This window comes from Mirounga leonina, unplaced genomic scaffold (genome assembly GCF_011800145.1).
Source record: "Mirounga leonina isolate KUSES-001 unplaced genomic scaffold, KU_Mleo_1.0 Mir_101664, whole genome shotgun sequence".
Lineage (NCBI taxonomy): Eukaryota > Metazoa > Chordata > Mammalia > Carnivora > Phocidae > Mirounga > Mirounga leonina.
Window position 1 is genome coordinate 3,566,035 of NW_023270175.1, and position 72,089 is coordinate 3,638,123.

Below are 72,089 nucleotides of genomic sequence, written 5' to 3' on the forward strand. Positions count from 1 at the left end.
TTCTCTCGGGGCTCCTGAGAACCTCCCAGCCACGGCTCCAACACCTGCTTCAGCAATCGCTGAAAACTGGGACCTCCTCAGCCGAGCCCAGCCTAAGAGCTACTTTAGAGCCTGCCACGTGTGTCCACAACCATGCCAGCGCTGATGGGGGCCTCAGGGTACAGCATGCCCCTGTCCTCAAAGGGAATGACAACTTCTGGATTCACCTCTCTCCTACCCCAGCCCTGGGGGAGGGTGATGGGTAGCGAGGGCTGTTGAGGAAGGATGGAGAAAGATGGGGAAAGAAAGGAAAAACCAGAGTCCCCGCTAAGTGTCGGGCACAGTGTGGAGTACATGGGTTATGATATATGTCATCTGTATGATGTGTGTAATAACTATGGATACACACACATACACACAATCAATCCATCAGTTTCCATGGATTAACTCATCTGTTTAGCTGACTCATCCATGCAAAGAGTTTACGGCGGTGTCTAGCCCCTAGGGATCGCTGAATGGATGCAAACTAGTCCTCCTTCTTATCATCAACACCTTCATTATCGTTACCTGCACAAGTATTAAATACATTATCTCATTTAATCCTTCCACCTCTGGGAAGTAGCAACTATTATTTTCAGCTGCCACTTACACATGAGGAAACCAACAGCTTATCGTATCCAAGCCTGGGGGAATACTGAGAATCCAAAAGGAACCCAATATGGTCCCAGGCAGCCTTTGGGGATCTTTCCATATAGTAGGAGAGACCGATACACACAGTACTCATAGTCCAATGGGTGCTATCATTGAGAAACGTAGCATGGGGGCACTATGACCTGGCATCTGGGAAAGTGAGGGAGGCATCACAGGTGAAGGATGTTGGAGCTGGATCCAGAGGGATGGAGGGTTTTTCCAGGAGGAGCGGTGGAGGGTAGGGAAAAGCATTCCAGGCAGAGGGAACAGTATCTGTGCGGAAGTTCATGGTCCGGAGGGTGGGGCAACTGGTGTGGGGTGAGCAGCTGGCAACAGTGACAGGGGAGTGGGAAAGGTGGTGGCTGGGATCAGCTTATCCAGGGCTTTGTTGGCCAAGCTGAGAGTTTTGCACTTTGATCGGTGAGCAATAGGGAGCCATCAAAGGTTTTTATGAAGGCAGACGAATGACAGCCCAGGAAGACAACCCTTTCTGGGCACCAGAGTGTGGAAGGACTGGAAGGGAGAGAAGCCAAAATCAGGTAGACCCATTGGGAGGCCATCCCAAGGGTCCCGGCAAGAGGTGCCAAGTGCTCTGGACCAGGACTGTGGCAGTGAGAGCAGAGAAGAGAGGCCATTCCGGGGACGTGTCCACACGGAGAAACCACAGGGCTGGGTGTCATGGAAGGCCAAGGAGACAGAGAAGGTGACAACGACCCTGAGGTGGCGGCTTGGGTCCGTGGTGATGTTGTTAAAGCAAGACGGGGAACACAGACTATTAGTTGGCAGAATGACGAGTGGAGACAGGTGACGAGTTCAGCCAGGACACGGATGCCAGTGGGGCTTGTGCGTGGACATGTCCAGCAGGAAGCGGGGTGGGAGATGGAGGCAGAGATGCCACCAGGGTCCCAGTGGCAATATTGGTTGACGCCATGGGACCAGATGGAGTGTCTCCTCTCCCATTTACTCCTCCAGGGCAAGGGCTGGGGACAGAGCCAGGTGAAAGGTGAACGTTTGGTGGGGGTCACCGGCCCAGGGTGAGAAGATGCTCTTCCTTCCAGCTCCTTCCAGAAACCTCCTCCCATTCCCTCAGCAGCAGCGGCCACTTTCCAGGGCAAAGGGAGATGCTCCGTGTGCACAACTCATGTCCACACAGGGGCCACGAGACAGGGAAAGGACAGTCATTTCAGCTTTTGAATTCTTGATGGGGGTAAGGGGGTGGGGGCATTTGGGACAACTGGGCATTAGGGACAGAAGAGACAAATTCCACAGCTATACAATGACCTCTGGAGCATTCAGTGCGAACAACGGAGTCTTCAGTGCGAAGGAGCCAGGAGTATATTCACGAGGCATTTTTAAAGATCCAGGCTGCGCGAACCACAGCCGGTCTCCTAGGAGTGCTAACACTTTAAGTAGACCAGGCAGGCCCCATAACCAAATCCCATAATCCCATAAATCTATAACAACAAGTTAGGCATGAGGGTTTTAGTCACACTCTGAATTTGTAAGAGACCCCAAACTGCCATCTCCTTTCTGAGCCTCTGCATGACCCCCTACCCAACTCTTTCCCCAGACCATGTCTCCAGAATGGCTTTGGTCTCCCCTGAAACCCTGAAGACATCTTTGGATTTCTCTATTAAATCTCCGGGACCACATTAATAATGGTTCTAAACACTTTACACGCATGAACTCATTTATTCTTCATGAGTATTATAGACCCTGTTTATGCATATATATAATATTTATAGTAACAATAATAGTGGATGTTTGCATGGTTCGAAACATGTTGTATGAGATAACTCCTAATTCCACACGAACACCACCACGAGGTAGGTGTTATTACTACCTCTAGCCCCAACCAGCTCCAAATGCCTCAAGATAAAGGCTCTCTGTCCATTTGGCACCTCGGGCTGATTTAGGTCTGCAGACCCCTGCTCAGGGTCTTTGTGAAGCAGCCTAGAAGCTGCTGCCTGGGCCCGAGAAGGTCCAGGACTCAGAAGGCAGTTACGCGTCCTCCCGGAGAGAGCCTTGTAGGCTGGGGCTAGTTCTAGGAATCTGAGTCCTATGACTTTGTCCTCCCGGCCTCCCGCCCCCTTGCACAAGAGGGAGCGTGCTCTTTCTTCAGGTGTGGTCCACGGAGAGCTTTTTAAACGTGTCAGTTCCAGAGATGAGCCCCAAACCCAGAGACTCTGTATCTCTATGGAGATCGTAGCTTCACCTTCGAGAGGATGGAGGCCTGCCTTCTGATTCTAGAGGTGCCACAGGCATGCCTCGGGGTCCGTCCTCCCCCGCACCCCCCATCCAAGCGGAGAAGTGAGGAGGACTAGAATGCAGAGAGCACGCTGAGGGCATGCCTGCACAGAAAGCAATGCTCTTTCTGCCACCACACCCCTTGCAAGAGAGCGGATTCTGTATCCTCAGGAGAGGGTGGGGAGGGAGACGGGAGAGGAAGTGGAGGAAAGCCTCTTGAAGCTGTAGCACCCTGGAGCCCAGACAAGGGAATGTCCCGAGGGAGGGAGGGAGACAAAGTTTTAGGTGGGACTCTTTTCCTTTTTGTTAGTGCTTTGGGACCTGCACCATTCTGGACCCCACCCTCCCAGAGATGGGTCCCTTTCACCGCTAGAGAGTGGGCAGCGAAGCTCAAGATGGTGTGGTTGGGGGAAGCCCAGGGGAGGATTTCATGAATCCTTAGCAGAGATGCCATCTATTTAGTTAGCTGGGGAATGGAGTGGAGGCCGAACTGGTGGGAGGAAAGGCTTGGGGACACTTGTACCTCGTGGGATTCGGAGGAAAAGGAGCAGAAGGCTACTTTAAGGAAACGGTGAGCCCCCTGAAAAGCTAGCCGTGTTAGATCTGCACTGTGCAGGACCATCTGCTGTTCTAACCCATTCTCGGATGATGATCCATACAGCAGAGAGCTGGGGATCTTAGCCTCTGTTGGTTTTTGTTAAGCGCTTGCTCTGTACCAGGCACTGTGCTACGCTCTATGGGCATCTGCTAGATCCGACTATTATTGTGCCCATTTTATAGACGAGGCTCGGATAGGTTACATAACTTGCCCCAGGCCACACAGCTAGCGAGTGGCAGAGCCAGGATTTAAAACCAGTTAGTCTTGGGGAGCCAGGGTGGCTCGGTCGTTAAGCGTCTGCCTTCGGCTCAAGTCATGGTCTCGGGGTCCTGGGATCGAGCCCCGCGTCGGGCTCCCTGCTCCGTGGGAAGCCTGCTTCTCCCTCCCCCACTCCCCCTGCTTGTGTTCCCTCTCTCGCTGTGTCTCTCTCTCTGTCAAATAAATAAATAAAATATTAAAAAAAAAAAAAAAGAACAGTTAGTCTTACTCCAAAACCCTGTCTGCTAGGCCCTAGGAAGGATGTGGGAATGGGGGCTGCCTTAGAGCTTTTGGTGAACGAGGTGAGTCACTGTTATTGATCGTGAATCCCCGGAGGTATGAGTTCAGGGCTGGTCCCAGAGGAAGGAAAGGGTGGGAACAGAGTCTCAAAGTCTAAGTCCCTGTGTGTGCCCCTCCTTAGACCCACCCTCCTGGGCTGGAGAAGTGCCAGGGTTGAGGGGTAGCCATCTGGATGGGTACGAAATCTGTTTGATTCTTTGCGCTGAGATCTTTTAATCATTTTGAGAGCCCTAGTTCAGTGGCTCAGGTAACCGGGTAACTGAGGGTGCCCCAGCAGGGAACTCTCCTACCTCCTGTCTCATTCTAGTATGTGGGATTCTTCCTCCTCCCTGTACCCCAGTATCATGAAGTGGGTCTTTGTCTTATTACCTAAGTCCTGAGTCTCTGCCTCAGTAAGTTGCCTTGTACCCCACTGTAGTGAGAATAGAACCTTCCTTTCTTTTGCCAGCTGAGCTTCTTGGTACTTTTGGCCTTGGCCAGGGTCCTGTTTTTAGACCCCTGTGCTGGGACTCATCTTTGTACCTAAAGTGATCTCATGTTCCTCGTCTCTCTTCTTCCTTCTATCATAAGCTGCTGTCAGGATGGGATGCATCCAGGTGAAGCTTAACAGGTTGACCCTCCCCAGAGGTTGGCATTTTAACTGATGCCAAAGCCCCGAGTCAAAGGAATTATGTACTTAAGAATTTTCAAGCCCTTGGGAGTGGATAGGGAAAGATTTGGAAGGGCAAGGGAATGTTCTTAATGCTCCTGGAACGCCATAAGGCAGACATAAAATTCCGACTACTGCCAAGCCAGAACCTGGATTATTTGGGTTATAATCAGAATCCATCACATAGCACGAACTCCCTCCCCCCCCCACAGCACTCAAGGCTTTGACGAAAAAGTCTTCCAGACCATTACCTTCCAGGATCCAAGCATCTTTTTCTCAGAGCTCTTTGGAAGGAGGAGGGCTGAGAAACTCCCTGAGTTACCAAAGACCACACAAACAGGCAAGCAGTCAAAGCAAAACCAAATTCCTCCTGAGGCCAGTTTCCTTATAGAGGCTGAGAACTCATTCGGTCTCCAGCAGACACAAGGTGAATTTCCTGTTTTAATTCCTCCAGAGCCGAAATTAACGGTCTGAGAAATTGAAGGTGACCAGCCTTGGTCTAATGAACATCTTACGCTTTTCGGCATCTTATGCTAAAGACAGAGTTCCTTCGACGGTGCCGTGTGGAAATAACAAGGCAAGACCCCCTGGCCGTGTCCTGTCCTTCTTCATGGCTGAGGAAGTCATTACAAAAGCCTGGAAGGACACTGTGCATAGGACGGCTCATGGCCCATTTTGCAAATGACTTCCTATCAAAGACACTCCTCACCCTCGCCTCCAAACGAATTCTGTACCCGAATCTGATGATTCGGTTTTGGTGTCGAGGGAGTGGGGGTGGGAGTAGGTAACAGGGCCTGGCTCTGTTATCCTAGGCCATTTTGAGGGAACTTCAGTGGTCCCCAAAATAAGGGCTGAATGTCCCCCCTTCAGAGCTGCTTGAGGACTGACTGGCTGACCAGAGGCAGTCCAGCCTCTCAGGAAAGTGGTAAATAAAAGCATTAGAAATGCTCCTTTCTTGGGGAGCCGGTAGGCTATTTTGTCCTCTTTCCATTAAAATAGGAAGGCAGCGAAAGGGACCATTTCACCGCAGATGAAGCCTCCCCATTGTGGCAGCCTTTCTAACTGCGCTGAACCGCACTGCTCCTCCTTCTTACCATGGAAGAGTTTCTAAATTCTCATGTGCCCCCCCACCCCCTGCCGCTTACCACATCTTTCACTATTTCAGCAAATTGCTGCATACAAGATGGAGAAGCCAGCAGGGGCTGTGCCCACAATAGTAGGGGTGTGCTTCTCCCGTTAAGTCCAACATGAGAACAGGAGACCCTGAAGGACAGGTGAAGTTTCTGGTATGCCAGGGGCTTGGGAAAGAACAAAGAGGCATTTTCATTCTCCCAACTAAAGAAGCAGTTCGGAAGGGGGGTGGGGGGATTGTCAGGAATTCTTCCAACGCCATGGGCCTGTCCACACCTGAATCAGATTTTGATGACCTTCCCCAGACCCTGCCCCCCCTTCCCCCCTCCCCCAAAGCCAGCGTGAGTGGCAGTGAGCCCCGGTACTTACAGGTGCAGAGGATTTTAGGGCAGGAAAATGGAGACCACAGGCTCCTGAATGCCTGTCGAGTCACTTGCATCAGATTAGGAAGTGATGTTTGGAAGAATAAGATGTTGGGAAAATCTTGTCGTTCTCCGCCCCCCCCCGCCCCCTCCAGCCCTTGTCTTTTCAGTCCACACGCACACTCAGACCACCCCCTAGGACATCTGTCTCTCCAGGCTGCCTGGTGCCTCCGCGTCCCCTTACCGTGAGGGTGTTGGCAGCCACACTGCCTCTTGGAGCCTGTGGCCGGGCCAGGTAGTCAGGCTCCCGGGATTAGGTTGGCAAGAGCGTCTGTCCTCCAAACGATCAGCCCGGAGAGAAAGAGAGCGCGAGCGAGCCTGAAAATGGGTCCAGGACTGCGGGCTCCAGGTCCTTAACATGTTCCTGGCGTATTCCGAAAGTGGCATCCACAGCAGAGAAAGTGTCCCAAAATAGCTCAGGCTGCCAATGCCTCGCTGAAACCTGAAAAAGAATTGCTGAATTCAAAGATCTGGGTTGCTGTGGGTGTGTGATCAAAGTGCGGATTTGTTGGGGGGAGGAGGGACTCCAGCCATGAGCTTCAGGGAGGCACAAGGTCACCTGGGGCACGGCCTGCCTTCTCCTTTCCAACTTGCTTGAATTGGTGGCCATGTCAGAAGGCTTGCCCGTGCCGAGGCAGGGGACTGGCAAGAGGTCCCGGGGATGCTGCTTTCATTCCCAGATCTCTGATGTGCTAACAATATAAAATAGCAGCGCTCTATTTCTGCATTTCAAACGAGGGAACTGATAAGTGGGCAAAGGTCTCTTTAAGGTAATGCTTCATTACTGGTGGAATTCCCTTTCCAGTAGATTTTTTTTTCATTACCTCGGCCTTTGGCAGAAGTCAATGTCGGCTTCTTAAAAATCAACAGAGAAGAGCAAATAGTAGGGGCTCTGCGACTTTCTTGGGATCTGGGAAATCTCCCGTCTCTGGCTTCTGAGCGGATGGCATCTATATGTTGTTGCCAATGGCCCTGGGAAGGATGAGATCCCCACCCAGACATACTGTCTCGTTTTAGTATTTGCTGAGATCTCGGGATGCTCTCCTTTCATCATGTTGAGAATTTTAGGATGATCTGCAGAGAGTGGGGTGTCAGTATGTAGAAAGTTCAGCATCTGTCTTTCTTGGACCCGCCTCGGGTTGAAGAAGATAAAGCACAGAAGTTCGTCTTTAGTACCGGCTCAGCCTGACTTTTGCTGTGTGACTTTGGGCAAGTCACTTCTCTTCTCTGGACCCCAGCTTCCACTTCTGTAAAATGCAAATAATGACAATCCCCATCCTAACCCTAACGCAACGGTGTATAGCAAAGATTAATGCGAAGAGTCAGAAAGATGCCACTATGGGACGGGCTTGCCACTCTTGGTAAATGGTGGCATTCTTTGGTTCTTCGGGGGACCCTCCTCGTAGCCACTAGCATCCTGGCATTAACGTGCGTATGGTGCGCCTGATGCACACACAGTACTAGGCACCGTGGGCTTCATGCCTAAGGGTCGGCATCATTTCTGCCTCCAAGCTGTGGGCCTTTTGGTGTCTCTTAAAGTTCAGGAGTTTGGGATTAAGAAAAGCACTATGGTACATATCTATTATGTAAACACCCCTAGTGGGATCTGGGGCAGTCTCCTGTGCCCGAATACATTAATATTTATAACTGGGATAAGTGAATAGCCTGTCGACTCGGGCCCCATTTTGCCACCAAATAAACTTGCCATAAAGTTTCAATTTTCAGAATCTTTTAGTTGTTAGAAAGGCGGGCAAGGAACTGTGGATGAATGAAAGAAACAAATACAGGCGCCTGGGTGGCTCAGTCGGTGAAGCGTCTGCCTTTGGCTCAGGTCATGATCTCAGGTTCCTGGGGTCGAGCCCCGTGTCAGGCTCCCTGCTTGGCGAGGAATCTGCTTCTCCCTCTCCCTCTGCCCCTCTCCCCTCCTACTCCTGTGCTCTCTCTCAAATAAATAAATAAAATCTTTTTCAAAAAGAAACAAATGTTTACTGCTTGCCACGCACCGGGTATTGTTCTAAGTAGTTTATGAGACGGGCATTTATTGTCATCATCCCAGGCTCAGAGAGCTCAAATCACTCGCCCAGGGTCCCAAAGCCAGTACGAGGCAGAGCTGGGATTCTAACCCAGACAGTTCAGCTTCAGAATCTGTGCTCTTAACCGCCTTCTCTACCTAGTCCGTGGGGGTTCAAGTGAGCCTTCGCATGCCTATAGGGGCCAGGCAAGTCACTGTGGAAGAGTAGAGATGGGTGGGTGGGTACCGAGCAGACTGGTGAGCCAATGCCTCACGTACAAGGAGGAGCTAATTTAGCTCCTGCTGACTGTTGCCCTGTCAGAACGAGGAGTTGAGTCTCTCTGTTTTTCCCAGAGATGCCAGAAATTCCTCTCTTTACAGGAAGCCTCCTGACTTTTCAATGTTGGCAACTAATTACACAATGTTCGGAAACATTGTATGGGTCAAATGAAATCCGCCTGCCGTCTGGGACGTCTGAGACGGCAAGTTTGCAAGCTCTGCAACGTGGAAAGAGACAGGAAAGTGCTTTGAAAACTGAAAGACGTCTTCTACAAACAGACGGTCCCATTTTAAGGTTAAGGTTGTTGTTGTGGTGGTGGCGGTGGTGGTTGTTTGCCCCCTTGCCTGTGGTCCCGTTGTTTTTTGAAGACTGGCGTTCCTGGCCTGATGGAGATGAAAAGTCGGAATTCAAGAGAGACTTCAGTGAACTTGAACGCTTCATTCCTTTGGCAGGCTGGATAAATGAGAAGCCTAGGTGTACTGGATGGGCTAAGCCTCAGAATTCCTGCCACACCCACGGGCCCCTTCTAAGGAGTTTCCATCCACAGACCCTAGCTGGGGAAAGTAGCAGTTTCTTATGAATAGGTGGTTATGTTTGGTACCACGTGACCCAGCTTCCCCCTGGCAATAGCTGATTGAGCCAGGAGAGGGCATCTGATCCAAGAGCAGTCACTCGATAGGCTGGCAAGCAGCCTATGAGAGACCCCGGGATGAGAACTTTGCCCAACAAGCACAGTGGTGGTGACGAAGTTTGGGCCAATGAGAGTCTCCCACTTGGGGAGTTTGAATACGAGCCCTAGAAAGCGAGAACAGTCGGCACCAGGAGCAGAAGCTGAACACAGAGACGCAGGGCCCACGAATAAGCAGGACCAGGAGAGATTACTGAGCCTCACCTAGGTGCCAGACACTTGACACATGTTTTGTTGTTTAAATCATTCCAAGAGCCTGTGAGGTAGGTGCTGTTACTCTCCCTGCTTTACAGACAAGGAAACTGAGGCGGAGTCATTAAGTGCTGGGGTCGAAGCCCAGGCTTGTCGGATGGAAAAATCAGGCTGCACGACGCCTCTAAGCCAATGGTTCTTAAACTCTAGAGTGCGTCGGGCAGAATCGCTTGGGTCAAAATGCGGATTCCTTGGCTTCACCCCAGACCTACCAAGTCTGACTCTGGGAAAGTGGAGCGCGCCTCCCCCCGCCCCGTCCCTTCACCCCCCCCCCCCCCCACAAGTATGCATCTGCACTGTAACAGTCCTCTGAAGGGGCAGCTGACACAGAGGCTCCCCGACCTCTCAGAGAGATGCAGTTTGGGAGAGTAGGCGAGGTACTGTATACTGCATTGCCCTCACCTTCAGGAACAAGGTCAATGTCAACAGATGGGGTCGGACTCCAATTTAAACTCCTTAGACTTGGGGCCGTTTCTGCGCGTAAGAGGACATCAGTTTGTCCTCTTTCCTGATCCAGGAAGTGTACACTGTTTTTTTCTTCCAAGATTTTATTTATTTATTTGAGACAGAGAGAATGAGAGACAGAGAGCATGAGAGGGAGGAGGGTCAGAGGGAGAAGCAGTCTGTTCAGAGGACCCTATCTGCTCTGCAGGGTACAGAGCTCCCAGCTAACATGTGTTCACTAAGCATTTTCCACCGAGGAATGCAAATTGCAGGAACTTAGTGCACGGGCAACAAAGAACAGGAGAGAAAATGACCAAATACGGAGAGATGGGTTGCAAACCACGGCATTCTCAGGCTGCTCGTGGCGGGTCTTCTCAGCCCTATGATAATTGTGTAAGAATTCCATCCGCGCCCTTATTGACGCCATTGATAAAAATGCTGACCGGGACAGGATGGAGGCTAGCAGCCTCTTTCTAGGTCGCTGTGCAAAGAACCCCACTCTGGCAGTGGTATCGAGCCAGTTTTGAATCGATCCGCCTTTAGGAACTCTGCCTCGGGAAGCCAAGTTCCAGTCTGAAAGTTGCTTGGAGAGCCTTCAGTCGGAAACTGGTTTGTGGTCCAAAGGCTTAATGGCATCAGGCACGTATCAGACATGAGGGCTGCGTCGTCCAAGGGGTGGCATAGGTCAGATGTGTTGGCTAAGTCCCGCCTCAGCAGGGCTCGAATCTGCGCTTGGCAACTTTTATTTCTCTCACGTTCGTTCCTGCGGCCGCTTTCTTTATCTAAACTTAGTGTCCTCGCTTAGGCTAAGGTCAAACTCTGCTCTTCCCTCTTCTGGCCAGAGAGACTTCCTGTCGTAGAGGTATCTGATCTTATGTGTGTTGATATTTTAGCTTTCAGTGATTCCCTAAAGCAGGTCCTTGGACAAGTGCCCACCTTCCAGGAAAATTGCAGCAGCCCTCCGTGCAATGAGAAAGCCCGAGGACTATGTAGTCCACGTTTTGTAAAGTGAAATCTATTTTATTGCAACGACTGTCCTTTATTCTGAGAGCATTGCCTGCTCTTTTGATGTTTAAAGAAAACCCTTGTTATTTTTTTTTTAATGGAATGATAACTTGGGGTTGTTTGGTTTTGTTTCTTAATGCCTTTCCTTGGAAAAAATAAAAATCTGGCAGCCCACAGTCAGTCCCCCAGTTCTTTGCTTTGCAAGAGCTGTGAGTCAGGAAAGCTGTTCTAGGTACCTCCTATGACCACTTATGTCCTAAGTGCTTATAAATTACCTGCTTCATAATCTGCAGCAGAATCTCTCCGAGGATTGACATCAAGCTTACAGCTCTGGAGTTTACAGTATACCGGGCTGTAGTTTCCTTATTTAAGAAAATTGGGACGCTGCCCATATGTAGTCCTCCGGTATCCCTCCTGTTCTCTCCGATTCCACAGATCCTTCAGGACGGCACCTAACGTGAGGCAGTTCCGTTTGCTCTTCTTATAATGTTCTTTTCCCTATAGAGTTGGACATGCATATACATGTTGTTTGGGGAATTTGCCACACATCCACTGAAAGCGTAATTCCCAACTAACAGTCAAATCCTTCTCTTTGGAGCTACCCAGAACACACCTACCCTCTCTTCCATATGACAGCCCTTCACAGACTTGAAGACAGTGTTGTGACTCTCCCGTGAGTTAAGAGCACCAGCTGAGTCAGGCAGACCCGAGTGACAAGCACAGCTTCACTCTCTCAGCTGTGAGAGCCAAGGTAAGTTACTTGATTTTATTTTCTCTCTACTTCAGTTCTTTAGCTGATTTATAAAAGGGGGGTAAAAAACCCCACTTCATTGGTTTATTGGGCAATAAATAACGTAATGTATGCAAAGTGCTTAACACGCTGGCTGGCAGGGTGAGCATTCAGTAAATGCTGGCTATTTCCACACCCCCCCCCCCCGCCACTCCTCTATTTATAAAGAGCTGGGTGGGCATTTTAAGTGTCAGGGCTGTTGGGGAGCAAGGGGGGCGAGGAGGGTTTCTCCCTCCCTAATTGACCAGGGAAGTCAGAGGACCCTGAAATAGACCAGGTATTTCTTAATCCGGAGGTGGTCTATTTTCAGTTATCTGGGCGCCTATTTGCTGGGGCTGGGGGAGAGCATATTGTCGAGAATCTAGGGAAAGGTTTATTTTCAAGAGCTGGAGAGCTGTTTGTTGACATATTGAACCGTCTCTTGTTTATTCTTATTTCCCCGAGCAGCTAGCCATGCAATCCCCCAAACTCAATTACCTTTTGTGAGGCGGCGGGAGCATGATACCTCCTAGCCGTATTGATCAGTGCAGACTGGGCAGAACGTGAGGGACCTCAGAGATGCTAAGCAGCAATTTCTGGGCTTTTCCTGCCTTAGAAGGCCTCCCCTCTCTGTGTTTGTAGAGACACCGGCATTAATAAAATACAAGTCCATGCCCCAAATGGACCAAGCGTGCAGCGAGAACCGTGTCTCTCTCACTAGCCTCCTTCGAAGGAGGCTGATGACGAATGGTCACCATTGACCAGAACTTGGAATCCTGGAGTGACCAGTGCCAGAATGGTTTTCCAACTGTAGCTCTTTGCACACACTGGGTTTTGCAAGCAATTGCATGATATGAACTCTGAATGCCATTGCAGCTAGAAAAAGTTTGGGAGGAGACACACCCAACTGTGAACAGACAGAGGAATGGGACTTGAGGGGATGGGGGGTGGGGTAGGCTCGGGACTCGCTTTATCTGCATGTAGGATTTCACATTTTTATTCCTAGATTATTTATGTAATTATCAGCCATAAATAAAAGTTAGAAAAATGAGAAATTGCTTTTCAAAACAAAACAGAGCAGAACAAAATACAAAATAAACGCAAGCCATTGGGGATATTTTTCAGAGGTCACTACTGACCGAGGAGCCAAGTAGTGCAAGCCTTAAGTGTGTTGGGAGAGAAAGGTTGCTTGGGTGGGGGAGACGTTGGGGATCCCTGGAGAGAGCTTGCAGGGAGAGCAGGAGAGAGGGCTAGACATAGAACCCCAGGGGAACACACCTTTTTGCAAAAGAAAAATAGCTTTTTTTTCCCCCTCGAATACCAGTTCTATGGGTCCATTAGAGACAAACAAGAAAATACAGATAAGAAAAAGACAAGTCAAAATCCCCTTTAATTCCACTGCTCAGGTATGGTCACTGCTAACATTTTGCTCTGTGTCCTTCCAGAGTGTATTTCTTCGATGCAAACATATAGGTAGTTATTTTATAAAAATCAGCTCATCAGTTTCAACGGCTGCTACAGATCCACCATGATTTGTTTAACCATCCAATGAATTGTGTTCTAACCCCGGCATTTGAGGTCATTGCCAAATTTTTATGATCCTAAACAACCATGCTTTCTAGCTGTGTGAACTTGGGAAGGCTAGTTAACCTCTCTGTGCCTCTGGGTCCTCATCTGGAAATGAAGGTGATAATCATACCTACCTCGTAGAGTTGTAACACACGAGATCACGTACATAAAGTGTTTGCACAGTGTCAGCACGGTAAACGCCAGCTTCCCTGATTAGGTATAATAGGAATCACAGTTGTTGCTGTTGTTGTTGGCTTTCCTGTGAGTGTCTTTTGATTTAGGGGGGAGGGGGGAGCTCTGGGGTCCAACGGACCTGTGTGCTTGTGGTCATGGCAGTTCACCTCACCGGAGCTCAGTTTTCTTATTCGTAAAGTGGGGATTAATAGGACCGAGCTCACGGGGTCAAATGAGAGAATGTTTGTAAAGCCCTCAGCGCAGTTCTTGGCATGTGGGAAGAGCTCAAAGTCAGTTGGTGGTATTATTATTACTATTACTATTATGATCATTATCACCGTGAGTCAGCCACTGGTGAGGGTGGGAGGAGGAAAGTGGCAGTGAGTCGAGCGCTTGGAGCGTTTCCAGCCACTCGTCTGATTCCAAAGAGAGGAAATGATTTGGGGATCCACACTGACCCGGGCCGCAATCTGAGCTTTGACGTTGACTAGCTCTGCGACTCGGTCACAACTTCTCTTAAGTATCAGTGCCTACTTCATAGGTGTGCTCAGCCCGAGGGTCCAGGTAGTGTTGGTGGCTGATTGCGAGCATGGGAAGATTTACAGATGATCTGCATGCCTCCCCCGCAACCCTCAGATTCTGTGTCCCTATCTACCTGGGCTACTTGAACGTCACCTGAAGGCTTTGCCTTCCCCGGGGCTCAGGGACCAATTCTGCCCTGAGTCTGGTGGTTAAAAGGATCGTGATTCGGAAAGCTCGAGGGCTCTGGTAAACCTTTCTGCTAGTTCGACTCTGACCTTGTGCCCCGGGTGCGGAAAGCAAGCTGGAGCCCTGCTTCTGTGAGCAAACCCTCACCTGGTAGGCTCGGGACTGGCGTGCTTTTCATGCTGGCTGCCTGCACACCCTAGAGCCTCGCTGTCAAATTCTAGCCCCGTGGCGGGGACACGGGTTGCCAGATTTCCCTCTGTGTATGTGACACGGGGGCAAATTGGCTTTTTATTATTACCATGGCGGGCCTCTATTAATAGCACCCACGGTCCATCGTCTCAAACCCTGGTTTCCCAGCACCTGAAACCCTTGGAACTCTCCTGATCGTTGCACTCAGCCTCCGGCCCCGGTTCCCCTTACCGCTACCCGCTGCCCGCACTTCCACATCACAGCCTGGCCCCCCGGACTCCTGGGTCTGCTCAGCCGCAGAGGGTATGTCTCAGTTTTGTCTCATCTCTGGAATTGCGTGAATCTCCTCTTTTCTCTGGGACGGCCAGAGGCGGGCAGAGGGGGCTGGTGCAACTATTGGGGGTGAGGGGGAAGAGGGGTGGAGTTGCATAGGCCAAGTGCTAAAGCGGAGCTTCTGGAGGGCTGTCAAATGAAAGGCGGCCAGAGGCAAATGTCAGAGCCTATATAGAGGCAGGAATCTGGGACCAGAGAGACGGAGCAAGCACTAGCAAGTCAGGAGCAGTGGGGCGGGTGGGCGGGCAGGCAGGCAGGCTGGCTGGCTGGCGGGCAGGAGGGGGGCGTGGCAGGGGATAGCTAAGGGAGATTGCAGAGAACAGCTGCTGGTACTGGGTCTTACTTTAATGAACTGGCTGGGCATGGGGCATAAGTAAATGGGCCAGACTAAAAGAGCCAGGGGCGCAGAGGACATAACTCTCTTCTCCCTAACTGGCAAGGTAAGATCTTTCGGGGTTTTGCCTGGTGGGGAACTGTGGCGTGTTCAGGGATTTTTCTGAAGATGGGAAGTGGACATCTATGAATGCTCTTTCGACTCATCTTTCCCACTTCACCAATTATTAGGGTAACCAAGGTGCCAGCAGGAGGCTAGTATTTCTTTTCCTACACCCCTTTCCGGGGCTGTCCAGGCTGGAGATTGGCAGGGGGTGGGGAGGTGTTGGTGATGTGACTAAGAGGGAGAAAAGGCAGACAAGGCAGATCATTATAGCACCGTGAGATAGGACATTATGGCATAGTAGGGGGCTCTGGCGTTGAACGTAGCCGGCAATCTGTGTGACTGCAGGCAAGTTATTGAGCTTCTCTGGGCCTTAGTTATCTCGTTTGTAAGATGAAGATGGAGTGCCGAAATCGCTTAGCGTTGTTGTGGGGACCAAAGGAGATGATGCGTGTAAAGTGCCTAGTGGGGTGCTTGCTGGTCAGCGCATGCTCAGGAAATGTTCACTGTTGGCATTTCTGTTGCTAGTATTGTCGTTATTATTATGGAGGCACGATGCCACGAGATTGATGACTTTTGTGACATTGTCCCAAATAAGCAAGTGTTCCGTTTTTGGCATGGGCAGGCTGCGGCGGTGCGTCAACATTGTGTAATGTGCGTCTTGGTTTCCAAGCTATGTGCCAAGAAGCCCCTTCTGGGGCTGCTTATGGGGGTGGGCCGGGAGGTGAAGCTCTGGGATTGCCCACCCACGTGTCATCAGAGAAACTTGCAATCTGTACGTGAAATCTGTACGCCTATAGGTATTCAAGTGATGTTGGAACGGTAACTTAGTGCAGCGTCAGGGATGCCAAAGGCTAGGCAACACCGAGGAGGGGGTGATAGTAAAGAACAAACAGTTTGTACCGTCGCGGTGACCCTATTTAGCCCCAGCCCTGGCTACTCTGAGAAAACTGGCAGAATGGGAAGAATAATGCTATCACACAGGGTATAAAATTCAAATGGGATAATGCTTGCAAATCCCCGTACCTTATAATAGACAGTTTGGAGTTGTGTGCACTTGCCTAAGTATAGTGCCCGCAACGCACTAAGTGAGCAGCGCATGGTAGTGGTAGCGGTTGCTGTGTTTGTCAGTAATAAAAATGATAATATGCAGGATTTTCGGTTCACGGAATGCTGTGATAATAAACAGGATTTTCAGTCCATGGATCAGATAAATGCCTTGCTTTTCCTGGAAGAGACCTTCAGGGCCATCGGAGTAGCAAAATGGGGACTAAACCCCTGGGCAGGACTCAATGAGCCCTAGGAACTAATGATCAACCCGGGGCAAAGGGCTTTCTCCTGCAGGTCCGCCAGCGCCTTGGCTGCCTTGTGAGCGCTCTGGTGGGAGAGGGAGCCTGCACCTCTCACAGTTTGCCACAAGGTGGCGCTGCCGCTTCATTTGCTCGGGGACGGCCGAGGCTCCCGGCTGCGGAGCTCGCCGGCATTTAGAGCTTTTAGCAGTGGAGGGGTGGTGCCGTGCTGTGGGACTGAGCGGGTTGGTTTGAAGAGAATAGGGCTGGAAGGGATCTTTGCTCTAGCTTTCAGTTCCTTCGTTGTCGCACAGCTCCTTTAACCTGATAGGCCCATCTCTGGTGCCACATAGCTGGCAACGCGCGGAAAAGGTCTCCATCGCGAATCACTGGTCTCTTTCCCAATCTTTTTGATACTGGCTTTTGACTCCTAAACTTGTTTCCTGTTTACAGATTTTCTTGCCGTTTGGGCTTCAGCAGGACACCTTGATCTCATCACGTTAGGGACTCTCTCCGCACTATCTGTGGCCATGGCCGATATGTCGATACCTTTACACTCACTCCGATTCAACAGTATGCTGAGGGAGGAAAATGTCGACCCCCCAAACAGGGGGTCGACCTTCTCTGGACCAATAATAGAGACCAGAGCAGATGTCCAAATCTTACAGTCCCGCGTACAGCCTACAGTCTCGACGTCAGCATCAGCCCCTGGAGGGATGTCTGCACAGTTGATGACATCCGCAGCCTTTGACACCATGTCTGCACCTCTAACGGGAGCACCAAACACTGGAGCACTGTCCCCACCGCTGATGCCAGCCTCGGAATCTGGGGCCCTGTCCCCATTGCTCATGCCAGCTTCAGATGCGGAAGCGCTGTCCCCCTTGCTCATGCCAGCCTCAGATTCTGGAACGTTGTCCCCATTGCTGTCCACTTCAGACTATGGATTAATGTCCCCGGGACTGATGACAATTCCCGACTTTGGAACAATGTCCACAGCACTAATGGCCGCCCCACATTCCGCAGAGATATCGCCCTTGGCAATGCCCGCCTCATCCTCTGGAGCCATGTCTGCACCTACAATGAGCACTCCAGCGTCTGGAGCGATGTCCACACCACTGATGCTGGCCTCAGATCCTGGAGAGCTATCCCCACTCCTGATGCCAGATATAAACCCTGGAGTGATGTCCACGCAGCAGCCAATGCCAGCTCCAGGCTCTGAAGCAATGTCACCATTGCAAATTACCGACGAAGACACTGAAGCAATGTCCAAAGTCCTAATGACCGCTCTGGCCTCTGGAGAGATATCTTCGCTGCTGATGTCAGGCACAGACTCCGAAGCCATATCCTCACTGATAATGTCAGCCCTCTCTTCGGAAACAACGTCAACCCAGCCAACGAGCACCCAAGACTCTGGCGAAATCTCCACCCAGCCAATGTCCGGCCCGGATCCTGGAGTAGTGCCTTCACGGCTCATGTCAGCGCCAGGTTCCGGAGCAGTGTCCACACCACTCCTGGCGGTCCCAGATGCTGGGGATGTGTCCACATTGCCCAAGGCAGCTCCGGATCCTGAAGCCGTGTCCCCACTGCTAATGACGGCCCTAACTTCTGGAGTGATGCCCACCCAGCTGATGTCAGCCCAGGACTCTGGAGGGATGCCCCCGCAGCTAACACAAAATCTAGACCCTCAAATCATGTCTACTCCACCAATGAGAGCGGCAGCTCCTGGGGGGATGTCCGCAGGGCCGGCGAGAGCCTCAGACCCCGGAGTGACCTCCACATCACGAATGAGAGCTCTAGCCTCTGGCAATATGCCAACACTGCTAAAGACAGTCCCAGACTCCGCAGCGATGTCCACCCCACTGATGACGGCCACAACCTCCGGAGCCATGTCCACAGAGCAGATGTCAACTGTGGCCTCTAGGGTGATGTCCACGCAGTTAACCATGGCCAGAACTTCTGGAGCGGTGTCTACAGGCTTCCTGAAAGCCACACCGAGTGGGGCAATGTCCACATCACGAATGAGACCGCCAGCCTCTGTGATGATGTCCGCGTCGCTAAGGAGAGCCCCAGCCTCTGAAACAGTGTCCATGCTACCACCGCCAGCCCCAGCCTCTGGGCCCGTGTCCACACTGCAGATGAGAGCCCCTGTCTCTGGAGCGATGTCTGTGCCACAGAGGAGAGCCACAGCCTCAGGAGTGGCAGCTGTGCCGCAAATGAGGGTCTCAGCCTCCGGAGCAATGTCCACCCCGCTGATGACAGCCAAAGCCTCTGGAGCCATGTCTCCACTGTTAATGAGAGACACAGCCTCAGGAGTGATGTCCTTGCCACAAATGAGAGCTATGGCCTCGGGAACAGTGTCCAAGCCACTAACGACATCCAAAGCCTCAGAAGCAATGTTCATGCAGCAAATGGCAACCACAGCTTCTGGAGACATCTCCACGATGCTAATGAGAGACACCGCTTCTGGAGCTATGTCCATGCGGCAGATGACAGACACCGCCTCTGCGGGGATGTCCATACCACTAATGAGAGCCCCGGCCTCTGGAGACATGGCCACGCCACAAATGACAGCTGCAGCTTCTGGAACTATGTCCATGCCTCTAATGGGAGCCCCAGGCCCTGGAGCAATGCCCACAGCGTTAATGAGAGCCACAGCCTCTGGAAAGATGCCCAGTCAGCCAATGAGCACCCAAGACTCTGGAGGGATGTCCATGTCGTTCATGAGATCCATGACCTCTGGAGGGTTGTCCCCACGGCAGATGCAAACCCCAGCCTCTGAGATGATGCCCACACCAAAAATGAGAGCCCCAGCCTCTGGGGTAATGTCCACACCACTAATGAGAGCCCCAGACTCTGGAAAGATGTCTGCACTGCTCACCAGAGCTTCATCCTCTGCAGAGATGTCCCCACCACTAATGAGACCCCCGGTTTCTGGAGAGATCGCCACATCTCTGAGAGTCCCAGCTTATGGGGCCATGTCTAGTCCACAAATGACAGCTCCAGCCCCTGGAATGATGCCTATGGCACAAATGAGGGCTCCAGTCCCTGGAGCCATGTCCACACCACTAATGAGATCCACAGCCTCTGAGGGGATGCCCATGCCTCAAATGACAGCCATGGCCTCTGGAGGGGTGTCCCTGCCCCTGATGAGAACCCCAGCCTCTGGAGTGACATCCGCACCACAAATGATGCCCGCAGCTTCCGGAGAGATGTGCACATTATCGATGCGAGCTCCAGCCTCTGGAGTAATGTCCCCACCACTAGTAAGAGCTCCAGTCTCTGGAATCATGTCCACACCACTAAGGAGACCTTCGGCCTCTGAAGCTGTATCCGCAGAGATATCGAGAGGTCTAGCCTCTGGAAAGATGTCCACTGCACAAATGGCAGCCATGGCCTCTGGAGGGATGTCCAAGCCATTAACGAGAGCCACAGCCCCTGGAACAATGTCATCGATGTCAGCCATGGCTTCTGGAGACATGTCTGTGCCGCTAATGAAAAGCATGGCCTCTGGGACAGTGTTTGCACTGCAAACAAGAGTCACAAGTTCTGGATCTATGTCCTTGCCACAGACAACATATGCAACTTCCGGAGGGATGTCTGTGCCGCCAATGAGAGCCTCAGTTTCTGGAATGATGTCCATGCCCCTTCTGAGAGCCACAGCCCCTGGAGGGATGTCCGTGCCACCAGTGAGGGGCCCATTTCCGGGAGCCATGTCCACCCCACAGATGGCAGCCACAGCCTCCGGAATGATGTCCACTCTGGAAATCAAAGCCACAGACTCTGGAGAAACATCTGCCTCTCACATCAATGTCACAGCATCTGGATCAAAGTCCACACCGCGCATGACGGCCACAACCACTGAAACAATGAACCCACCACCACCCCAGGAAGTCCCATCCTTTGGCATGCTGACCCCAGCACTCTGTTACCTCTTAGAAGAGCAGGAAGCAGCCCGGGGTGCATGCTCTGTGGAGGAGGAGATGGAGGTCGATGAAGAGAAGCAAATGAAGGTCTTTTTGAATGACTCAGAGAAAATGGCATTTCTGGTGTCCCTTCATCTGGGGGCAGCAGAGAGGTGGTCCATCTTGCAGATGGAGGTAGGCAACCCCCTCTCAGATGAAAACAAATCTTTCCTGAGCAGATCACAGGGCTTATATGACTCCCTGTCCGAGATAGACATCCTCAGTGCTGTTCTTTGCCATCCCAAGCAGGGCCAGAAGTCAGTCAGGCAGTACGCCACTGACTTCCTGCTGCTGGCCCGACATTTGTCTTGGTCCGATGCCATTCTTCGGACCAGGTTTCTGGAAGGACTCTCGGAAGCTGTTACCACCAAAATGGGCCGGATCTTCCTGAAGGTGGCCGGCAGCCTAAAGGAGCTGATAGACAGGTCTCTCTACACTGAGTGCCAGCTGGCTGAAGAAAAGGATTCCCCGGGCAGCTCCGGCCAGGTTCTGCTGTCAGCCTGTAAGCGGAATAATGAGGAGGCCATGGAGAATGAACTGAACTCTTATCAGCAGACCGAGGAGGTAATGATGGGGAAATACACTCAAGGGGAGTGGTGGGCAGTGATGGGGAATGCACCCTGCTTCTTTGAATAGAATAAGGAAGAGGCGAGAGGGAGGCGTTGAGCTTCTAGCCCCTAACCCCCAACCTGGAGTTTCATCAGTGGCCTGGCTGTGCAGTTATTGGGGGCGTATTAACCACTTTGAAGCAATGCCCCGGCCCAAGTTCCTGGGGCGGTGGGGGGGGGGGGCGGTCTGAGATGGCTAAAGGTCTAAGTCTTCTGATTATGAGGGAACCAGCTGGGGCCCAACTCTCCAATTATCCTAGGGGAGATGTCATCTTTGGGGGGCCGAGTCCTACCTACAGGCACATCTGTTGTGGACCCAGGTCACTAGGGAATTTGGCCAGCCTAGTCGTCGGTCACACATTATGCACATGCGGTACATTAGCCAAGTTTCTCAAACTGCTAAGTTACTGACGTCATCCAGGCAGAACCCCCTTATCATAGTAAGTGTGGCTCTTACCTCTGCTGGTTTTTTTTGTTTGTTTGTTTTTCTCACTCCCAGCACCAGCATGTTCCCAAACGCTGTTACTACCTGAAAGAGCATGGAGACCCTCAAGAGGGTCTGCATGACCACCTTCGCCAGAGCACAGGCCATCACAAGGCCCCCACCAACAAGTAATGCTTTCTGGAATCTTCTCCTGTGATGTCTGACTCCGCTGCTAACTTGAGGACTGGTTCCTGGACCCATTCCATTCAATTACATCATAAACCTTGTGGCCTTCCCCCTTCAGCCTCCCCAGGCACAATCCCCCACCCCCTCGTAACTCCCAGTTGGCTGACTTGACCTTCTTTTTTTACCCCACATGCCTATGACCGGCCCTGACAATCAGAAGTGTGGACCTCAAGAGCGTTTGGTGTGTGAGGTTCTGAACTCCTATTGCCGTCGAGACCAGTCCTAGTTCCTGGTCCAGGGAAAAGTCTAAGCAGGAGAAACCATGTCCTACCTCAAAAACACCTTAGAGCGTCTTGCCACATGTCATCAGGCAAATGTGAGGAAGCCCTGGTCCCATTTCACCCAGCAGGGGATCCTATAAGGAGAGTGATGCCCACTCCAAAACCACCCTTTTCATATGCCCCAACTCATAGCACCTAAAGTGGGTCGCCAGGGCCCTTGCCCTGTTTACAGTCTCCAACCTGAACCATTCGTTTTGACCCACAATAGTAATTATAGTAGTGGTAACATTTATTGATTATGTATTACGTGACCGGTACTGGGCTGACAAGCACCATCTCACTACACTCTCATCATAACCCAACTTGTTCTTGTGTTGTCAACTTCTGACTTCTTGATCTTTTGTCTATGGCCCTTGTTTTGTTCTTTGGTGTCAAATTGCTAGTTCTGATCTCTTGGTGGCTCCCTGAGTAATTAGCTGCCCCCGCTCCCCTTGGCTATTGTGCTTCATGACCGGCACTCTTGATAAAGGTCTTGGTCTTTAAACAGGCATAGATAGTTAGGACATTCTATGAGCAGTGTTTGCCTTCAGGTGGTGGGATTGTGGGTGTTCTTATTTTCCTCTTTCTACTTCTCTGTACTTTCCAGATTCTCTGCGGTAAGCATGTATTACATTTGTAATCATAAAAGTCAATAAAGTTCATTTATGGAAAAAAAAAAAGAATAAACCGTGGCTGACAGAATTTGATTTACGGAGTCCTTCATTCAATCAATATTGATTATCTAACATGCGTCAGCCACTGTTTTAGGGACCGACAGATTAAAAACTCCAAGAGAATGAAAACTCCATTCCAGTGGAAGGGCAACGAGCAAGAAAAGACATAAGTAAGATAGACTGAAATCGTGGTAAAGGCTATGAAGACAAGAAATCGGGACAATGGGGCATCTGATACTCACAGGGCCAATTTATTTATTTAATAATAGTCCACATAATTGGGTTACTCAAAGATCTTTTACAAACAGTAGGAGCGGCATGATGAGAAACATACTGTAGAAAGTTAACTTGGCAGGTGTCAGAGAGCAGTTCTGAGCCCCCTGTTGTAATTCTACAGGTGACTGACTTGCCAGCGACTCAGTCGAGGGCCGGCGCAGTGGGGATGGAAAGAGAGGACAGGCACCAAACGCTCTCTGAGGACTCACATCTGCTATTCCATTACCCTAAACACTGGGTCTGCTTCTAGGAAGAGGAAAATGATTCTCAGAAAAAACAAAGATTGGCAGACAAATTAGCGGCCCCATGGTAATATACATAAGCATCTGGCTCTGCAGGCTGCCTGTAGATGTATCAATCACCAGTGCTGTTGCCTCTGGGGGGGAAAAGAGGGGACAAGAAGTTGGGAAACCCAAATTCAAGGCGGGGGAGAGGCTCACAGCTCTTAGCTCAGCAAAGCACGGAAATGGATGTACGGAATCACAATTGGCGTCTGGAAAATGTCTATGAGAAAGAAAATGTCTTAAAATTGAAACTTTTTTTTTTTTTAAGAGAGAGAGAGAGATAAGGAGCGGAGGGGCAGAGGGAGAAGGAGAGAGAGAATCTCAAGCAGGCTCCACTCCCAGTGTGGAGCCCGATGCACGGCTTGATCTCACGACCCTGAGGATCATGACCTGAGCTGAAATCAAAAAACATCCGCTGAACCGACTGAGCCACCTAGGCGACCCCAAACTGATTTTCTTATAGCCATGAGCATGGAGAACAATAGCAATTCTTATTTAAAGAACATGTTATCATTGAAGTAGAGTTGACGTTCAGCGTTCGATTAGTTTTAGGTATACGACATGATGATTCAACAATTCTGTACATTACTCAGAGCTCATCACTGTGAGTGGACTCACCATACAACATTATTATGATATTATTGACTATAGTCCCTAGGCCGTACTTTGCATCCCTGTGACTTGTTTATTTTCTAACTGGAAGTTTGTACCTATTAATCCCCTGATTCTTTTCTTTATTTTCTTCCCCATGTTTCTTCCCTTTCCTTTTGCCTCTGCTCTTCTTTAAGCAAATGTCACTAAAGGTAAATGGAACAAAAGAAGCCCAATCAGATCCTGCCGGAGCTCAATGCCTGCTTGCTCCTCTACCCACCCCAAAGGTTATATTTAGAAATGTTTCAAGAGCCACTCAGCCTCTACATAGAGCTGGGCTATCATATGCCCAAGTACTTGAGACAGTTTTGTCTGCTGTAAAATAGTGTTCAAGTTTCCCCGGGCCTCGCTGGCCTGTGGGTAAAAATAAGGTCCCATAAGCAGTAAAAACTCAGATGGCACTGGCCCCTTTCCCCACTCGTGTGTTACACGACTTCAAGTCCTTGAAGGTTTCCTCCAGGGATCTGTGGAAGACCCTGGCGGGTTCTCGTGTTCTGAGCTCTCCGGTTCCCACCCTGCCTCATGGCATTCAGCTGCCCACGTTGCCACATGAGGATGGCCTCTCCGCCCCAGCTGCTGGTGGGTGCCTCTGGCTGTGGGAACCCAGAGGCCCCTGCTGGGGTGGGGCATGGAATCGGGCTGCCCTCCCTTCAGGCAGCTTTGGCCGATGGGTCACGGGTGGGGGATGGGCCATGGGAGGTGGTGGTGGTAATTCTCCTCCCCCTTCTGTGCCATGCTCTGCCCCTTTGTCACCTGGACACCAAAGCATTGCTTTTACCCTGTATCCCAGTGAGGCCCATGGGAGAAGGGTGGCTTCAGCTGCTTCCTGTGACAACCTCTCCCCGGCCACACACCACCTCTCCCCTTGCCCCAGCTCTCCAAGCTATAGAGGGATTTTTGTTGTTGGTGTTCCCCTTATGGGTCATGTGCTTCCTTCCTTCTCACCTCGTCCAAAAGCTCTGTGCATCTTGAACACATGCAGGGTGGGGGAGGCAGGCGGCTTGATCCCCTTGTGATCTAATGGAGGCTTTATAGGACAATAGGTACTGCAAGCCACTCTACCTCTCAGGACCTTGGTTTCTCAAATGGGAATAATCATCACCATCCCACTAACCTCACAGCATCATGGAATAAAAGCCCGGAAGGGGTTTGTAAAAATCAAATGCAGGACATACAAATGTAAGATCTCGTTACTTGTAAAGCTAAAGCTCGGCCCTGAGGAGGTTGGGAAGTGGAGGGTAGGGCTGGTTGGGACATCTTCAGCATCTGATCTCTTCAGGGTTTCTATTTAAACTGTGGAGGAAGATCTAAAAGAAAATTCTTGACTGAAGACTGGCAAAAGCCACCTTTTAATATGAGTATCTGTTGAGTATTGACCAGGGGCCCAAGCTCTGGACTAACTTCTTTACCTGCATTGGCCCATGTCCTCTTCAAAACAACTGTGAGATGTGGGTGCTCTCATTAACCCTATTTTACAGACTGAGAATCTCTGGCACAGAGAGGTTAAGTAACTGGCTCAAGGCTCCAGAGCGAAAAAGTAGCAGAGATGGGATTTGAACATGTGCGGTCAGGCTCCAGAGCCCCTAATCCACTATGTATATACATGGCTTTGTTATTCCGAGCCAGATGGCCACTGGGAAGATTTACCCTGTGCCCCAGAACAAATCTGCCACCCAACAGCAGCCAACATTCGAAGCTCATAAAGTTTAGGCCTGAACAAAAATGGCCCTGCTTTCCCTTTTCACTGTCTTAGGTCCAGATGTGAATCCTCCTCGGGGTATCTGGGGAAAGTCTGCAATATTCAAAGAAAAAGGAGTAATTGTGTGGTGCCCCAGGGCTCAGGAGATTCTGCCCAGGGGCTAGCTGCAGCCTCAGGGTGGAGCAGCCTCTGTTCTGAGCTCTGGGCTGGGAAGGAAGCTATGATTCTCCCCTGGGCATCTTCCCATTGAGAAAAAAAAAATTCATCCTGGGCCCAGGCATCTGTAGAAGGGTATAGGACCCGAAAAGTGGAAGGGATTTTTGTGGCTGCACCAAGAGCTGGCTCCTCTTTCTTAACAGCTCCTTTCCCCTCTTTTTCAGGAAACGGGGGAGGGGTAAGGAAGAAAGAGATGATCGATCATTTGGATACTCCGGACCCCTGCCTTCCAACACCACCCTCCCCTTGGAAGGTTATCCTAGTTCCAACCCTGGGGTGAATGCTCACATTAAAAAGGCATCAGACACTTCCAGTTTAAACAACTTGATAGAGATAATCTGGAGTAGCTTCTCCCATTACCAATGCAAAGACATGCTGGTTAAAATCTGTGTGTGGGGGGGTGCGGGGTGGGGAATTCACAGCTGAGCCTCAAAAAAAAAAGAAAGGGAAATCCCCAGGGGCAAAAAACCAAAGAGGGATTTTAATGGCAGACCAATAAACTCTTGAGCCCTCCAGGGCAGAAGTGATAGAGTAGGAAGAGATACAACCTAGCTGACAATGGAAAGCTCACGCAGTCCTTCAGGAGCAAAACCGGGAACGTCTGACCCTCCAACACTGCTCACCTACAACTCAAGAGTCAGTATGAAATGTAGACATTTTCCAACAAAGACTGAGTCAATTCACCATTCCTACAAAAGGTGCTGCTCTTAGAGCCAGGCTAGGCTTGGGGAAGCTGGCAAGATTTAAAAAAGAAAAAAGCTCCCGTCCCTTGACAACCTTTGCTGAAAATTTCACTGGTCTAAGCACTGGTGTATAATCGGGTATGGAACAATCTGGCTGTGAGTTTCCCACGATACCCTCTAATATCTTTTTTAAAAATCTGACAATTTTTTGGTCAGACATTTACTGAGATATACCATATACTTCACCCGTGTATTTTTAATTTTAATTTTAATTTTTGAGAGAGAAAGAAAGAGTGTGAGCAGGGGGTGGGGGTGGAGAGGGGCAGAGGTAGAGGGAGAGAGAGAATCCTAAGCAGGCTCCATGCCCAGCACAGAGCCCGACGTGGGGCTCTATCTCACAACCCTGAGATCATGACCTGAGCCGAAATCAAGAGTCGGTTGCCCAACCGAGACTCAGGCACCCCTACTTCACCCATTTAAAGTGTATAATGCAAGGTGGGTTTTTTTGTTTGTTTTTTTGTTTTGTTTTTAGCATATTCACATAGTTGTGTAACCATCACTACAATCTAATTTTAGAACATTCGCATAACCCCAAAAAGAAACTCTACCAATTACACATTCACTCCCTGGGCCCTCTTCCCCCAGCACCTGGAAACCACTAATCTACTTTCTGTCTCTAAAGATTTACCTCTTCTGGACATCTCGGATAAATGGAATCATATTACATGTGGCCTTCTGTGGCTGGCTTCTTTTGCTTAATATAATGTTTTCAAGGTTCAATAATGTCATAGCATGTAACAGTAGTTCATTCCTTTTTCCAGTTGAATAATATTCCATTGTACGTATATACTATGCTTTATTTATCCCTTCATCATTTGGTGGAGATTTTGGTTGTTTCCACTTTTTGGCTATTATGGATATTGTTGCTATGAACATTCTTCTACAAGTTTTTGTGTAAACATTTCTCATGCAAACGTAATGGAGTGAAATTGCTGGAGCATATGATAATTTTATGTTTAACCATTTGAGAAACTGCCAAACTGTTTTTTTGAAGTGATTGCACCATTTTGTATCCCCATCAGCAGTACATGAAGGATGCAAGTTCTCCACATCCTCGCCAACACTTGTTACTATCTCTTTTGGATTATAGCCATCCTAGTGAATATCCCATTGTGGTTTTGAATTGCATTTCCCTGATGGCTAATAATGTTGAGTTTCCCTCTAATATCTTTTTGATACAAACTCAACAATCTTGCAACACATTACCATGATTATTGTTGAAAGCTTCACTTTGGGAGAGTATTCTGCAAGAAGCTACAGCTCCTTTGCTGTCCAGCCCACCTCCAACTATGCTCTTTCCCCAAACCTTCTCAGAATTAGACGGGAAGGGTTTAGAAGGGCAAAGTCTCATGGCGCCACCCAGGCCCATAACAGCTTTATTTCTATTGCTGCTTTCTGCAACAGAGATTGCCTCAGAAGAAAGGTGAGTGTGGGCTTATATTTCAGGTTTTTCTGGAGGCCCAGAAACCCTAGCTCAAAAGAAAATTTGCAGAGCCATGTGGCCTCTTTCCTGTGGATTCTTCCTCCTTGGACCGAAACCAAAAATAGCCCAGACAAATCATTCATTGCTGTGGTCTTCTATTGGGCTAAGACACCACTCAGAGTTTCTCCATAACGCAATCACCCAGAGAGAGAGAGAAAGAGAGAGAGAGAGAGGATGAAACAAGATGAAAATCTCCATCCCAATTCCAGCTGTGCCAGTGGCATGTGTGATCTTAGGATCTTAGGCAAATCGTTTAACCATTCTGGGCCTCAGTAGCCTCATCTTTATCATTGTTTGATTCTTATTAGAGGTGATAATTCCTTTTTTGTTTGGACAGGCTCTGGGTGTAGGACGGTGTCTAAGCGGCCTGGGGTGAGGACTGCTGGGTGGAAGCCCAGTGTGAGCCATTGCTAGAGGGCAGCATTGTATCAATAATTATTCTAATGACACTGGCTGAGGTGTGGTCGCCTCGGAATTCTTTAATTCAAAAATGTAGTCTTTTCCTCACCCATAAATAGCCCTTTCACAAAAGGAAGGTAATTTCTGCAAATCTGTAGAGAAACCAGAGAGAAGAGTGCATCTGGCCCCCTTCACGTTTCATTGTCCATTAACAAATTTCAGATTGCAAAAGAGAGATAGTGTATTATAATTTCTAATTAAACCTATTTGCTTTTGGTCCCAGTTGGATACAGTTGCACAAATATCTTTTCCTCCTTGAAGACCCCACCAGCACCATGTTGGAAATGTTCAAATTCATTTGCAACCTCTCCTAAAGATTTGATTTACAGATTCAGTGACAGAATTTCTTATTAGAACACTTACTATTTTCAGTTTCCTCCTTCCTTGGCTTGTATTTATTACAACCAAAAAAATAGAATACTTAAGCAATGGATCTGTTATAAAGAATCATCCAGGGGCACCTGGGTGGCTCAGTCAGTTAAGCATCTGCCTCTTGATTTCAGCTTTGGTCATGATCTCAGTGTCATGAGATCGAGCCCTGCATCGGTCTCTGCACTCAGTGGAGTCTGCTTGGGAATCTCTTTCTCCCTCTCCTTCTGCCTCTCTGCCCCCCCTCTTTAAAATAAATAAATAAACATTTTTTAAAAAAGAATCACCCAGAAATTCCCCATTAAATCTTTTGATTACTTGCCACATTTCACCGTGGCTAAGATTCTGCATGTCAAGGTGGCAGCCCAAGTCACTCATCTAGGCAAAAAATATATGTGGCTGCAATAACTGGTCAAACCATGTATTTCTGGCTGTGTCCCCTTCAGCTATTGCAGGGCAAATGAGCAATTAATTAGTAATGTCTGCTAAGAACAGGGATCTGGGTGTACAAGTTGAGAAAATTGCCATCCTTAAGGTAAAGTCATGCAAATGGACTTGATTTATTATTAATCATGACGACAATAAAGAAAATAGTATTTTTAGGGGCATCTGGGTGGCTCAGTCATTAAGCGTCTGCCTTCAGCTCGGGTCATGATCCCAGGGTCCTGGGATCGAGGCCCGCATTGAGCTCCCTGCTCAGTGGGAAGCCTGCTTTCCCCTCTCCCACTCCCCCTGTTTGTGTTCCCTCTCTCGCTTCTCTCTGTCAAATAAATAAATAAAATCTTAAAAAAAAAAAAAGAAAAGAGTATTTCTAATAGCAAAGTAGGATATTAGTGAAAGGGAACTGGGGTATCTCAAAACACCTCCAGACTACGACTGGTCCTGGGTGGGAGGGTACAGCTAATCCTCAAGAACTTCTAGAATCAGGGACTTGAATGCCACCAGTGTTCTTGGTTTTTCTCTCTGATTCTTAGCTCTGCATCTCTCTGCACACTGACGTACTTCTTTTCTCTCTATAGGCTGGCTTTCTCCACGTGGTGGGTAATTGGAACCTCTAGAGCGACTCTGTCCAATATGGCAGCCACCCATCACATGTGGCTACTGAGCACTTGAAATGTGGCTAGTCCGAATTGAGATGCGATGGCTGTTAAGTATACAACACACACTAGATTTTGAAGACTGAGTATGAGAAAAAAAGAATCGAAGCATCTCATTAATTGTAAAAAATTGCATGTGGAAATGATAACATAGTACATGTATTGTGTGAAATAAAACACATTAAAATTAATTCCACCCATTTCCTTTCTTAATGTGGTAATTAGAACACTTAAAATTACATACTTGGCTCACATTATATTTCTATTGGACAGCACTCCTCTACCACATTGCAACTTACAGCTACTTGGGAAGTGGTTGATTGAGTTCTCTTGGAGCAAAGCACAAAAAATGAAAGAGGCCTTGTTGATGAAGTTGGTCCAAACGTCCACCAGAGGCATTCTTATGTGGTGCAAGGGGGTGGATCACGTGAAGGCACAGCAGCTCCACCTGGGACATAAAGTTGGGTTAGCCAGAGAGACAATTCCCAGAAGCATGGAGGGGGCTACTAGATTGATAAAGCAGAAGATATTCTCTAATCTGGGATCATCCTAAACGCCTTCTCTTTTTTTTATCCTCAAGCTCCAATAACCAATTATGTAGCAAGTTTTATTGATTCTATCTCCATCTACTTTTCGCCGTCCTCAATGTATCATTCTCTTAGTTCACTCACTGTGTTCTCAACTGGGGCTATGCAGTCACTGGCAAATGACTTTTAAACAAGTGTAATATACAACCAAAAGACTGTCTCTTCTCTCGAGCCAGGCATTTGGGAAGACACACACTTATTTCCAAACAAGATGGTTTCAGTTGTGTCCAGTTTCCGCCACTTATCATACATGTGAACAGGCCTTGTCACTTAGCTTCTCTGGGACTCAGTGTGCACATCTCTAAATTGGGACTAGTATGAACCCTACTTACCAGGGTGGTTGGTATTACTCAGGGAAAAACCATTGTGAGAGTCCTTTCATATGGACACCTCCTATAGAACTGCCATAGTTGCAGGGATATAAATATTTTCAGCAGCAGCAACTCTTCTTTCTTTGAAAGTAGATTTGATTTTGCAAAAGGTCAGAAATCACTGAAAGTCATGTCTAATGAGATGTGTGCTCAAACTGGGTAATACCAAGTCTGGCAAGAGAGACAGAGAGAGAGAGAGAGAGAGAGAAATAGAAAGCAATGATACTATCTTTATTATCCTTTCAAGAGAGGTTCTGAAAGTGTTTATTGCAGTAGCAAACATTGCTGGGCTAAGTGGGTAGTCTTCAGCACTTGCATGTGGAAGAACTCCAGTGTTGCTTTTATATGTACATTAAAAACAGTCTGGGGCGCCTGAGTGGCTCAGTCGGTTAAGCGACTGCCTTCGGCTCAGGTCATGATCCTGGAGTCCCGGGATCGAGTCCCGCATCGGGCTCCCTGCTCGGCGGGGAGTCTGCTTCTCCCTCTGACCCTCCTCCCTCTCATGCTCTCTCTCATTCTCTCTGTCTCAAATAAATAAATAAAATCTTGGAAGAAAAAAAAAAACAGTCTGACTACTGGCTGGCTCAACCTTGAAAATAACTGTGCTTTAAAGAACTTTTTCTTACAAAATTGTTTCTCTCAAATATTGCTAACAACCCTGTAGCAGTGGGGTAGGTCCCATTCCCAATTTAGAGACGTGGAAACTGAGACACAGGGTTGCTAAATGATCCACTTTTGATGAAAAAACTGCCCAGAGACAGAGTCTGGATGTGATTGGACCATTTGGCTCTGAGCCTTGTCTTCTTTCTGTTGAATATGCTGTCTTCTTGGCATCTCCATTTTCTTTTTCACGTAAATTCATAATAATGATAATAATTACAATGATAAAATGGAAGTGCGGAGAGGTGAAAGGATTTGTCCAAGGACACAGTTAGAGCTTAGGTTTGGATGCAGAGATCACCCTGTTAGTCTGCTTGCTGATCTGCTCTTTCCCCTAAGCAGCTCACGCATTTATTTTTTACCATCAACACCCGCCTGTCTACTGGCCCTGCCTATCTACTAACACCTGCCTGTCTACTCGCCCTCAACATCATACCAAAGTCCTCCTGCTGCCACCATTCTTCTGGCATAGCTTTCTCTGATGACCTCTTAGATAATAAATCCGGTGGCAGGCACACACAGGTAGTATCATTTTAGAAGTGGGGGGGGGTCCAAATCTGTGTAAGGAGATTATAACCACAGCAGCAAATGAACCAGAAAATGTCAGAGGCTTAACACAATAGAAGTTTATTTCTCACTCATGTAATAGACCAGTGTGGGTGTTCTTAGTGGCTAGCTTTCAGCCACGGGGTGTTTCGGGAACCCTGAGTCCTTCCATATTGTGCCTTGGCTATACTCCGCAGCCTGAGATTCCATTTCATTGGTGAACACTAGTCACACGGCCTCATCTAGATGCAAGGGGGACAGGAAACTATAGTCCCTCACTGGGCTGCCCTCTCCCTGTAACAGTGGTACTTTCAGGAAGAGAGAATGCAAGTATTAGTGGACCACTATTCTTTTCTATCACACAAGCTCAGAAATGTTGCAAGGTCACACAGCTATTAAGTGGTAGGAAAGGGGATTTGAAGCCAAGTCTGTCTAAATCTACAATTTGTCCTCTAAATTATCATGCCTTCTTTTGATGAGAGAATTATGTTCTTAAAAAAAGAACTCAGCTGATCTATCTCATGACCTCTAATCACACATTGCAAGGTAGAAGTACTCAGGAATTCTGAAATGATGATAATAATGTTCAGTTTACTTTTGCACTTTTGATCCACATCCTCGCCTTCCAGCTGATCCTTTCCTGGTATTTCCATGTTAGAGTCTACCACTCTGAATCCACTAATTTGTCCTACCTAGTAGGAAATTAATTTGCCTTTCATTTTCACATACACTCCAACAGGTTGCACAAATGGTAGTTTCATTTATTCAAGTATTTTAAAAGCAAATAACTCAATGCGAATAACTGGTTAATTGAAACATTATTAATTGGCTGTTCGAAACTCTAAAACCAGTTCTTTGACCTGCCACCAATTCCTTCTCTCTTCAGAAGTGCTTTGAGACTCTGAATCCAACTGTGGATGGAGCCAAAAGAAATATTTACATTTCCGTGTATCCATGTTCTCTGATATACGGTTGACCCTTGAGCAACTGTCAAGTTGACCCCTAACAGTAAAAAATCTGCATATAACTTCTGACTCCTCAAAAACTTAACTACTAATCACTTATTGTTGGTCAGAAGTCTTACCAATAACACAGACAGTTGATTAACAAGTATTTTGTATGTTATATGATTCATATACCATATTCTCACAATAAAGTAAGCTACAGAAAAGAATACAGTACTGTATTTATGGAAAAAATCAGCATGTAAGTGGACCCACGCAGTTCAAACTCTGTCTTGTTCAAGTGTCAACTGTAAATCTCCTTCCTTTATTTTACTCACCCCAATTCAAGTACTTCTTTCCAGAATCCCTGATTAGGAAATGTCCTGGCTGCCTTGAAATAATTGAAATACATGATCTTTGCTAAGAATGCTTGAATTTGTGAGAAACTCCTGGCGATGGCTGAAGACAAAGGTGTAAGCTTTACTAGGTGGGGACCCGAGTGTCACCAAGGTCAAGATATCAACTCCCACTGTGGCCTTGACTCAAGCTTTTATTTTCCCTCTGGAGAGAAGACTGTTCACCTCTTAGCTAATACTTGGGAGGGGCCCAAAGACCAACCTTCTACACCAAGAGGTCCCATTCTGAGTTTAAACTATGCCCATGACTAGAATTCAGATGTCTCCTTGCATGTAAGTCTACTTGCATGAGGGACTTAGAAATTTCCTAGGAGAGAATTCATCCCTACTGGAGAGGGAGCTAGGCCTACAGTCTTGGTCCAATTACAGAGCCCTAGTATGGGAAAGGACGACTGACTTGGAGGAACACTGTGATATCTGTCATTTGGTTGTGTTGCTAATTCAATATCCCTTTATTAAGTGTGAATAAAATGGAAGAATCCTTTCTTCTACTTTGCCATAGAACTCCATGCAGCTTTGGTGCCTTGAGGACTCCAAGTGTCAGTCCCAGTAGAAGTAGGAGCTGTGTCTGGAAGAAGTGACAGCAACCAGCAGATACTGTGGTACCCAGCAAAAGCCTGTTATGGAGGCCATAGAGTTGAATCTCAGAATGGCAAAGTGAGTCATCATTGTCACAAAGGAATAACCCATGTTTTTTCTGACTTTGGTGCCTAATCCTTGCAAAGTTTTCTCTGAGAGTTCTGGATGTTGTCTCTCAGGTAGGCACAAAGAAGTACAGTCCAAAAAAGCATGTGGTGTCTGCCATTTTCCCCCTTAGCACTGTAGTAGGCTTTTGAAGACATTGCTTCAACCCCAACTCCTGAAATGAGCACATAATTAGGAACCCTGACAGGGGCAAAGGTCATTCCTTGGCATTTGAATTGGTATCAGGGTCTGTAGACCCCAAACAAAGTGGCCACATTCTCATGATCCAAAGAGCATGAACATACGAACCATGTGGGGAAGTCCAATTCTTTGTGCTAGAAAGATCGATGTGAGATGAAAACCGACCCAGGTAAAAATGGAATTGCAAGGGCTTAGAGCTGCAGCTCTTGAGTAGAGCCAAATGGGGATGGCTTAATCCACAGAAATAACTGCTTCGTGTTACTGATTTTCAGAAATTTTGTTGTATAGAATTTGGCTTATTGATCTATTACACTTTCAAGACAGCACAGAACATCCAGTACTATCTTCACTTCTGACATCAGGAGAAGGAGATCATATATCCCTGAATGCAGTTTCCTCTGATGAGGCCCAAAAGGCATTAGCCACTATTCTTGCTGTATCTGTTGCCTTTACTTGGCCTTGCTACTGGAGATTCTACCCCTATTCTGGACACTTTATCCTCTAAATTTCTCTCTTTACTCAAACTGTGTCACAGAGAAGATTTGAGCTTGATAAGGCAGTAGTGATCTTTTTTACTGGGGCACAGATAATTCAGGACAGGGAAGTGTGAAAAACTTGAGGAGAATGTACATTTGCAAACATTATTTGCTCATGCATTCATTGAACATTTATTGAGTGACTAAGTTATATTAGGCTCTGTCTGAAGTGTTTATTGACTACATATAGATTTAAATGAACACCTATACATGAATGTGTGACTATGAGTCTATTCAAATGCTCTAAAGATGAACAAAACTGATATGGGCCTTTTTCTTTTGGTATATATTTCTTTTCCTTCATCTAACCACTCCCCCCTTCCATGCAGAATTGTAGGTGATCCAGGAGAGACCCAATTCTGGTAGGCACATAAATGGCTCCCCTAAGATGTCTGCATTCTACACACTGGAAACTGTAAATATGTTAGGTTATATGGCAAAGGAGAATGAAATTTTGCAGATGGAATTAAGGTCATTAATTAGCTGACCTTGAGATGAGGAGATTATTATGGATTATCCAGGTGTGCCAATATAGTCACAAGAGTATTTGTAAGAGGACGAGGGAGGCATGAGAGAGAACCCGAGTAATGCAGCATGAAAAGGACTTGGCCCTATGTTTGCTGGCTTTGAAAGACGAAAGAGGGGAGCCAAAAATTGAGAAACACAGGAAACCTCTAGAAGCTGGAAAAGGCAAGGAAGTAGGTTACCTGTGGAGCTCCCAGAAGGAATGTAGTCCTGCCTATCTCTTGATTTTAGCCCAGTGAGACCAATTTGGACTTCTGACTTCCAAAACTGTAAGATCATAGATTTGTGCTATTTTAAATCACTAAGTTGGTGGTAATTTGTTACAGCAGCAACAGGAAAACACATACAATAAGAAATTGTCTAAATCAGTAATTCTCAACCTTGATGGCATAATACATTCACCTGTAGATCTTTTAAGATCCTAATGTTCGGGTCACACTTCAGACCAACCAGAAACTTGGGAAATGATATTTAGGCATCATTTTTTTAAGCTTCCCAGATACTTCCAATGCATAACAAGATTAAGAACCACTGGCTCAACTAAATGATTTTTTTGGTATCACTACATTCTAACGGTGAAAATCTTGCTTGGCTGAGCACAGTCTCTTCTTACCTCTTTCTACCAGTTTGTCTTTCAGCAGGACAAGAAAAAGTCAAAAGAGAATCAATGCCCAGAATCCCTGGGACCTGAGGCCAGACGAGAAGAGCTTAACACATCCTCTCAAGGAGCTGAAATGGAAGGTAAAGCAGGGGCAGGTGTTCTCACCTAGCCTCTGTTTTGGTAGATCCATTCTTTTCTGAGTGCTTGGATGTGTATCTAATTGTAAAATGCCATTTGTTTTATTTTCAGTAAGGCACCTAAAAGTCATTGGAAGATGAACACAAGCTGCCAAGTGCATCTTCAAGGGTGACCTCTCCAGACTTCCATGGAAGAGAGCCAAGTCAATTGCATGCCTGACCAAATAGACCCGTCAGTTACCAGAGACAAGTGTGACCCATGTCTGTGTTACTGGCATCAGCAAGCTGGAGCTTGGAGTTCTTGGCCTAGGTAATGTAAAACTGAGAGTTGTTTTCTAAAGAATGGGGACTAAGGAATAGGGCGTATATGAAATTAACTGTCTTTAGCAAAAATGAATTATATATACCCTGAACCTGATTCCTGTTATAGATTCAACCAGAATTTACTGTGGCAGTTTGGCTATGACATATAGGTAATGTGGGCCCAGACAGTCATATTAAATCTTTCTGGCTACAAAAGAACATGCCATTTCATTGCCGGTCTAACAACAAAGCTTTCCAATGGACTATTTTCTGATCTGGCAAGGGGGCTGATAGATTTCTATACATTCATGGAGAGCATGGAGAATACAGAAAGCCTGCTTTAGTCCATAAAGGTAGGACATGTATATAAGGCTGCCATGATCCACTCTTCCCTGGGTTAGGGTTTGGTCCAAGGCAGATCAAATGCTTTCTGTAGAACTGACTCCAAAAACCTGAGCAGGGACAAAGCGCCAAGACTAGGGGTCTGCAGGCTGTGACTTGCACCAGTTCATTAGCAGTGATTATATGCATCTCTGCATTTAATACCAACATAATGGTAGCTTAAAATTGACTATGATGGGTGTATTTATGCCACAGAGCTTGGCAAATGCTACAAGTCAGTCTCCCCAATCCTCTCTCCTCCAAAGAGCTGGTTGTTCAATATTCACCAACACACTGGAACTTGCAATACAGTAAAACTGGGTCTGAAAGGTATGGTGAGAGGACGAGGAATGTTTTGTTTGGAGAAGAAAGATCTGAGTGAACCTAACTGTTGCTAGGGGAAGAAGGCTCAGATACCTTCTTTATTTCTCTAAAGGGTAAATCAGAGCTACTGTGCATAAATGCCCATGTGTATGTGTATGTGGCAGAGGATTAAATGGAAACTGGATTCAACTCAATATAAAAACCAAGAATTTATTAATGTTCAGTATCATTCAAAAGGAGACAATTTTATCTCAGGAGATAGTGACATTCCACAGCACTGGAAGTGAGCAAATAGAGGCTTAAAACCCAGGAGGCTAAGAGTTCAAAACCAGTACGAGGGGAAATATTTCCTAAGAGCTCAAAGAATGCTTCTCACCCCATTTATATCATTTCCCTCCTAACTGGCTGGCTTCTTTCTTCCTCAAGGTAGGAGCTTATGGGAACACAGGAAGAGCATGAGGGTCTTCACATCCCAATCTTCCTTTCTCTACATTGACATTGGTAAAGAAGGTCTTTCCTCTGACCAGCTACCTCTATGTATCTTAGAAGAAAGCTATATATATATATAAAGTTATAGTTATAGTTATAGTAATTTTTTTATTTTTATTTTTATTTGCCAAGTATCTCTGAAGGCACAATGCTATCCAAAAGGGTTTCCCAAAGTGAATTAAAATAAGCATTCTACTCGAGCCAGGAGCAAAAACAACAACAACAACAACAACAACAAAAAAAACGCATTAAATTAAGCAGGCATTGGACACAATTATACTACAGTGGGAAGAGTAGTTACATGTTTACATTGCTTGAAACCATGTTCTACAGAGTCATGTCAAACATCGCAGCTATGAAAAATAAACATAAATAGAAACAGAGGAATTTTATTAGATTAAACGTCTTTTCCTAGCAGCAGCTCGTGGCTCTCTTTCGTCCACTGTCTGTTTTCATTAAACCAATCATGATTTCTCGAAGCCCCGAGGCGCATTAACAAGGACTGGTTTCCATGGTTTGGGTAGCTATTCACCTGCATGGGATGCTCGAGGTATTCACGGGGAGAAAGGCAGCGGAATTTTCAAGTATCTCCATCTTTTAGCACAATCTACTTGGCTGTTGATAGAATGGAGTGAAAATTCTATGGGTGGCATGCACATACACAGTTCTTAATGTCATATATGTGGCTGTGAGTAGTATATATGTATCCTGAGCTTGGTGGTACTTAGACCTAGTTTAGAACAACAAACAGTTTAGGATTAAAACAGAGTTATAAGGAAGTATTTCCAGATGGTCAGACTAAGGACTTCAAAAAATCTGCTCCTCCATAAAATGAACAAGAACTCAAGGAAACATTGTCAAAATGAGCTTTTTCAGAACTCTGAAAATTGACCCAAATCATTCAGCTACCCAAGAACTATTTATTCAAGAAAAATGGCTAAATCTCAATAAGAACAATGAGCTTCGTGATATTTTAACTTGCTCTGTTCCCAATTCCTCTCCTCAGCTCAGTGGGAGCCTTACAAACTAGCAGCTTCACAGCTATGGTAGTTTTAAGAACCAGTAACCTGGCAGCCACTGGAGGAGGTGAAGTGGGTTTTGAGCTCCGTCATAAAGCCCTAGTTTCAGAAAGTTGCAAATATCCTTACTTGGCTTGCCTAACACCTTCCTGGAAATCTCCACTTGCTAGGCTTGTCTTTATTTGACCTGACTCAGAGCTTACTCACTGGGAACAGTCTGTTCCCTGGGCCATTTAAACAAAAATAATGGTGCTAGAAAATTATGGAGGCAGGACAAATGATATGTTAGGTGGGGTGCTCAGGGAGGTCTTCATTTATAGGGTGATGTTTGTTCAGACACCCAAGCTAAAATGGTGGAGTGAACCACGTAGCTATTTGGGGGCAGAAGAAGGGAATTTTAGACTGAAATAACAGCAAGTATAAAGGCCCTGAAGTGGGAGCATGCTTGGTTTCTTTCAGAAGCAGAAGATAACTTGATTCTAATCTTTCTTCCTCTGTCTTTACTGACTCGGGGATTCATTGGCTTTCATGACTTCAACGACCATCACTATAGCACTCCTCACGAGGCCTCTGTACACTATCTCCATATTCAGAACTCATTCAGAAAAGTTTTCATGAAACACTGATTCTGTCAAGGTATTCCCCTGCTTAAGAATGTCTAGGTGATTCCTATTTGCCTACAATAAAAAATCCAGATTCCTCCCCAATTCTCCGAAGACCTGCACCAATGTGATCTTGTGTTCCATTTATCACTTGTGCTATTTTATAAACTTTGATTCCTATTAATTCCTGTCCTGACCACTTCAGCTCAGCTAGTCCTCCTCACCTGGATGTAATTTTTTTTCCTTGTGGCAGAATATACATAGCATAAATTTTACCATTCTAACTGTTTGAAGTAATTACTGATAATGAACCTTACTTTTGCCATTTTGTTATTTTTCTTTTAAAGATTTTATTTATTTATTTGAGAGAGATAGAGAGACAGAGCATGAGCAGGGGGGAAGGGCAGAGGCAGAAGCAGACTCCCTGCTGAGCAGAGAGCCCGACCGGGGCTCGATCCCAGGACCCTGAGATCATGACCTGAGCTGAAGGCAGACGCTTCACCGACTGAGCCCCCCAGGTGCCCGTTACTTGTTTTCTATAGGTCTTATATCTTTTTTCGTTCCTCATTCCTTTCATGACTGTCCGCTTTTGTATTTGGTTGGGTCTGTTTGTAATGGCACATTTTGATTCCCTTCTCATTTTCTTTGGTTTATATGCTGTAGATATATTCTTTGTGGTTACCACAGGGATTTTACATATAACACCCTCAAGTTATAGGAATTTATTTTATTTTATTTTTTATTTTATTTATTATGTTCAATTAGCTAGCATATAGTACATCAATAGTTTTTGATATAGTGTTCAATGATTCATTAGTTGAATATAACACCCAGTGCTCATCACCACATGTGCCCTCCTTAATACCCATCACCCGGCTACCCCATACCCCCACCCCCTTCTCTTCTGTAGCCCTCAGTTTGGTTCCCAGAGTCCTGAGTCTCTCATGGTTTGTCTCCCTTTCTGACTTCTCCCCCTTCAGATTTCCCTCCCTTCCCCTATGGTCCACGCTGTTCCTTATGTTCCACATATGAGTGAAACCATATGATAACCATCTTTCTTTGCTTGACTTATTTCACTTAGCATAATCCCCTCCAGTTCCATCCATGTTGATGCAAATGGTGGGAATTCATCTTTCGGATGGCTGAGTAATATTCCATTGTATATATGGACCACATCTTCTTTATCCATTCATCTGTTGAAGGGCATCTCGGCTCTTTCCACAGTTTGGCTATTGCGGACATTGCTGCTGTGAACATTGGGGTGCATATGGCCCTTCTTTTCACTACATCTGTATCTTTGGGTAAATACCTAGTAGTGCAATTGCTTGGTCGTAGGGTAGCTCTATTTTTAACATCTTGAGGAACCTCCATACTGTTTTCCAGAGTGGCTACACCAGCTTGCACTGCCACCAACAGTGTAAGAGGGTTCTATAGGAATTTATTTTAAATTGTTACCAACTTAACTTCAATTACATACAAAAACTGGGTCATATTACAGCTCTGTCACTCTACTTTATGTTAATGACATCAAAGATTACATTTTTAGCGCTTTTGCTCAGGCTGGTGGCACTGGCAAGATGGGCAGGTGTTGCAGTCTTTGTACTGCCAGGAGGTTCCATAGCCACCAAAGAGATCAGAAGTGGCATGATAAACAGTAGAAGAACACCCATTTGGGCACAGCCCTGAAGGCCAACCCTTTTAGAGGTGCTTCCCATGCAAAGGGAATTGTGCTCGAAAAAGGGGGGATTGAAGCCAAATAGCCAAATTCTGCCATCAGGTCGTGTGTCAGGGTCCATATGATCAAGAATGGCAAAAAAGTCACAGCCTTTGTACCCAATGATGGCTGTTTGAATTTTATGGAGGAAAATGATGAGGTTCTGGTTGCTGGATTTGGTCACAAACGTCATGCTGTCAGTGACATTCTTGGAGTTCGTTTTAAGGTTGTCAAAATAGCCAGTGTCTCTCTTTTAGCCTCTTACAAAGGCAAGAAGGAAAGACCAAGATCCTAAGTTTTGATGGTGAAAACATGACAATAAGTTCTCAAAAAATATGCCAAAAAATTACATCTTTATACATGTGTACCTACCCATTAACACAAATTTGTTATTTTTAATGTATTTGTCTTTTAAATCCTATGGAAAATAAAAAGTGGAGTTATGAACCAAAATTATAAAAATACTGATTTTTGTCTGTGTAATAGTCATTTATCAAAGATCTTCATATTTTCATATGATTTTGAATTACTGTTTAGTGTTCTTTTGTTTCAATTTGAAGAACTCCTTTTAGCATTTTTTGTAGGATAAGTCTAGTGGCAGTGAACTCTCTCAAATTTTGTTTATCTGGAAATGTCTTAATTTCTCCTTCATTCTTAAGGAGCAGTTTTGTTGAGCATGAAATTCTCAGTTGATATGTTATTTTTCTTTCAACACTTTAAATATACCATGTCATTTCACTCCAAGTTTTCTGCTCACAGTCCAATAATAGTCTGATTGAGGATATCTTGTATGGGACCAGCCACTTTTCTCTTGCTACTTTCAAGATTCTGTCTTTGGCCTTTGACAATTTGTTATAATGTGTCTTAGTATGACTCTCTTTGGGTTTAGCCTACTTGGAATTCATTGACCTTCTTGCATCTGTATATCCATGTCTTTGCCCAAATTTGGGAAGTTCTTGGCTATCATTTGTTTCAATAATCTCATGCCCCTTTCTCTCTGTCTTCTTCTTCTTAGACTTCCATAACACATATGTTGGTCACCTTGATCATGTCTTCTAAGACCTTAGGCTCTATCACTTTTCTTCATTCTTTTTTCGTTCTTCTCAGACTTGATAATTTTAAATATTCAGGCTTCAAGTTCACTGATTCTTGTTTTTCTGTTTGAGTCTACTATTGAATCCCCCCAGTGAATTTTTCAATTCAGTTATTGTACTTTTCAGCCTCAGATTTCAGTTCATGTCCTTTGAATAATTTCTATCTGTTGTTTTTCTTATTTTCTTCATATATTGTTTTACTGATTTCCTTTATTTCTTTGTTTGTGTTTTCCTTTAACTCTTTGAGCATATTTAAGACAGTTGTTTAAAAATCTTTGTCTGGTATATCCAATGCCTGTGTTTCTTCAGGAATGGTTTCTGCCATGTTATTTTCTTCCTTTTATTGGGACATGTTTTCCTGTTTTTTTACATGCCTTGTGATTTTTCTGTTGAAAATTGAGCATTTGAATAAACACATACCTCTCCCAGTCTTTGTGAATTGGCTCTGCACTAAGGCAGACCTTCAGTAATTAGAAGGACACATTGTGAATCTTTGGATCCACCCAGCGTGAACACTTAAGGTCTTCTGTGGTCTTCTGTGAGCATGTGTCTTGCCCGGCCTAGTTTGTGTGTTTTTTCTACAATTCCGCCGTTTACATGGATGCCTTTAAACATCTTAATTTCTCAAAGAGTCTCACCCCAGCTTCTTCTCATGACCCTAGATATTCTATTGTATTCTTCCACCCATATTCTCTTATCCCAGGTGTTGGAAGGCCTGTAGTCCTCCTGCAGTTTTCATGAGCCATGTCCACTGTGTATTTCCATGATTTTTTCCAGTCTGAGATCTGAGTTAGGTGAAAAAGAGAGTCCTCACTCAGGTATCCCTCAGATAGGGCAGGATGTTGCAAATAATGTGTGCTCTGTTCCCTCTAGTTCAAGAAAGAAAATGAGGAACTGGGCCAGCACTTCCTTCAGACCTTGCCATACTGCACTAAGGATGAAGTAGGGGCAAGGGTAAATAAAAATGACATAGGGGTGCCTGGGTGGCTCAGTCAGTTAAGCTCATCTGACCCTTCATTTTGGCTCACGTCATGATCTCAGGGTGGTGAATTTGAGCCCTGTATTGGGGCTCCGTGCTGGGCATGGAGCCTGCTTAAGATTCTCTCTCTCCTTCTCCCTCTGCCCCTCCCCCACTGCTCTCTCTCTCTCTTTCTAAAAAAAAATGCCACAAAATTTCCTATTGCTTTGAATGTGGCTTTTTTTTTTTTTAATTGGGTGTTCACTTGGTTGCTGTAGACCTTTGACTCTTTTCCAGAGCTCCTATAACATTATTTTAGCCAGCCTCTAGTTGTTTTTCAAATGTTTCTGTGGGGAAATGTGGACCCATAGCTTCCTAGTCTGCCATCTTACTGGTATCACTCTTGGGTATGATGTTGGGTTTGCCTTTGTCCTTCCTTACATGCCATCACTTCTACCCACAGTATTCTTGTTTCTCTTTCCCCTACTTATTAGTTTAATGTAATGGTGAAGAATATGGGCTCCAGAGTCAGTCAGACGTCGCCTTGAACCAAGATGTGTCACTTACTTGAGATGTCATAATGTCGCCGAGCCTCAATTTCTCATCTCTAAGATGAGTGTGCAATAATAGCAATGATACTTCCATTTCAGGTAATAAGATAATGTCTTTAATGTACAGTCCAAGCATATAGTTATTCCTTAAGGTTAGTTGTTGCTACTGTTATTTTTATTACTGCAGAGAAATACCAATTTTCACTTACTAGCTCTGTGACCTTACGCAAGTTACTTAACCACTCCAAGATTCAGTCTTAAGATGTGGCTAATTATAGTATGTACCTCATAGGAATGTTAGGATTAAATGAGATAATGCCTATGAAATGCTTGTAATAATGTGGGCAGTAGTGCTCAAATGAACGGTTAAGTGATTTAGGGGAGTAGCAAAGGCGAAATCCCAGTTGTGTGGAACGATTGGAGTAGTTATGAAAAAGTTAGGATTTAAGTTTGGCTATGAAAAATAAGTATAATTTGTGGGGGTGCCTGGGTGGCTCAGTTGGTTGGGCCTCCGACTCTTGGTTTTAGCCCACACTCAGCATGGAGTCTGCTTTGGATTCTCTCTCACTCTCCCTGCCTCTCTGCCCCTCTGCCCCCTCCGTGTTTGTGCACAAACTCTCTCTCTCTCAAAATAAAAAAAAAAATAAAATCTTTAAAAAAATAAGTATAATTTGTGGAGTTGGAGAAAGAATGAGTAAATTCAAAGAAGAAGCAACAGCATATGTAAAGTTCAGGGAGGTGAAAATAAGTGTGGTATGACAGAGAACAGTATAGATATTATTAATGTTGAGGAGCTATATGAAGCAAGTGTAGGAGCAAATCAGGGACAGACTGCTAGGGGTGTTGGTATTATTTAAAGTACCACTGCTATAACAGATTAACCCTCAATTCCCAGTAGTTTATAATATAATAAATGTTTCTCATTCAACTCATAATCTGCTGGGGGTGTTCCTGGTTGAGTAGCTTTCCACTTATGCCATCATATAGGGACCCAAGATCCTTCCATTTCATGGCTCTGTTTCCTCTAGGTCCTTTGCATTCTTTCCATCCAGCTGGAGGAAGGGAAAAGAGAGAAGGGAACAGTGTGTATAGGAGGTTTTTATGGGTCAGGCTAAGAAGTCATATGCATTACTCCTGTTCACATTTCACTGGCCAGTACTCAGTCACATGGCTACACCTAAATGCAAGAGAGGCTGGGAAATATAGTCTGGCTTTGAAGAGTCTATGAGTTTGTTATGATCGTTTAATCATGTGAAGATATTTCTTTTAAAGAAGACATTGATTCAATCTTTGTGTGACACATTGGCTTTTTATTCTTAAAAAATCCATCCAGAAGTCGGATAAAGACCTTTATAGGCTTTAAGTGGAATGCCAAAAAGATGATCATACACACCCCCATACACAATTTAAAATTTAAAAGAAAAGTATCACTAAACTATAAAATAAGTATGATGAAGTTCAAGAAAGTTTTGTTGTGTTTTTTTTTTTTCCTCCATGGTGACTACTTTGATTCTTTTTAAAGAAAATTCAGTATCATTTTTTTCCCAGAAACTTTTTATTCTAATTTTGGGGGCAACTTTGTTGGTGCATCTGTTTTGGCTATTTATTGGGTAATCCAGTTCAAGTCTGGCCTTTCAGAAAACCACCTTAGTGTAAAATTATTCTTTGGTTTCACATTGAGGAGCTTAGGGCAAGTCTGTTGAAACAGGGGGCCATACCGCCACTCCCTCCCTGCTTTCACATGTTGTTTATAGATGCAGAAAAAAAGGGGCAGTTCAGAGAGATTTACCTCAGACGGAAAGTAAGATGGCTGTTTTTTTCTGGCTTAAGACTTGCTGTACAGACCTGCTCTAGAAAATAATTCAAAGGAAGACCTATTTTAGCAGGAAGAGCCACAAAAGGGAGTGTTTATTTATTTATTTATTTATTTATTTATTTATTTATTTTTATTAAAGATTTTTTTTTTATTAAAGATTTTATTGATTTATTTGACAGAGACAGTGAGAGCAGGAACACAAGCAGGGGGAGTGGGAGAGGGAGAAGCAGGCCTCCCGCTGAGCAGGGAGCCCTATGCGGGACTCGATCCCAGGACCCTGGGATCATGACCTGAGCCGAAGGCAGACGCTTAATGACTGAGCCACCCAGGAGCCCAAAAGGGAGTGTTTAGATTGAGCTTAGTTTTCGACTCTCCATTAAGTGGTGATTGTCGTTCTGAAATCCAGACCTACAGTTCACTACAAAATAATGGAGTAGAAAGTCAAAATCAATCAAGAATTATCAGTAAAATTTAGCTGCTTTCTTAAAATAGCTCTAAATGACATGTGAGAATGAGATCAGAACCAATGTTTCAAGTGTAGTTATAAAATTATGTTTCTTCCTTTTTGTTTCCCTTTGTCCTTTATTTTTTATTTATTTCATTATGGTTATAAAGTCTGCTACCCATTTCATGTTTTATCATTGTTAAATCATATGAATCATTCTTATGTAAATAATATTGTGGATATAGCATTTCTCTGCAGTTCTTTAATATTTGATTATAAGTTTTAAGACTAAGCACTACTAAGTCACTTGAGCAGTGATTGCAGCTCAACCTCAGAGAGAATGAGGAGGCAACATGTCCACCTTAGAGAAGACACAACAGGCTCCCCAAAGTGACCATGTTGTCTTAAGGTGATGAGAACCTATACTACAGTGTTGGCAAGGTCATAAGGATGAATTTTGTTCAATGAGACATGAGGGAGGGAAGTGGGCAGTCCTCTAAATCATATGATCAACAGTAGGAACTAAGACTAGAGGACTTGTCTACTGGGTGACTATGGCCCAAGGAGGTAAAGGTAAGAATCCAAAGTGACTTACTCCAAAATTTCAAGTTTATATGACTGGAGAGACAGAAGAAAAGGGGAACAATTTAGGGGAAACAGTAATGGGTTAAAATTGGAATAAGCTTGATTTTGGGGTGGCTGAGGACCATTGACATGGGTGGTGTAGAGCTGGGAGTTAGAGAAAGAAGGCCATTGTTCCAGGGAGATTCCTGCTAGAGCCAGAATTGGGAGTCATGTGCATCAGTGAATATGAAAAGAAAAAAACGCTAGGGCTGAAAGGACCATGATAAGGGGATAGAAAGTTGGGAGAAGAGTTTCTTGAAGAAGACTATGTAGATTTGAAGAGTGGACAGATTGGGGAAAATAATATGGGTAGAGAAACACCATGGTGTAGACAAAAGCATTACAAAAAATGAAAGCAACAAAAACACAAAGCATATATTCTTTTCCTCTAAAATATCACTACCCTCCAACCATTTCTTTGTGGGTTCCTGGATCCAAAGCATAACAAGGGAAATTGAGATTCTGCCGGAAGACACATTACCACACGTCTCCAAAAAAGAAAAGATCTACATGGTACAAAAACAATGAAATGGTTATGTCCCATATAGGAAATGTTAAAGAGCAAGGTTTTTTGTTTGCTTTCGTTCTACTCGTTTGCTTCTAGAATGCTGTAGTTAGGATATAATCTGACCTTTCAATATACAGTTGACCCTTGAACAACATGGGTCTGAACTGTGTAGGTCCACTTATATGTGGGTCTTTTTCAATAAATACAGTACAGTAGTGTAAATGTATTTTCTCTTCCTTATGATTTTCTTTTTTAAAAAAAATATTTATTTATTTGAGACAGCGAGAGTGGAAGGGGACAGGGAGAGGCAGATGGAGATGGAGAGAGAGTCGTAAGCAGACTCTACACTCAGTGCGGAGCCCAATGCAAGGCTAAATTTCATGACCCTGAGATCATGACCTGAGCTGAAACCAGGAGTTGGAGGCTTAACTGACTGTACCAGCCAGACACCCCTTTTCCTTATGATTTTCTTTTTTGGGGTAAAGATTTATTTTTAGAGAAAGAGAGAGAGAGAGCAAGTGGGGGGGAGGGGCAGAGGGAGAGAATCTTTCAGATTTCCCACTGAGCACAGAGCCAGACACAGGGCTCAGTCCAATGACCCATGAGATCATGACCTGAGCCAAAACCAAGAGTCAGACACTTAATGGACTGAGCCACCAAGGCGCCCCCCTTATGATTTTCTTAATAACATTTTCTTTTCTATAGCTTACTTTATTGTAGGAATACATTATATAATACATGCAACATACAAAATATGTGTTAATCAACTGTTAATGTTATCAGGAAGGCTTCTGGTGAACAGCAAGCTATTAGTAGTTAAGTTTTGGGGGAGTTAAAAGTTTTATGTGGGGGCGCCTGGGTGGCTCAGTCGTTAAGCATCTGCCTTCGGCTCAGGTCATGATCCCAGGGTCCTGGGATCGAGCCCCGCATCGGGCTCTCTGCTCTGAGGGAAGCCTGCTTCTCCCTCTCCCACTCCCCCTGCTTGTGCTCCCTCTCTCGCTGTGTCTCTCTCTGTCAAATAAATAAATAAAATCCTTAAAAAAAAAAGTTTTATGTGGATTTTCAGTTGGGTGGGGGGTTGGTACCCCTAACCCCCATGTGGTTAAGCGTCAACTGTATATATGTATTCTGTATTGGTGAAGAGGAGGCAATTGGCTAGAACTAGGATGTAATACTTAGGTCCCTTTCTTTTTCTCCCTGACTCACTTTATTTTTTTAATCCTTTTGAAAAATATTTTAACACCATTGTAAATATGTGAAAGATTTATGGAAACTCAGGACTCAGCACTAATTTTGGGTCACATACTTGCTCAGTGTGAAGAGGATGTCAATGTTTCTGTTCTGTACTTCTATCTTAATGGGTGTATTATTTGAGTAAAAAACTAGACTTTAGGCTGTAATATAGAATATTAGGTGTTAACTCCAAAACAGATTTGTTTTTACTGAGATTCAAAACGAGTTTGTTTATATGTTTGAAATTAAGACTCATTTTTCCCTAGATCAAACACATATTTTTTATATATTTTCCACCCACAAACAAGTGCCATCTAAATAGAGAAATATACACTTAAGCAAGCAATGCGTTCTTATTGATACAGAGTATTTCTGGCAGAAAGTCATATATCGATGTAGCTCTCAATTCCAGCTTTGCTGAAGGCCTTCCTTCTAAAGAGAATCTCTGTTCACTTTAGTAGATATCCCCCGAAATAACCATTTTCAGTTGAAGCAGTGTTTTTATTGTTTTTCTCCAGCTAATTTGGTTGATTTGTTGCTCTACAGTTGTTTGCCACTATGTACAGATGAAAATAACAAATAACCACTATAAAATCTGCTTTCAACATGGAAACATGTCTGAATTAATTTTCCTAGTAGAGGCTGAGAAACCAGGAAACAATCAATGTCTGTTTTAGGGTGTTGTGGCCACCAATTCCTTTATACCTTCCTGATAAAACCAAACAGCAACAACTACTACAATAACCCAACTTTTGTGAGCACCATATGAAATACATCACTTGCCTTGTCTCATTGAATCCTTACAATGGTCCGCCAAGAGGACTGCTATTACATCCCTGTTTTGCAAAAGCAGCTGATTTAAGTTATTTGCTTCAAAGTCACATGGCAAGTGGCAGAGTTGAGACAGGAACACAGGCTGATCTAATACCAAGGTCCTGGCTGCTCTATTTCTTCTCAGTGTGAGGTTGTACTATGGACAGCCCAAATAATTTGGAAAAGGAGAAAATATGGTGGAAACTGTGATGAAGATATAGTAAATATTTTCTCTGTTTGTAAGGGTTTATCTACATTCAAAGAGTCAGACTGGTTTGAAAGCTTTTACTTGACTCCTTCCCCCTACTCCTAGTTTGCTGCTCAATTAGCATGTATCTAGAGGTAAATGCCAAGTGGGTCAATTCAGGTCTTTATCAGAATTGTGTCAAATATCATCTTCTCAGTGAAGTCTACCTTGCCTGCTATATTAAAAATTGCACCATTCCCCCACCCCAGATACTCCCTATTTCTCTTCACTGCTTTAATCTTCTCTTTAGCACTCACTGCCATCTAATACATTATGACACTAACCTGTTTATTTTGTTCATGTCCCCCTAACCAGGATGTAAGCCCCTCCAAGAACAAGAATTGCTCATTATGGTATCCTCAAAATTGTGTCTAAAATTGTGTCTCATACATGATACTTTCTGTGGGAAACCCAAAGGACTCCACCCTAAAATTGCTAGAACTCATACAGTAATTCAGCAATGTGGCAGGATATAAAATCAATACACAGAAATTAGGTGTAAACAATGAGACAGAAGAAAGAGAAATTAAGGAATCGATCCCATTTACAGTTGCACCAAAAACCATAAAATATTTAGAAATAAGCCTAACCAAAGAGGTAAAAGATCTGTACTCTAAAAACTACAGAACACTTATGGAAGAAATTGAGGAAGACACAAAGAAATGGAAAAACATTCCATACTCATGGATTGGAAGAACAAATATTGTTAAAATGACTATGCTACCCAGAGCAATCTACACATCCAATACAATCTCTATCAAAATACCATTGACATTTTTCACAGAGCTGGAACAAATAATCTTAAACTTTGTATGGAACCAGAAAAGACCCCGCATAGCCAGAGGAATGTTGAAAAAGAAAAGCAAAGCTGGTGGCATCACAATTCCGGACTTCGAGCTCTATTACAAAGCTGTCATCATCAAGACAGTATGGTACTGGCACAAAAACAGACACATTGGTCAATGGAACAGAATAGAGAGCCCAGAAATGGACCCTCAACTCTATGGTCAAGTAATCTTCGACAAAGCAGGAAAGAATATCCAATGGAAAACAGACAGTCTCTTCAACAAATGGTGTTGAGAAAATTGGATATCCACATGCAGAAGAATGAAACTGGGCCACTTTCTTATTATATCATACACAAAAATAAACTCAAAATGGATGAAAGACCTAAATGTGAGACAGGAATCCATCAAATCCTAGAGGACAATGCAGGTAACAACCTCTTTGACCTTGGCCGCAGCAACTTCTTGCTAGACAGGTCTCCAAAGGCAAGAGAAACAAAAGCAAAAATGAACTATTGGGACTTCATCAGGATAAAAACTTTTGCACAGCAAAGGAAACAGTCAACAAAACTAGAAGTCAACCTACAGAATGGGACAAGATATTCGCAAATGACGTATCAGATAAAGGCCTAGTATGCAAAATCAAACTCAACACCCAAAAAACAAATAATCCAATCAAGAAATGGGCAGAAGACATAAACAGACATTTCTCCACAGTGCTTGGCATATAACAGTCAATGAATGTTACCATCATCATCATCATTACCATTATAATATTATGAGTCTTCTCATATTTTATCATGAGTATTTGACATTTACTACTCAAAACTGTTGTGGCTTTAGGGGACCACAAAACCAAGGGCTGTGGTTGAAAACATGGGGTGGGCGCTGGTATGAGAATTATTCTATCCATAGGGCAGAAACCATGAATTACTTTTATGGGGTTGCCCAATTAAATGCTGACACCAGTGCAGTGGATTTTGGAAAGCTTCCTGGATTCTGGACAACCTAGGACACAGACAGAGTTGAGTAGGGGAAGGCAGTCCATCTGAAATTTTAAATTTTGGCACTGAGGATCAGCTCTGCACATACACTACTACTACCCTTTTATACAGACAAAAGGCTGAGTATAATTCCTTACATGTAATGGTTTTAACAACTAACCAATCAAGCAAGACAGAGGGGAAGAAAAGTGGTAGAAGTAGTAAATGAAGTCAAGGCCATCATCACCACTTTAGGTTCTGACCATAAGATATAAAGTTTTTTGGTGACCACATAGGATAGACAAAGAAAGAGAGGGAGCTGGAACCCAGGACAAAGTCTGTTCACTAGGACAGTGCAGGAAGGGTACTCAGGGTGGATGGTACTTGAAAATCAGCTAGGTCATCATGAAGTAGGTCTGTTTACATGCAGCAGAGGCCCTAAACCTTGGACTGAGATCTGATCCTGGGGGAAAATTTGAACAAAAGCCAGAGTTGCTGGGAGGATCACTCTAAGAATGAAAGGAGTATTTGAATGATTATCCAATTTAGTGACAGAAGGATCTTGAAGGTGTGATTAGAACATGTGGAATTGTTTGCAGGGAGAAAGGAATTCAAGTCAAAGAGAATAAGGTAGGCAAAGCAGTGGAGTTGAAAAAGCATAGAGAGGCTGAAATGTCAGGGTAGAGTAGGTCAGTGATGTGGGTCAAGGCTGGAAAGTTAAGTTGTGAATGGTTTTGAACACCAAGCTGAGAGTTTTAGGATTAATTCAAAATAGGAAACTGTTCAAAGTTTTGGCATAGAAGCACAACATGCTTAGAGCTATGCCTTAGAAAAGATTAATTTGTTAGCAAATCAGAGGGTAGGCTTCAAAGGTGTTAACCTGGAGACAGAAAAACTAGTTAAGAGACAATTGCTACCGTCTGGACAGAAGAGAAATTGGGACTAAACTGAGGTTGTGGCAGTGGGGATGGACATGAAAACCAAAGCCAAAGCATTCAAGTAAGTCTGACGGAGAATGGCATCTGATGGTCTCCAAGACAGAAGAGACAGGAGCAGATTTGGCGGGTCTGTGCTGTGGGGAAGAAATGGGCAAGATTTCTATGTGAGAGCTTGGCCTATGTGAGAGCCTGGCCGAGAGCTTACCATTGAGTCTTAAACACTTGCTTAGTAAAAATTCTCTCATAGGTAGAATCAATTTTAAAAAGAAAATTAAAAAAGCTGCCCACTTTTGCTTCTTTGGATCCTCTGCCAATTTGAAATAATTCCAATTATTTACTTAGATTTAAAAAAAACATACCACCACATTCCGGTTTCACGGTTGTGGAATAGAGACACTTTTAGACCCAAATTTTGAAAAAGACCTGATTTTCAGGACAGCCAAATGCAACTAAAGACAGAGACTGGAGTAAGTTCAATTTTGCTGTATTTTTGAGGCCACCGAAGTTCAGAGCAACCAAAGTGAATTGAGAGGAACCAAGAAAGCCAAATAAAACAGTTAAGAGTTGAGCATCAAGAAAAACTTCATGACCATGCTTAAATTGGAGCCTTTAGTTAGGAGGCACTACAGGCAAAATTGCAAGTAGCCTTGAGCCTTTTTAGAAATAGCTAGTGTTTAAAATCATACTCATCTAACATCCTTATGTAAGACTTCTTATCTTGAGAAAGCTTAGGAAATGCTGGCCTCAAATTCTCCCTTGCATCTTTTTAGCATAAGTTAGATACATTGGAAAGCAAAGACATGCAGCCTGGGTACTGGGAACAATTTCTTGCACAGCTGGAGAGAAATATGGTTCATGAAATTCACACAAAACCTCCTTTCGGGTAAATGTCTTATCTCAGTTTGGTTGAGAACTTTTTGAACTGTTCGAGTGTCACTTTTGTTCCTATTTCCCCAAATCAAATACTCTCTTTGGGGCAAGAGACTCAAGGTCTGACAGAGTTATAAGAAAGGCCATTAGGCAAGAGACTAATTTTAGACCCCAAAACACCTCCAGACTGAAAGTGGGGGGGTGGAAAACCATTTACCATGTTAATGGACACCAAAAGAAAGCTGGGTGGCAATCCTTATATCAGACAAATTAGATTTTAAACCAGAGACTATAATAAGAGATGAGGAAGGACACTATATCATACTTAAAGGGTCTATCCAACAAGAAGATCTAACAATTGTAAATATCTATGCCCCTAACATGGGAGCAGCCAATTATATAAGCCAATTAATAACAAAAGCAAAGAAACACATTGACAATACAATAATAGTAGGGGACTTTAACACCCCCCTCACTGAAATGGACAGATCATCTAAGCAAAAGATCCACAAGGAAATAAAGACTTTAAATCACACACTGGACCAAATGGACTTGACAGATATATTCAGAACATTCCACCCCAAAGCAACAGAATACACATTCTTCTCTAGTGCCCATGGAACATTCTCCAGAATAGATCACATCCTAGGTCACAAATCAGGTCTCAACCAATACCAAAAGATTGGGATCATTCCCTGCATATTTTCAGACCACAGTACTTAGAAACTAGAACTCAATCACAAGAGGAAAGTCGGAAAGAACTCAAATACATGGAGGCTAAAGAGCATCCTACTAAAGAATGAATGAGTCAACCAGGAAATTAAAGAAGAATTTTAAAAATTCATGGAAACAAATGAAAATGAAAACACAACTGTTCAAAACCTTTGGGATGCAGCACAGGCAGTCTTAAGAGGAATGTATATAGCAATACAAGCCTTTCTCAAGAAACAAGAAAGGTCTCAAATACACAACCTAGCCCTACACCTAAAGGAGCTGGAGGAAGAACAACAAATAAAGCCTAAGCCCAGCAGGAGAAGAGAAATAATAAAGATCACAGCAGAAATCAATGAAATAGAAACCAAAAGAACAGTAGAACAGATCAATGAAACTAGGAGCTGGTTCTTTGAAAGAATTAATAAGATTGATAAACCCCTGGCCAGACTTATCAAAAAGAAAAGAGAAATGACCCAAATAAATAAAATCATGAATGAAAGAGGAGAGATCACAACCAACACCAAAGAAATACAAACAATTATAAGAACATATTATGAGCAACTATATGCCAGCAAATTAGATAATCTGGAAGAAATGGATGCATTCCTAGAAATGTATCAACTACCAAAACTGAACCAGGAAGAAATAGAGAACCTGAGCTGACCTATAACCACTAAGGAAATTGAAGTAGTCATCAAAAATCTCCCAACAAACAGATGGCTTCCCAGGGGAATTCTACCAAACATTTAAAGAAGAATTAATACCTATTCTTCTGAAACTGTTCCAAAAATAGAAATGGAAGGAAAACTTCCAAACTCGTTTTATGAGGCCACCATTACCTTGATCCCAAAACCAGACAAAGACCCCATCAAAAAGGAGAATTACAGACCAATATCCTTGATGAACATGAATGCAAAAATTCTCACCAAAATACTAGCCAATAGGATCCCACAGTACATTAAAAAGATTATTCACCACGACCAAGTGGGATTTATCCCTGGGTGCAAGGTTGGTTCAACATCCACAAATCAATCAATGTGATACAATACATTAATAAAAGAAAGAACAAGAACCATATGGTCCTCTCAATAGATGCAGAAAAAGGATTTGACAAAGTACAACATCCTTTCTTGATCAAAACTCTTCAGAGTATAGGGATAGAGGGTACATACCTCAAGATCACAAAAGCCATCTATAAAAAACCCACAGCAAATATCATTCTCAATGGGGAAAAACTGAGAGCTTTCCCCCTAAGGTCAGGAACACGGCAGGGATGTCCACCATCTCCACTGCTATTCAACAAAGTATTAGAAGTCCTAGCCACAGCAATCAGACATCAGAAAGATATAAAAAGCATCTGAATCGACAAAGAAGAAGTCAAACTCTCATTCTTTGCAGATGATATGATACTTTATGTGGAAAACCCAAAAGACTCCACCCCAAAACTGCTAGAACTCATACAAGAATTCAGTAAAGTGGCAGGATATAAAATCAATGCACAGAAATCAGTGGCATTCCTATACACCAACAACAAGACAGAAGAAAGAGAAATTAAGGAGTCAATCCCATTTCAATTGCACCCAAAACCATAAGATACCTAGGAATAAATCTAACCAAAGAGGCAAAGAATCTGTACTCAGAGAACTATAAAATACTCATGAAAGAAATTGAGGAAGACACAAAGAAATGGAAAAACATTCCATGCTCATGGATTGGAAGAACAAATGTTGTGAAGATGTCAAAGCTACCTAGAGCAATCTACACATTTAAAGCAATCCCTATCAAAATACCATCAACTTTTTTCAAAGAAATGGAACATATAATCCTAAAATTTGTATGGAACCAGAAAAGACCCTGAATAGCCAAAGGAATGCTGAAAAAGGAAAGCAAAGCTGGTGGCATCACCATTCCGGACTTCAAGCTCTATTACAAAGCTGTCATCATCAAGACAGTATGGTACTGGCACAAAAACAGACACATAGATCAATGGAACAGAATAGAGAGCCCAGAAATGGACCCTCAACTCTATGGTCAAGTAATCTTTGACAAAGCAGGAAAGAACATCCAATGGAAAACAGTCTCTTCAACAAATCGTGTTGGGAAAATTGGACAGCCACATGCAGAAGAATGAAACTGGACCATTTCCTTACACCACACACAAAAATAGACTCAAAATGGTTGAAAGACCTCATTGTGAGACAGAAATCCATCAAAATCCTAAAGGAGAACACAGGCAGCAACCTCTTTGACCCCAGCCGCAGCAACTTCTTCCCAGAAACATCACCAAAGGCAAGGGAAACAAGGGCAAAAATGAACTATTGGGACTTCATCAAGATAAAAAGCTTTTGCACAGCAAAAGTGCTAGTATCCAAAATCTATAAAGAACTTAGTAAACTTAACACCCAAAGAACAAATGATCCAATCAAGAAATGGGCAGAAGACATGAACAGACATTTTTCCAAAGAAGACATCCAAATGGCCAACAGACACATGAAAAAGTGCTCAACATCGCTCGGCATCAGGGAAATCCAAATCAAAACCTCAGTGAGATACCACCTCACAGCAGTCAGAATGGCTAAAATTAACGAGTCAGGAAACGACAGATGCTGACAGGAATGTGGAGAAAGGGGAATCCTCCTACGCTGTTGGTGGGAATGCAAGTTGGTGCAGCTACTCTGGAAAACAGTATGGAGGTTCCTCAAAAAGTTGAAAATAGAGCTACCATATGACCCAGCAATTGTACTACTGGGTATTTACCCCAAAGATAGAAATGTAGGGATCCAAAGGGGTACATGCACCCCAATGTTTATAGCAGCAATGTCCACAATAGCCAAACTATGGAAAGAGCCAAAATGTCCATCAACAGATGAATGGATAAAGAAGATGTGGTATATATATACAATGGAATATTATGCAGCCATCAAAAGGAATGAGATCTTGACATTTGCAATGACGTGGATAGAGCTGGAGGGTATTATGGTGAGCAAAATAAGTCAATCAGAGAAAGACATGTATCATATGACCTCACTGATATGAGGAATTTTTAATCTCAGGAAACAAACTGAGGGTTGCTGGAGTGGTGGGGGGTGGGAGGGATGGGGTGGCTGGGTGATAGACATTGGGGAGGGTCTGTGCTATGGTGAGTGCTGTGAATTGTGTAAGACTGTTGAATCACAGACCTGTACCTCTGAAACAAATAATACATTATATGTTAAAAAATAAAAGAAGGGGCACCTGGGTGGCTCAGTCGTTAAGCGTCTGCCTTCGGCTCGGGTCATGATTCCGGGGTCCTGGGATCGAGCCCCACATTGGGCTCCCTGCTCGGTGGGGAGCCTGCTTCTCCCTCTCCCATTCCCCCTGCTTGTGTTCCCTCTCTCGATGTCTCTCTCTGTGTCAAATAAATAAAATCTTAAAAAATAAAAAAAATTAAAAAAATAAAAGAAGATAGTAGGAAGGGAAAAATGAAGGGGGGGAATTGGAGGGGGAGACGGAACAATGAGAGACTATGGACTCTGAGAAACAAACTGAGGGTTCTAGAGGGGAGGGGGGTGGGGGGATGGGTTAGCCTGGTGGTGGGTATTAAAGAGGGCACGTACTGCACGGAGCACTGGGTGTTATATGCAAGCAATGAATTATGGAACACTACATCAAAAACTAATGATGTAACGTATAGTGATTAACATAACATAATAAAATAAAAAAAAAGAAAGGCCATTAGGTTTGGACCTACTCAACACTACTGGAAGATCTGCAATTAGCCTGCTGAGACTGTGATTATCTAATGTGAACATAAGCCGAGCAAATAATTTTGGCTTCCTAAATTCCACTTGGATGGACCAATCTATCTGAGGTGATTGCCTACACTGATCAAATAGACCAGGGACTCCTAGTTCCTCTTTCATGATCTTATGGAGGGGCTATTTGACAAAGTCAGATCTAGCTAGTGGGTTCCAATTAGTAGGGTCTCAAGGGAGCATAGCAAGAGCCTGTGTTGCGATGATCTTCAGGAATGACAAGGTGATTGAAGAAGCTTGGGCCTGTGTCTTCGCTTATGGTGGCAGAAAGTTGTTCTCAAACATACTGGTGAAGCCCAATAACCAGTCCTGCTAGGATCTGGTGATTTTGCCACCTTTTAGATGAGCCACAGTGGATGGTTTTAGGGAAAGGTGATGGGCCTGGTCTCAGATATCACCGTGGATCAAGTGAATCCTAAGTTTGTTGCCAGTCATTTCCTGGAAAGCAATAACCATATAGGTTGTGACTAGCAAATTATCACCGGCTGAACTAGGGTGACCATTGTCTGGATTTGCATAGGATAGAGGGGATTCCCAGAAAGTGGGACTTTCAGTGCTAAAACTAGGACTGTCTGGGGCAAACTGGGGTGCTCTAAAACTGGTCACTCTAATCTTAAGCATTCACGAAGTCCAAGCAAATTAAAGTATAATCTTTAGCATTCACTAAATGAGGCAACATAGCATTATAGTTACAAATACACACGATGCATTAGACATACCTGATTTCAAAGCTGGTTCTACCACTTATTACCTATATGACTGAAGGTCAATTAACTTCTCTGATGCTTAAAGTCATCATATATAGAATATATACATACACACACACAGACATGTATATATAGTATTAGAATATTTAGAATATATATAATATTAGAATATATATTTATATACACACACACACACACACACACATATATATAGTATTAGAACCTACTTCAAAGGGTAGATGTGATGATTAAATAAACAAAAAATACTGTGTCAATCTCAATGCCTGGCACATAGCAAGTGCTCAGTGCTTGTTAGAAATTATGTAAATCAGCTCTGATTAGGTTGGAGGAGGGATGTCGCACTTGTGGAGGGCGGAGGTGGGATGATGGTGTATAGAGGCCTGTCAAAGGCTCCAAACAGCATCCCCATCCGTCACTGACACCTTCAAGTACTATTGGATCTGCTTGATTATCTGTCCCAAGTGGCACAGCAGTGCCTGGACTTGTGGCAGACCCTTTTCTTGTTCTGGGCTCCCCCTCAAAAAGGCAGCTTTCGGGGTCACTCAATAATAGGCTAGCATAACACATCCAAATGGGGGAATATGTTGCCTTCAAAATCCAGGAATGATTTCCCACAGGGAGTTGTGACTCTCTTGGTTGTAGAAGGTGCCAGAGGCAACAACTTATCTTTTGCTTTAAAAGGGATATTTCAGCATGCCCCATACCACTGGATCCCTAGAAATTTCACTAAAGTAGAAGGTCCCTGAATTTCTGTTAGATGTATTTCTTACCCTCTGATAGGCAAATGGCATACTAATAAGGCTAGTGTAGTTGCTACTTCTTGTTTATTAAGTACAATCAGCCTAATGTCATCAATGTAATGGACCCGTGTGATAATTTGTGCAAGTTGATCAAGATCCCTATGAACTAAATTATGACATAGGTCTTGGAGAGTTGATATACCCCTGAGGTAAGACAGTGAAGGTGTATTGCTGCCCTCGCCAGCTAAAACTGCTTCTGGTAAAAGACATTTGTCAAATAATTGCTGCATACCAAGCACCAGAGGACATGTGCATTTGCTCAAGCAAGGAAACCATATCTGGTAGAGCAGGTGCAAATTAGAGTCACCGCCTGGTGAAGCGTAAGACAATCCACTGCCATTCTCAAAGATCCATCTGTCTTCTGCATAAACCAAATAGGAGAGTTGAATTGGGGATGTGGTGGGAATCACCACCTCTGCATCTTTCAAAACCTTGATAGTGGCACTAATCTCCACCATTTCTACAGGAATGCAGTATTGCTTTTGATTTACTATTTTTCTAAAACTCTCTACCAGCAGTTCTAATGACTTCCGCTTGGCCTTTCCTACTATAATAGCTCTCACTCCACCAGTCAGGGAATCAATGTGGAGATTCTGCCAGCTGCTTAGTAAGTTCATTCTAATTAGGCATTCTGGAACTGGGGAAATAACCACGGAATGAATAACCCACTGGACCCACTATGAGATGGACTGGAGCTACAACTCCATTGATCACCTGACCTCCATGAGCCCCTACTCTGACTGGTAGGCCACAGTGATGTTTTGGGTCTCCTGGAATTAGTGACAGTTCAGAGCCAATATCTGGTAGTCCCCGAAAGATTGAATTATTTCCATTCCTCAATGAACAATTACCCTGGTAAAAGGCCATGGGTCCCTTTGAGGCAGGCTGAGAGAAAGACTAACAGTATACATTTTCAGTAGTGTACCAGGGTCCTTCCTCAAGGGGACCCAGCCTCCCTTTCATTCAAGGGGTTCTGGGTCTCTAAACTGGTTCAAGTCCGGGAATTGATTGAGGGGCTATGGCTTTCGTTATTATGATTCAGGTTAGACTTTCGTTCACTTGACCTACAACTCTGCTTATACAGATCAAGTAAGAATTTAGTAGACTTCTTATCTATTTCACTTCTAAGAACACCATGATCAATTAGTCAGTACCAGAGGACTACATGAGCCAGACTATTTTAATATTTTATTCATTTATTTGACAGAGAGAGACTCAGTGAGAGAGGGAACACAAGCAGCGGGAGTGAGAGAAGGAGAAGCAGGCTTCCCCCAGAGGAGGGAGCCCAATGCGGAGCTCCATCCCAGGACCCCGGGATCATGACCTGAGCCGAAGGCAGACGCCCAACGACTGAGCCACCTAGGCACCCCGAGCCAGACTATTTTGATTGCTGCTTTTATTCTGCTACCCATTTTGGTCAACATGTCCATGTTGCCTTTCATGATTGAGTGCTGCCATTTGACCCCTGCTATCCTGGGATTCAACTACTTTCATTTTATTTAGGTGTCCCAGTTCAGTGACCATAATTCCCCTTGTCAAGGTCTGGTGTACAGAAAATAATTATCATACAGCTTTCCAAGGATGCCAGAGCTCCCCTCACAAATTTATTTGTCACAGTACTGGTAAAAGGTGTGTCTTCTGGACCCACTCAGGGTGGCTGAGTAGTTTTTATATGACAAATCCACTCTAACATCCCAATCTCCATAAGCCTTTGAATCCCTTCCTCTACATTAAACCAAGGCAGGTCCAGCATTCGCAACTTGCTCACAGTTGGCCACAAAAGGGTTTCGGCCAACCAGCCAACCAAAGGGTTAGAGCCCTTTTGAACTCCCCAAGCTGCAACATTAAATGCAGAATCTCTGCTTAGTGAGTCTATATCAGATTTTGCCTGACCCAACTTCATGTTCTTTCTACCACTATCCCACACTCCTACTATCTATTCCCACATCCTACTACCACTATCCCACTAACACATTCCCTGGGTTTTTGTCTGTATACATTAGAACACTCAGGTTGTTCTTTTGGAATGAAGTGTGCCTCCTCATGGGTCACTCTGCACCTCACCTTTAGGCTTCTGCTGGAACTTGAATCTAGTTATAGGGTCTAAAAGTGAAGTAGGGGAGAGGGGTGGGTCATGAGGAGATTTGGCATTGTCTTGCATGGCAACTGCCTCAGGGGAGGCCATTATATTTCCCTCAGGCAATGCAAGGTTAATCCCCCAGAAAGGGGTAAAGGAGCTGCTTCTACTGGGAGCAAGGAGGCTCCTTCCACCAATTGTGGAGAGGCGTCTTCCACAGACAAAGAAGACTCATCAATATTTAGGGACTTTTTTCCCTAGCTTCATCAGTGTCTTCCCCACACATCCTCTTTCCAAATTTCAGGATCTCATTCCTTCTAATCAATGCCCTTGTTTTAACGGTAGATACACTAGGAGGCTAGGAGTTCAGTTTGAATTGTAATTCAGCCTGTCACAGGGTGAGATTCTGTGTTTGATTTTCAGCAGTTTCAGCCCCACAGCTATAGGAGATAAAAGTCTCCTTCAGGGCACCCATGGAAGCCTTCAGGGCATTTATGTGGCACGTGAGCTGGGAATTCAAGTCCCTGAACTTATCCTTTTGTTTTCCTACTTTGTCTAATGACATGAAGCCAAACCAGTCAATCTCCTTATATTCATTAATTTGACCAAGATGTTTGAAACTGGCATATACATAATCACTCACGTCCTTGCTTCTTATAAGTGGAAGATGAGAAGCATCCAATGGTGATATTTTGCGTATCTATATTACCAGATCATACCACAGACTATCCGTGCTCTCTTTATTACTGCAAATAGAGTCATTGGTGTCTTTAAATCTAATCAGATTAGACAGATAATTCCAGAAACCCCAGAACCAATTCAGAAAACTCATCCTTAAAATTCTGTTCTCCTAGAACCACTCTTGGCAGCAAAATCTACATTAGTCAAGTTTTCCAGAGAAACAGAACCAATAGGATGTGTGTGTGTGTGTGTCTGTGTGTGTGTCTCTGTGTGTGTGTGTGTGTCTCTGTGTGTATGGATATGGATTTATTATAAGGATTTAGCTCATGTGATTATGGAGTCCCAATACCTGCAGTCAGCAAGCTGGAGATCCAGGAGAACCAGTCCTGTAGTTCCAGGCTGAGTCTGAGGACCTGCAAACCCGGAGAGTTGATAGTGTAGTTCCAGCCTTAAGGTCAACAGGCTAAAACCCAGGAAGAGGTGATATTTCAGTTTGAGAGTGAAGGAAAGGAGAAACTGATGTCCTAGCTCAAGGCAGTCAGGCAAGAGGAATTCCCTCTTACTCAAGGGAGGGTCATTCTTATTGTTCTTTCTAGGTCTTCAACTGATTGGATGAGGCTCATCCACATCAGGGAAAGGAACCCGTTTTACTCAGTCTACTGATTCAAATACCAATCTCATTCATAAATACCCTGGGGTGCCTGGGTGGCTCAGTTGGTTAAGTGTCTGACTTTGGCTCAAGTCATGATCTCAGGGTCCTGGGATTGAGCACCATGTTGGGTTGGGTGCTCAGCAAGGAGTCTGCTTCTCCCTCTCCTCTATCCTTCCCCCTGCTTGTGCTCTCTCTCTTGCAAATAAATAAAGTCTTAAAAAAATACCTTCACAGACACACCTGGAATAATGTTTGACCAAATGTCTGGGCTCTCCATGGCCCAGTCAAGTTGACATGTAAAATTAACTATCACAGTACTTTTAATAACAAAAAACTGGTTTTCAAGTGACATAGTTAAGAAAATGAGAAGACATAACAGACTTTGGGAGAAAATATTCTTAAAGATCTTTATTTGGCATTATAAAGAGCTCTTACAATTCAATAATAAGAAACCAAACAGCTCAATTTTTAAAAATGGGCAAATGACTTGAACAGACACTTCATCAAAGAATATATATGAATGGCTAATTGGCCTATATGTACCTGAAAAGGTGTCTAAAATAATTAGTCACTAGGGAAATGCAAATTAAAATCACAATGAGATACCATTTCACAGCCACTAGAATGAATAATACTGGAGGGACTACAATAACACACGTAGATGAGGTTGTAGGACAACTGGAACTCTCATACATTACTGGTGGGTATTGAAATGGCACGGCCACTTTGTAAACTAGTTTGGCAGTTTCTTATGAAGTTAAACATGCATCTATCCATGACTCAGCAATGCCACTTGGAAGTATTTATCCAATAGAAATTAAAACATGTGTCTAAAGACTTGTGTACAAATGTTCATAGCAGCTTTATTCATAATAGCTGGAAGCTGGAAACGATCTAAATGCCCATAAACTAGTGAATAGATAAACTGTGGCATATCCATAAATGGAATACTATTTGGCAATGAAAAGGAATAACCTTTGGATACTGGCATGGGTGAATTTCAAAAGCAGTATGCTGAATAAAAGAAACAAGACACAAAAGAATACATACTGTATGCCTCCATATATAGCATATTCTACATCAGCCCAAACTAATCTATGATATCTAAATAACACTACCAGTTATTTTAGACTTGAGGGAGATGGACTGCAAAGGAGCATAAGGGAACTTTCCTGTGTAATGGAAATGTTCCAAAGCTTAATTGGTGGGATCGTTATATGAGTATATACATTTGTCATCAAATCACACATTTAAATGGACACACTTTAATGCATGGACAGTATATCTCAATAAAGTTCACTTGTAAAAAATATTGAATGTAAAACTTTAGTAGATACATACAGCAATAGACTAGACATCACTGAAGGGAGAATTGCTGAACTGAATGAGAGATTTTATTCAATGAGATCTCTCAATGAGGAAATCACCCAGAATGCAGGACAGAGGGCTAAAGAGAGAGAAAAATGAAAGGTAAAAGAACAGGTTACAACATTTATCTAATGGGAGTTCTAGGAAGAGAAAACAGAGATAACAAGGAGGCATAATTTTAGTGGTTGAGAATTTTCCAGAATGGAACACTGACAAATGTGAAGATGTCCACTGAAATCCAATTTTCTTATGAAGAGAAATAAATGAATGAAAATGCCACGTTTTCATTGGAGAAATAAAAATGAATTAACTTTTAGCCACATCACTATCAGGTTTCAAAACATTGGCTCTAGCAGCACTTTAGGATTTTAAGTGCCCTTGCTGATTCTTTTCCAGGTTGCCTTTCTCACTACCTGAACCTTCTTTTGACTGTCTCCTCCTCAGAGAAACTGATGAGCTTGAAGGGGAAATCTGAAGAGCATGGTCACTGAGCTTCTAGAAGCTTCTTTTTCTTTTAATCTCATCCTCTAGAGATCTGGCAGATGTCTGCATTCCAGGCACTCTTATTGGGTTAATATTTTCATTTTATATCTGTTTGTGAAAGAAAGATCTTTGGCTTTCTTAAGAGGATTTCAGACACAGAAATAAAGAAGACTAGATAGTTTGGACAAAGGGATCTTCCTAGAACACTGAAACACTACTCCCTAAATGGCCACTGTTCTATGCAAGCACAAGACTGGCTGCTGGACCAGTGTGAACCCCATCTCTACATCTGCTGTAGCAATGATAATCGCTCCGTAATCTAGGGCTTGTAGCTCACTCCAATCTCCTCTTCTTTCTATCATAAATGTACAACCCCTTCACTGCTCCTTAGTATCTCTGAAGTGTGGGCCAGGAAAAGGAGGTGAAATTTAAAGGAGCCGATCTGGCTTCTTGTGAGCAGCTCTTGGTTCGGTAGAGGAGGAGGTTGAAAATGTGGCAGAACAATTTTAAGGTCTTAAAATAACTGGACTTCGATGATCCGTGCTCTTTATGTAGCTCTTCTCCGTGTCTTCATTGGCAGATTGGGCAGTAGCTGCTGCTTTATGTATCTTTTTATTTTATTTTATTTTTTTTTATTTGTTTTATTTAATTTATTTTTATTATGTTCAGTTAGCCAACATATAGTACATCATTAGTTTTTGATGTAGTGTTCAATGATTCATTAGTTGTGTATAACACCCAGTGCTCATCACAACACGTGCCCTCCTTAATACCCATCACCTGGTTACCCCATCCCCCCACCCACCAGTAAGGTGATGAATATGAAGGAGGGCACTTGTCATGATGAGCACCGGGTGTTGTATGGAAGTGATGGATCACTAGATTCTACACCCAAAACTAATATTACACTTCATGTTAACCAACTGGATTTGAAATGAAAATTTGAAAAAGGAAAAAAATTTAAAAAAATTAAAACTAAAAAAAACCCCCACAAACCATTACAGCTGGTTCTTGATCTAAAGGAAAAAGAAAAATTTCACATATTCACACCATTAGAAGTGTCACTTTTTCTCCCCCCAGAAAAAACATTAGATTGGCGTGTCAGGAATGCAGATGTTTGTCTGTATCTGCGGATTCCAGCCTTTCTCACAGTCCCCTTGCTAATTGTTCTGCCAGGCGGGCTTTTGCTTTTTACAAAACAAACCTGACCTGTGTGTCACTGCCCTTTTTAACAAAATTCAATCTCAAAAAATAAAATAATGAAGGTGCCCTTAAAGGACGTATGGAAGGAAAAAAGGAAAAGCTTAAGTCAATAGAAATCGAATAAGAGGTTGGAACCTTGGGGTAAAATTGCACGTAACTAATTGGAATTCTTTTCTTTTCATGAGATAATAAAATTAGGCTCCTTAATAACTATTCCTTGGGATTAAATGAATGGCCTGAGGATATTGAGAGGGGAGGACGGGGCTCGTCTGTAGTGATTAGGGGACCCAAGTCTGTTGCAACAGACAAAATGCTCAACTATATTTTCTGAAGAGTCAAATAGTTTACTGGTGGTTTAACAGAAGTGATGGACCAATTTTAGCCAGAATGACAGAATTATCTGAGTCTGTATGGAGAGAGCACAATCTAGATGGAAAAAAAAAAAGGAAATAACCTAAATCAGCCTTCCATATATTTATGTTTCCATGGCATCAAGCATGAGGAATGGAGGAAACAGCTGAATGATGGATTCAATTTAGTTATTTTACCTGGATGCCTCTGCAAATACTCTGAGTCTTTTAAGCGCACTTACCATGCTTGATACATCGTTTCTCTTCCACACAGTGCTTACCATGTAAGAGCCTACAATGACCGCTCGATCAAATGGTCAGTAGGATAGTTGTCCGTTCTGTATAAAGGATTTAAGTTTGTATCAGTCTGCAGAACTGTCTGGTAAAGATGTCTACATGGTCCCCAAAGACTCCTGTTCCCATTCCATATGGGAGGGTTGCCTTTTAGTGGCTCTCCACCAGAGGCTGCATTTCCAGCCCCACCTCACATTGAGGTGGGGTCATCTCATCAATTCAATGTTAGAGGAATTGTTTTGTGTCATTTTTAGGCCAAAGTGGTTAAGAAGCAGCAACTTTAGTCTATCTCCCTGTCTACTGGCTGAGTGGAGGGAATTCCGAAGGCCCAGGGGAGGGCAGAAGCATGAGATGAAGGGAGCGAAGCCCTCCGTGGAACACTTGCACAACCAGAACACTCCTATTGGCCTGTGCAATACTTCTGCTTTGATAGGCCACCCAGAGTCTGGAGCTTAATGTATTAGAGAAGCTAGCCATATCTTAACTGATACGCTGTGAATTTTAGTATCTAAGGGCTAGACTGATCTCTGGAAGGCCACTTCTGTGGAGTCTGCATGGTGCCTGCAGAGAGGGGTAACAAGACCTTCTGGTAGGTCTCCGCGGCCACAGCTCTGTCACCGGGGAACTGTGCTGGATGTCTTCTATTTGCCCTTTCCAAGTCTCCTCTCCACCCTTTCCTTCCCTGCTCTCTGCCCTCTGTAATCTGAGCTGTATGGATTACATCAAGCAGCCCTCTTGCCCTCTGGCATCTGGCAGGGTTTGGCTCATAGGAAGCTCCCCCAGGAGGTCAGAGGGAACGAGGAGCGTGAGGTCAGAGTCTTGGTTCCCTTGGCTCTCTCGTTGTGAAGTTTCCTGGGGGTGGCTGTGTCCCTCAACCAAAGGTCACTGCTGCTTTCAAAGCAGCCTTCTCTACACCAGGCTCCCTCTTCTTCCTTCCAGAAACCACCCTTCATCTTGTGTCTTCAGGCCTAGGGCTGGTGATAGCTTTCCTGCTTCTAGCTCTGGGCTATGGTGCTATCCATTATGGGTCCCCTATATCTCATCCACTTTTATATAAATAGCCCCCCTTTTTTATTATGTTATGTTAATCACCATACATTACATCATTAGTTTTTGATGTAGTGTTCCATAATTCATTGTTTGTGTATAACACCCAGTGCTCCGTGCAGTACGTGCCCGCTTTAATACCCACCACCAGGCTAACCCATCCCCCCACCCCCTCCCCTCTAGAACCCTCAGTTTGTTTCTCAGAGTCCATAGTCTCTCATTGTTCCATCTCCCCCTCCGATTCCCCCCCCTTCATTTTTCCCTTCCTACTATCTTCTTTTATTTTTTAACATATAATGTATTATTTGTTTCAGAGGTACAGGTCTGTGATTCAACAGTCTTACACAATTCACAGCACTCACCATAGCACATACCCTCCCCAGTGTCCATCACCCAGCCACCCCATCCCTCCCACCCCCCACCACTCCAGCAACCCTCAGTTTGTTTCCTGAGATTAAGAACTCCTTATATCAGTGAGGTCATATGATACATGTCTTTCTCTGATTGACTTATTTTGCTCACCATAATACCCTCCAGCTCCATCCATGTCGTTGCAAATGGCAAGATTTCATTCCTTTTGATGGCTGCATAATATTCCTGTGTGTGTGTGTGTGTGTGTATACCACATCTTCTTTATCCATTCATCTGTTGATGGACATCTTGGCTCTTTCCACAGTTTGGCTATTGTGGACATTGCTGCTATAAACAGTGGGGTGCACGTACCCCTTCGGATCCCTACATTTGCATCTTTGGGGTAAATACCCAGTGGTGCAATTGCTGGGTCATATGGTAGCTCTTAAATAGCCCCTTTTATGTGTCAATTATATCTCAGTGATGCTGGGGCTGGTGGGGGGAATAGCCCCTTAATTCAACATCTCTCAAATTCTCCTAATTTGAATGTGCCATCTGTTTCTTGTTGAGACCCTGACTGTGACAGGGAACCAGAATTAGATGCTCATGAGATGGTCTCCATTAGTCAATATGGATGGGGCCCATTGGATCTGCCAGTCTCATCCAATTCCAGTTGTGTACACTTTGGGGGAGGACTTCTCATTTTCATAGCAGCCATAGTGGCTGAGGACAGTGAATTTTTACCCTATCAGAGGGATCAAACTTTGTAACCTAAAACAGTTGGCTTCAAGTTTGACACTTCTTCAAAATGTTATGTAGGTGAATTTCACTTTCTACTATATCTGTGCTTTAAAGAAGTGGAACACGGTACCGAAGAGCACTTGGCATCAGTTCAAGTTAGCCTTCAAATTAGGCTGTCTCCACTGCTTATTAACTATGACCTTGGACAAGTTACTTTGTCTCTATAAGCCTCGCTTTCCTCATCACTAAAGTGAGGATAATAATATTACCCCCTCATGTAGTTGTATTGTGGACTAAATCCTCGACTCATATTAAGGGCTCAGTAAATTCTAGTTCCATATAATTATATATACCTGACTAAAATCGATGCTCCAAGAAGATGGACCTTGTTTGGCTTCTAAATTCATATACCCTCAGTAGCTAAATGACACTTATTCCAGTTTGAGAAGCAAGCATACATTTGTATGAAGCCTAAAGTTATGTTAGGAAAAGCAAAACCACTATAAGGACCAATATTGCTGATTTTTGATTGCTGATATTTGATGTCTCAGAAGAAAGAAAGGAAGGAAAGAAAGAAGGAAGGAAGGAAAGAAGGATGGAGGGAGAGAGACAGAAGGACAGAGAGAGAGAGAAGTGTCATCTTAAAGAGGCTATAGAGCATAGCAATTAAGGACATAAGTCGGGTTCAAAATCCTGACTCTGTTACTTATCAACAGTGGGACCTTGGGCAACTTACTTACCCTCGATGTTCTCCAGTTTTTTCATCCATAAAATGAAACATAATAATGCTTATCTGTCCCATAGGATTGTCCTAAAGATTGCAGGAGTTAAGTAAAGTGCTTACAACAGTGCCTGGAACACAGTAAGCACTATGTAAATGTTTATTATTATTTATTATTTCTTGGAGAAATGCAGAATTTAGTTTTACTTCCTTACACATCATTTTTATTTTGAATTACATATGGAGGGAGGCTATATGTTTTTCAAGTGCTTAGTGTCATTAAAGATTTTAATCCGGCCTTGCCCTGCTTCAAAGTGTTTCTATACTCCCGAGGTAATACACTCCCGAGGTAACCCCCACCTTCTTAGAGTAGCCCACCCCACTTCCTCTCTAGCTGCCAAAATTATATGCATCCAAGCCTGCCTCTAAGTTCCCCAGGTTATTACTTGTTCTTTCTCCTCTGGGTTCTCACAGCACTCTGTTGATCACACTGTATATGTAGATACTTCACCCACCAACCCAAGACTTCTTCTTTCTATCCCAGTAACTCCCAGTGTCTGGCATATGGTAGGCTTTCAATAAATATTGATTGATTTGAAACATGTATTCAGCCACAGTCTATGCAATGGTCTCACTTGGCTTTAATCTTAACCACAACCAAGCAAAATAGGCATTTCAATCCCCACTTTATAGTTGAGGAACTCCAGACTATAGTAGAAAGAGCTTTTGTTGTCAGGACCAAATCTCTCTTGCCACAAATTAGGCTTACTTCCTCTTCTGGATTAACACCTTATAACACTGTATACTTTTATTTTATTTATTTTTTTATACTTTTAATAGTAACTTAAGAGCATGATGTTTTCTTCTGTGCTCAAGAAAACTGGGAATTAACATATTGGTCTCATTTCGACATAGATCCAAACACTTTTCTCACGCTAAATCTTAGAAGATAAATCTTTCTCCCAATGAAGATATCAGGGATAAGGTAGAGATCTGTGAGCCAATGTTAGAGCCATAGTTTCAGGTTAGAAATTAGCACATCCAAGGAAGTTTCCAGGAGAAATCAGTCCAGGGGCCCACCCAGTTAGGAGTCAGAGTTCCGTAAGCCATGATCTAAAACTTAGTCTGAGAACCCAAAGTCACATAAAAGGGTCAAAGCCTAGTGGAGGCTTCCATAGAGACAGTCACCAGAACAGCCCTGAGGATGGTCAATGAACAGAAAATGATAAGCAAATTTTTCCTGACCAGTCAATCCAGAAGATAAAGGGTTGACTCTCCTTGAGGAAATCAGATCAGCCATAATATGAGGAGCCTTGACACATATCGACTAAGAGAGAGACATTTGCCTGTTTTTCCCAATTACATGTTACAGGCCATGCCCCAATTCTGACCCTACGCCAATCTGACAGAGTGAAATCACAACTACCAACATAATTTCCACTAATAAACTAGAACACTCTTTGATTAAAGTCACCAGTTTGTAATTGATAGCGAAGTTAATTATCAACATTAATGTCTGAAACTTAGTTACCCATTCTGGTTTGTTAGTTTTTTGGCAGAGGAAAGAGAAGAAGGAGGAGAGGACGTGTGTTTTGACTTAAAATGCAGACCTTATGATAAATTGTCATTGAATTGGTTATTATCATTGAATACTTTTTACTTTAGGTCATTTCACTGGGCAAACAGTACTACAAATCAAATCTCAATTAGCGGGTAGAATAGATCTAAATTGTTTCTGGTCAATTTAATTGACTGTTTTTGTGGATATGGTCTTGGTGTAAGGAGAGCCATATTTGAAATACAGTTTATAACATAAACAAGCATGTCTCTGATTGTGCAAACAAGCTTGCAGTAGATGGAGTCTCTTTAGAATGAGGACAAATCTATGGGCACATGATGGAGCTGAGTGTATTTGAAAAGGTTCAGTTTCTAAATTGTCCCATCTTAATCAGATGGCCCATTAACCAAGAGAGCAGAATTTCTGGGTCTCTGCCACTGAGGGGTCATGGTCCTGGGTTAATGAATTGGAGTCACTGATTTTCCATCATGTCTGATTCATGAGTTCTGTCTAGATTCTGTTTCAAGCCTTATTCACCAAGGAGACTGTCTTCTGCTCACACCACAAAAGAGAGAAAACCTAATGAGAACTAAGTGGAAAATAAAGAGTTGTTTCTTCTTCAGATTCATTTTGGCTCTAGAGTGAACACACATGCTTGAGGGTGTGTTTTTGTAAACCTCCCTTCCCCCCTTCTCCGAAGTTACTTAGTTGGCTTACCCCATGGTTGTGACTAAGTTGGAACAGTGTTCCTGGGTGTGCCTTTCTCTTTCTGGAGGGAGTTCAGAAGAAGCGGGATCGGATCGTTTTGACCTGGAGCAGACTACAGTTGGGGTTGTTATCCCATTATAACCCTTTGTCCTTGGGATAACAAATCTTTTGTGTTCTAAGTGCCCTTACCTTTAAGTGTCTGCAAGGATGTCAGAAGACACAGTGAGAAACAGACATTTTTGTTCCCGTGGGAATTACTGTTGGATTCTACAAAATTTGGCTATGTGTCTAGGATCCGGTTGTTATTTGCAGGGCACAGTTGAGAAAAATGTCCCAATAGACTATCTCAAAGCATATGTACATGTTGCTTCACCCACATAAATCTATTTTGCATTTTAAGTGTAGTTTAGAGTTGGTCCCCACACTTGTTCATCCCTGAGAGTCCCAAAGGACAGAATGTAACATTTGTACACTCAAAAAAGTTTAAGAAAAACTCCTCAGTCCTACTCAGACCTCAAGAAGAGTTCTTTTAATGACTATTAGTTACTCCTTTAACTGCTAGAACTGTGACCTGCATTTTTCAAATCTCTCTATAGGTCTAAAAGCCCTATGCCAGGATCACAGGCTCTCTCAGACTTTTCCTTGCCCGAGCTGTTTCAATGAGAAGTCAGACTTCTTTGTTTCCAAGCTCCCTTGAGCTCATTTTCTTCCTTTCGCTTTTCTTTGGTTTACATTTTTTTCCTTTCTAGAAGTGGCCACATGGACAAGTAGAGGAGGTAGTTGTGCGTTGTGATTTGAGAGTTACTGTGGGAGGTACCACTAGAGAAAGCCACGCAAGGAATTCCACTGCTCAACCTTAGTGTCTCATCTACTTGCCAGGCATGCCTTATGAGATCCTGTCTTTCCTTGCAGTAGCAAGGCCCAACGTCTTTGCTTCTTTGCCCAACTTGGACTCTTTCTCCCTAAACCTGGTTGCAGAGTTGATTGCAATCTCCCTTGGCCCCTTGCCTCTGTGGATGCTTCTAATGATAAGCCCATGGGT

The 72,089-nt window shown here is 44.2% G+C and overlaps 1 protein-coding gene and 2 pseudogenes across 2 annotated transcripts; 2 read left to right on the top strand and 1 right to left on the bottom strand.

Moving 5' to 3' along the window:
• The first annotated feature begins 11,629 nt into the window (after positions 1–11,629).
• On the top strand, positions 11,630–22,281 carry RTL9 (retrotransposon Gag like 9). Of its 2 annotated transcripts, none has more exons than XM_035007193.1 (3): positions 11,630–11,705; positions 16,875–20,947; positions 21,491–22,281. In XM_035007193.1, the coding sequence occupies exons 2-3, from the start codon at positions 16,952–16,954 to the stop codon at positions 21,605–21,607; spliced, it is 4,113 nt and encodes a 1,370-aa protein (XP_034863084.1). In that variant the 5' UTR covers positions 11,630–11,705; positions 16,875–16,951; the 3' UTR covers positions 21,608–22,281. The 2 variants fall into 2 exon arrangements, with proteins under 2 accessions (XP_034863084.1, XP_034863093.1); XM_035007202.1 differs by lacking the exon at positions 11,630–11,705 and adding an exon at positions 15,061–15,136.
• An 18,494-nt stretch (positions 22,282–40,775) lies between these two features.
• Positions 40,776–41,207, top strand: LOC118011322 (annotated as a pseudogene).
• Positions 41,208–58,330: 17,123 nt separating this feature from the next.
• Positions 58,331–59,687, bottom strand: LOC118010753 (annotated as a pseudogene).
• Positions 59,688–72,089: the final 12,402 nt, after the last annotated feature.

What these genes read in the sequence shown, in the direction of transcription:
- RTL9 (XM_035007193.1), top strand. Translation starts at nt 16,952, where the DNA reads ATGGCCGATATGTCGATACCTTTACACTCACTCCGATTCAACAGTATG. An exon ending in CTTATCAGCAGACCGAGGAG is followed by an intron (nt 20,948 to 21,490) that starts GTAATGATGGGG and finishes TCTCACTCCCAG; the next exon opens with CACCAGCATGTTCCCAAACG.